Raw genomic sequence first — 71,610 nt, 5'->3', positions numbered from 1 at the left:
AGCAAAAAAAGATACAGGGGCTATTTATGGAGGAGGCTGACACAGAAAAACTGAGGCTCCTCTCCCCAAAAGTCAGGCTTTGAGATGGGTTTTAGGGGTGTGGAAGAGGGAAAGTTCTTAACCGTCCACCACCTATGCACCCCATCCGAAGAGTCAGGTAGAAGGCCATGATAGAGGATTCAAACTGATGACAGATCTACCAGTCAGAGTCCGATACAAAAAGTGAACCCTCTGAGCAAAGTCCAAGGTCTTTACCCTGACAGGAATCTCAACATGCTTCCCTCTTCCCAGCATCTTGTAGAGAGGAATGCAATAGGCTTTTCACCAGGTCATTGCCCCTGGTCTTCACAGGTGCTCTCCCACCCTCAAATCTTTTCTACTGGATACTGACTAGTAAGTGGCTGGTAAAAATTTTTAAGACTTGGCAGTGTAATGCGTCGCCTTCAATTCTTTTGTTTGGATTTTGGACTCCTTTTGAAATGTAACAGAAAATATGTAAGTAAAATTCTTAAGAATTACCGAAAAATTATTCACTGCTTTTATGGGAAACAAATAACACAATACCATCACTATTCTGTCTCAGAATCATAAAAATGAACAGGAGCGGGAATCTTTGCATTAGCAGGCCTCTATGAAAATGTTCCCTTTAACTTACTGAGCAGCAGGAGGCAGTTCTTCTGATTGAGAAGGCGTTTTGTCACCTCTCCTGATGTTAGTGATGCATATGGACAGTTCATTTCCCCCAGTAGCCCACTCACTTCAAGTTGGAACTCTTCTGCTTCATTTGGACCTTTAAAAAAGCAACTTGTTTAATCAGTTCAAATATTTAGTTTCCTGATTTTGTGATCATAAATTAATTAGGAACTATAGGACTTTGGAGACCAGGGTGGTTTGGTTAAAAAAAAAAAATTTGTGGCTACAGCAGAGAGTTATTCATGCTAAAGGAGTATCAAAATGAAAATATTGCTGTGGGTGAAAGCCACAGAAGTCCTCTGGGTTTTCAAAGCTTGGGACTCAGCATGACTGATTTGAGGACAAGTAGTTCCTCAGTGATTGCAGAATTATGCTTCCATTTGCTTTCTCTCCCAGTCTAGGAACTTTTCACTTAGTAGCCATATAAAGTACAGAAGTTGGAACTAATGATACCACAGACCCCAATCTGGAATCTGTGTGGAATCTTAGTGTCACTTAAATATCAGAGCGATAGGCATCTTAGATTTAGATGATTCTGGTTGAAGTACTCTTAGGGTAGGTCTACACTTACCCGGTAGTTCGGCGGCAAGCAAATCGAACTTCTGGGTTCAACTTATTGCGTCTTGTCTGGACGCGATAAGTCGAACCCGGAAGTGCTCGCCGTCGACTGCTGTACTCCAGCTCGACGAGAGGAGTACGCGAAGTCGACGGGGGAGCCTGCCTGCCGCGTCTGGACGGAGGTAAGTTTGAACTAAGGTACTTCGAACTTCAGCTACGTTATTCACGTAGCTGAAGTTGCGTACCTTAGTTCGAATTGGGGGGTTAGTGTAGACCTGCCCTTAGTGAATAATTAGGAATTGCTGGATAAGAAAGGTCAAGAGTACCACAAGCCTTCCCCTTTTAAGTTTACATTTATGACCCTCACCTACTTGCTTTTTCTTAGTAGGAGGGACAGTCAAGTAGCTTAGGTGCAACATTTAGATTGACAAAAAATGTGTTTCCTTGTGCTAGAGCCCAAGAACTAGAGTGAAACTAAGGGTATGTCTTCACTACCGGACGGATTGGTGGGCAGCGATCGATCCAGCGGGGATCGATTTATCGTGTCTAGTCTAGACGCGATAAATCGATCCCTGAGCGCTCTCCCGTCAACTCCTGTACTCCAGCTCGGCGAGAGGCGCAGGCAGAGTCAACGGGGGAGCGGCAGCAGTTGACTCACCGCGATGAAGACACCACGGTAAATCGATCTAAGAACGTCGACTTCAGCTACGTTATTCACGTAGTTGAAGTTGCGTAACTTCGATCGATCCCCACCCCCCCCCCAGTGTAGACCAGGCCTAAGATAGCTTTTCATCATCCAAGCTGAATCAAGTACAAAATATGAATAGAAAAAAAAAGTTTAAAATTGAGCACTTAAAAAAGGGACATCAACTTGAAAATATTATTATAAACCCAAACCAGACAAAATTAGGATACCACTTACTAGCACTACAAATATATAAACCTTGATATATATTGCCCAAGTTCCTGAGAATTTAGGAACAGGCACGAAGATCCAGGTTAGTTCTATTTTTACTCAGCCCCTGAAGTGGGAACCTTATAACATGCAAGATTTTTTTACTGCCTCTATTAGTAATGTTTTCTCACTAAAATGAATAAAATATAGGGAGAAGAGGATTATTGGAAAGAACACACAGCAGGAAAAAGAACGGAAAGAGACAGGACACTGAGAAACAAAAAGATATGTAGGGACAGTGAGTAGATTACAAGTTAAAACTCTTTTTTACATTAAGAGTCCATTTGCCAATCTGTGTGGTTTTATATTTCCCTTTTAAAAAAAAAGTCTCATGTGTTGAAGTGTTAAATGCTTTCATTAACAAAAAGGAAAACTAATTGTACCGGAGAAAATTACTGCACAAAGTAAACAAATGGAAAATACAGAAAAGTCTGTAACTGAAAAATTAAAGAAAAATATTAGGGTTAGGTGTTACTTGTAACAAAAATAGGTTAAAAAGTGTATACAATTCCACAAATACTCAGAATTCTGTTGAATACCCGTTAAAGATAAAATATGGATTCTAATACATAAAGTGTAAGTCTGAAGAATGCCAGAATTAGAGCTTATTACAAACTCAACAAAATTGTTTTAAACATTTTCTTGAAAGTTTTATTTAGTTTTTCCCCATTAAAGATAAAAAATTATGGAAAATTTTAGATTTCCAATTCCTCCCTCACAGAGCATTTCATAATTCATTGTTTGTCTTCCCTTTAAGATAATCAAGAGTAAATAGGAAATTGAGGCAAATTTCTAGTTATTAGAGCATCCACTCTGGAATTTTAAATATAATTTAATACATCAGATCCTCAAAGAGTTGTAAAAAAGTTATTTTGAAATTTTGATAAATAAAACTTTGTTTCCTCCAAAAATAAGAAAGGATTCAATAACTGAACACACTCATCTCTGTGAAAATCAGTTAAAGGAAAAAATAACTTCAGTAGAAAGTTCATCCCAACAACAAATTCAGTTTCTGTTGGATGCACACTGGGTCAGCTTGAAAAATGAGGTGGAAAACATCCAAAAACTGATAGGATGCAGACAGTACTCTATGGTACAATTGATTTAACTACTGTCAGCCCAAATCTATAGAACACACATCTATAAAAGTGCATTAACTGCACAATTTTGTTCTCAGGGCTGCGGTTACTTACTGTTAGTAGCTTGCACATTTTCTTCTAGTTTACAGTATAGCCTTAACTCAGACACCAGCCAAGCACAGAGTTTCGTAAATTCAGGGGAACTGGCTCCACCAGAGACTGCTTGAGTCAGCGCTCCATCTTCTAACAATGGACCTTTGTAACTGGCAAGCAAAGTTAAAAGCACAACTTATTAAGCATCTAGATTATGACTGAATTCTGCTATAGATTTTATTTATTTATTTATTTTAATGTCTATGTGAACATGTAAGGAATATCACCATTATATCTAAAGTGTTGAAAATACAGGTAAATGTCACAAAAATTCATGAGTTTAACTATGGGGAAACAGGACATTAAAAATGTTTGAGTAAAACAAATGTGACAGGAGTCAAAATGTTTTCATTTGGAGCAATGCTACCAAAATATGGAGTGCAACTTCTATCATAGATCTTAGTTTATTTATCTATTCTTTCTGCAATTCTAAAGTACCTCTCTGGAATTACTGCTTCATAATATGTTGAGTAACTAGTGCCTGACTGTTCTATTGCCCTTTTTTTTTTTATTGCCGAAATGTCATTTACTTTCATATTTTTACTGGGTTGCCAGACAATGCAAATTAGAAACACTGGATATAGATGTTATATAAATAGTGAAGGAGGAATAATTTTCTGTTGAATAAAAACTTTAAAATGGACATTAATAAGGTGAAAAGTTGTCTTTGTATGGAGAATTATGGGCCAAATTCAGTCCTGGCATAAGTAGGCACAATTCTACAATGGGAGTTGTACGCACTATGTCAAAGCTGAATCTTATTCAACTCTAAATGCAACACATTTTAGTTATTTACTGGTTTCAGAAGATAAGTGTTCTGGACAACAAAAGAAGAACAATTTCCCCTAACCTTGTAAAGGCAGAGATTACAGCTTGTACTCTGGTAAATATAAAAGGTGCTAGATTGTTTTGATGTAATATACCCATCTGAAAAGGGATCAAAGAAACCTCAAAAACAGTTGAAGTTACCCTGATACCTTGAAGAAGTAAAACCTCAAAGGACTGAGTCCACTTTGACAACTGGTGCAGTCAACTCTTGATAGATGTCAAAGATGACAGATGTCTCAACCAGCATACGAGGGCTCTCATCCTGCAAAGATTTGGGTTGTTACTCACAGGGTGTAAAGTTACACACATGAGTAAATCTTTGCAGGATTAGGGCCTAAGTAGTTTGTCAAGTGAAAGGCCCACTCTCTGATTCTCCTAGCAATTCCCCCTTCCCTAGAAATGCCATCCCAGCTAACATATCTCTCATAATCTGGCTCCACTCCTGCAGCTCTTTAGCTAGCAATCCAATCTGTGGGTTGCTGACTGAAACTTCAATCTCTGCCTCCCCATGCTCCATAACACACATATTTCTGCTCCTCTTCTCTCCAGTAATGTCCCTGCTCTGGTTGCTGTACTTCTCCTGCTGCAGCCTCTTGTAATCCACAGTTTGACAGCATTTTTGTTTAGTCCAGATGGCTCAACAAAGCCACACTGGGCCAAATTCTGCCCTCCATTACATCTGTGTAACCTCCTATTGACATTGAAAGTTAAATCAATGTACTCCCAGAATAAAGAATTTGGCCCAGCATGCTATAAAGATGACCTGAAAAAGGAAAAATTGGCTTGTGTCCTTTTAGTCTTCATAATGTATACCGCCTACACATTTGTTTTCCTCCCTTCTCTGAAGGGAAGGTTTTACTCCTGCTTCTCCCTCCCCTGTTAGCATGAAAGCATATGTTGATCAAAGAACTAATTAAGTGATGACATCACAAGAATCAAGAGAATGAAAGCTGAGTAACTTAAAGCAGAAGGGAATTTTAACCAGAGACCTAACTTTTTAAAGTTGTTTGGTTTATTTGTTTTTAACAGCATCTACTTAACTTCAGTGCCTAATGAATACTTTGTAGTAAGGCATCCTTTGTTAAACATTCAACTAGAAAGGAAGGATTCTCCACTGGCCTGGGACTTGGGAAACCAATGTTCAATTCCCTGCTCTGCCACAGACTTCCTGTTTGACCTTGGGCCTCAGTCTATCTAGGCCTCAGTTCCCCCATTTTACAGATGGGTATAATAGTACTCCCTCACCACTCAATAATGCTACAAGGATAAGTGATGACTCAAAACACTGCGGCAGCTCCTTGTAATGTTTCAGTGTAGACACTACTTACGCAGACGGGAGGGGTTCTCCCATCTGCGTAGGCAATCCAGCTGGCCTAGAGGTGGTAGCTAGATTGATGGAAGAATTTTACATCAGGGGTTAGGTCGGTATAGCTATGTCTCTCACATATGTCGATTTTTCACACCCCTGAGAGATGTAGTGATTACAATGTAAGTTCCCAGTGTAGACCATCCCTCAGGTACTGCACTCATGGAATCCAAATAAGTACCATCGACAGACAAAACACCATAGCCCCGACAATTAAGTCTGAGAACACAATAGACATGCTGTACTACAGCAGAAAAATTCTCCGGCAGAAAGAAAGAAAGATCTTTTAGGGCTGCTTCTCCGACATTTCAAAACCTGTAAAGTCGGGTTTCTTCTAGAACAAAGATTTTCCGTTGAATCCCTAAACCCCACCTCTCCCTCTGCCACTAGAGGAGCCCCTCACATGTGCCTATGGAAGAGGGAACAATAGGCGAGTGTCACATTGGCCACCCGGAGTTAACATGGAAACACGAGCACAAGGAGTTTTCAGCCTCAATCCCCCTCACAGAAACTGTCAAGTCACCCACGAGATACAGATCCACCTCCCCCCGCCCGAGCGCAGCACGGGCTGGGTGTGCCGAGAGGGGGTAGCCGGTCGCACATGTGTATGCCGCGGAAGGCCACCTACCCTAGATCCTCCAACGACTCCAGGATGTCGCTCTCCATGAGCTCGAACTCCATCCTCTGCCCTGGCACCCACCGGCCTGTTTCCTTGCGAGGAACAAAGCTGGCACCTGCACAGCAAAGCAGAGTCAGTCACCAGCGCGCCAGCCCCTTCCCCGGCTACAGCCCCGGGCCCGGGGCGAGGCCACCTCACCCCACCCCGCTCAGCGGCAGCCCAGGGGCTCCTCAGCCACGCCCCCGCCCAGGCCGGGGGTCGCCCCGTCAGCTCCCCGCCCCGTCACCCTCCTCCGCGCCTGCCCGCTCCCCGGCCGCACGGGGCTCCCCCGACGCACTCTGCGCAAGCAGCTACCAAGCCGACTGCCGGGTTGGCATGTCAGAGCGAGGGGGGGGAGCAGGCCCCCGGCCTGACCTCTCACCCGGCACCGGGAGCTGCCCTAAGCGGTGCCTAACTCACATCACCGCCTTGTGTTCTTTTAACGTCTCCGCTACTCTCCGTTTCTCTTTCAGTGTGACCGGTGATTTTTTTTTTAATTTCCGTTTTTTTGTTTTAATAGCAGAAACGGCCCCTTGAAGAAAAATATTTTTATCAGGCAGCGTCTGGCAGCCTTGAGACGAAGGACCCCCTCCTGTAGAACCCACGTTGGAATGTGGAGGGTTCTGGCCGTCTGGAGACAGTGAAATTAAAGAAACGAAAGGATATGGCGCGGGAAAAGGGACAAACTTCAGCAGATAGCGGCCGCGGTCTCCTACGCCGGAGGGTGCTTGTGCTAGGACCACAAGTCCCATCATGCAAAGCGTTAGTTGGAGCCCAGCGGCCGTTGGATTCCAAATCTGCGCGTTTCGTCATGGCTAAGCGTGCATTCATGAATAACCCAGGTTGGAAAGAACGCGCGTGGCTCCACCTGCAGCGCGGGCTCCCATGCTCTGCCGGGCTGTCCGGCAGCAGCCAACGCCAACTGCCTCGTGCTCACTCACCTACCCGCGTCCTGCTGCTCCAGAAAAGAGGACGAACGTCCAGCCCTGTGGGTCTGCACCCGCAGCCCCTCTAATGGGCCAGCCCAGAGTCAGGCTGCTGCAAAATCCCGAGCTGAATGGTCCACTGCCTTCCGCATCCCCCCTATGCCTTCCCCTTTTGCAATATGAGGGAGAACCTGGCGCACGTTTATCTCGAATGCCTCAGGTTGCAGCCCCTATTCCGGCTCCTCCAGAGCCTCCTGTTGAGGTTCTGGCTACACTTTTCCCCACCCCTGTTTATATTCTCACACCCTGTCCGTGTCCCCACAAAGTTGTGAACCTCCTCCTGGCCCTGGCCAAAGTGGCCATCTTCAACACCAGAAGGATGCTAGATGAGGGAGTGCTCTACAACGGTGGGGCCTATTTTCGCTCCTTCCTGGTCTCATGCATCTGAGCAGAGTTCCTCTGGGTGGTATCTGCTGGCTCCCTGGACAGTTTTGAGGAGCAGTGGACACTGTCTGGGGTTCTCTGCTCGGTGTCCCCCTCTGCATCCCGTTTTGAACCTGTGACCTTCACTCCTGACCCTGTTATTCATTAGTTGTCCCCCACTTTCAGTTGGTTCCTGGGTCCAGTGGTCCCTCCCACAAGGCTGGGGGAGGGGCCTTTACACCTGGGCGGGCACCTCCCAGGATTTCCAAAAAGGTCTTCCCCATTCCCACCCTGCCTCCAGGGGATGACCTGCTGCCAATCAGTCACTGTCTCTGCTGAGGGGCTGCTGGGCTCCTCAACACCTCAGTAGGCAGTGCTCCCTACTAAAGGAATGGGAGCTGGCTGGCTAACAAGCAGTTTCCTCTTGCAACTTTTCTAGCTCCCAACACTGCCAGCTCCCCTGCTCCCCATCCCAGGGTTAAGGAGACTCTCTGGATTTTTGAGATCAAATGGTGAATTGACCCTTCCCCTCAGACTTGTAAAATGGAGGCAGGATGTTTGCATTGAAATGCAGTTGCAGGCTTGTGTGACGAATTTAAGCTGGTGGGGAGTGGGGGTTGGATATAGAATGAAACTCTGGGGTCTCCCTCCTTTTTCTCTATGTAGATTTATGCAAATCAATCATGTTTCCCTGTGAGGATGTTGGCAGGTGTGTGTGGAGGTTAGAGACTGCCCTGTTGCCAGGAAGAGGGAGTGAAGAATCTTGGAGTCAAGCCCATTAACACAATGTTAAACTGGATTAGTCCCGGTCCACAGTAGTTGCAAAGCCCTGTTGAACATCGTATTAACATGACTCTTTAAGATATTGAACAGGAGGTGTCATTTCAGAAAAATTCTGTGGGGAGAGGCCAAACATGTGCCAGCATATAGAGTGTTATAGGTGGTTACATGGTATCCTGGAGTCTGGGGAATCAAAAAGTGGAAGGTGTAATAGTATATAGACCTATAAAAAGTAGGGGGACCCCAAACCAAGGGAAAGGGCCCTTGCCCTATATCAAATTACACCGCTGTTGTTAAACAGAACTCTGCAACCAGTGCAAATGGAGACAAACTGTTGAACATTTGTTAACATTTTTCAAGGTCATGTTTTAACACGACCTTATTTTTTAGTCAAGGTAAATCTTGTGAGAAGGGCAGGTTCTGAGTGGTTCCTGCCAACATCCTCAAAGGGGAAACTATGTATGTGCATAAAGGTATAGAAAGAGAAGGAGGAAGCATAAAGGAGTAAGGACCTGTAGGGGAGAGAAGAATTCCCTCTGCTGGTTCTGGTACTGCTAGGCTGTGTTGCCGCCCCAGGACAGAGATCCAGGGTCCTGCAGGCAGTCCTGCAGAGTCCATGAATCCCAGAAGGGTGGCTTGTGGAGAAAACGACAATATTAGGTGGTAAAAAACAAAGCCATGTTGTGAAGCTGGTACTGTGGTGCATGTGCATGAATAAATGACAACGTGTTTTCTCTCTATTGTATTTGGTGGTTTTCAGGAGCTACAGCCTGACTGGTCCACAGAAAGAGAACGTTATTCCTATTTCTTGTAATAAAAATGTGTTTGTTATTTTGCAATGAAAAAACCTTACTGTACATTAGCTGCTTTGTGCCTGCGTGGGGGTTGGTGTGTCTGGAACAGTGATGAGCTTGGCAGAATACTGCATGGAGCCAAGTTCCACCTAGTCTGCTCTGCAGGTGAATTTACTGAGACGAGCTGAGCCCTTCAAGACGGGTGCTCTTGTGACCTACATAGAAACGAGTGATCTTGAGCTCATCCAGTCCCTTTCAAAAGCAGCACTAAAGAGGGAAGCTGGCAAGAAAGCTTTGTCTTCTGTGGAACTAAGCTAACCAGATGAGGATTCACTTGGATCTTAGTTACTGAAGAGCTAAATATCCCTGAAGTGTAGTGTAGCCAGCTATTTGGGGTTGTGGATGTGTTGTGAGGACTCTGTGCCTCCCTTTCTCAAGAGCTGATTGGCTGGTTATAGGAATGATCATTTGCAGGGCACTGTTTTAATTGTAATCTGTCCAGTGTAGATGTGCAAGTCCCCAAGTTTACCTGCTGCTATTTTTCTATGCCCAGAGGACATTTCACATCCCAGGCCTAACTACTCAAAAAAAAAAAAAAAAAAAAAAAAAATACAAAACATACCTAAAAGGACAGATTTAGAAACACACAAGTGAGGTTCCCATGGAGTAATCTAACTGTGGGACAGGGCACTACGCCAGGCTCCTTATAGAAACAGAATTGGAAAGCATAAATTTGGTTAATAGAGTTCTTGCATTATGTTCTCTAAGTTAGGAGCCCAAATACCTTTCCGGATCTGGGCCTTAGTACTTTGCCTCTGTTGTGGTAGGCTCAGTAGCCACAGTCCAGCCTCTTAGATTTTGGGCTTGGCAACATGGAGACTTACAGCACACTAGCCTGATGTGCACTAACTAGCCATGTGGATCCAGCTACCGTGCACTAAAAGTTCTGTGCACTTTGACATATTGCTGTTTGTATGTGAAAGCACAATTCAGAACTTATAGTGCAGGGGTGAGCAAACTTTTTGGCCTGAGGGCCGCATCAGGTTTCAGAAATTGTATGGAGGGCCGGTTAGGGGAGGGGGTCGTGGGCTGCCTCCCCCCCTCCCCATCAGCCCCCCTGGGACTCCTGCCCCATCCAACCCTCCCTGTTCCCTGACGGCCCCCCCGGGACTCCTGTCCCATTCACCCCCCCATCCCCTGACCGCCCCTGGAACCCCTGCCCGACTGCCCCCTGCCACCCCATCCAACCCCTCCTCTCATTCCTGACTGCCCCCTGGGAATCCCTGCCCCCTGGGGACCCCTGTTCCCCACCCACTGACCACCCCGAATCCTATCCACACCCCTGCTCCCTGACCATCCCCCCGAACTCCCCTGCCCTCTATCCAACCTCTCTTGCCTCCCGCTCCCTGCCCCCTTACCGCGCTGCCCGGAGCACCGGTGGCTGGCAGTGCTACAGCCGCACCGCCTGGCTAGAGCCAGCCACGTCGTCGCCACCGTGCAGCACAGAGCACCGGGTCAGGCTGGGCTCTGTAGTTGTGCTGCCCCAGGAGCTCGCAGCCCCGTTGGCCAGAGCATTGCGCCAGCGGTGGAGCGAGCTGAGGCTGTGGGAGAGGGGGAACAGGGGGGGAGGGGGCCAGCCTCCTGGGCCAGGAGCTCAGGGGCTGGGCAGGAGGGTCCCGCAGGCCGGATGTGGCCCATGGGCCGTAGTTTGCCCACCTCTGTTCTAGTGCATGGTAGCTGGGTCCACACGGCCTGTTAGTGCATGTTGGACTAGCATGCTGTAGATTTACACCTTGGCTTGCCATGCACTACATCTTCATTTGGACATGCCCTTACGCTTCAGAGAGTTTTGGACAGCTGAGGTTGACAATGGTTTGTCAGGCCTAAGGATAAACATTTTTCAATGATTGCTTCACCTTCTATCTGATCTTCATGGACCAAAGCCTTGGCCCACTGGAGTCAATGGGAGCATTGCCATTGATTTCAATAGGGCCAGAATTTGGTCCTATAACAGTAAAGAACAGAAATTTAGGGCTTATCTCAATGCAGCTGCATTCCTAGGGAAATAAACTTCGCCTGCATTTCTCAGCCTTTTTAGGTTGATGGCCCATTATTCAAAGTCAAATATTTTTTGATCTCCCTACATGTACTGTAAAAGTAATGGTAATAAATGTATCATTGATAATGGTATATCTCTATAATACAAACTACTATATTTGATCTCACACACTTTGAAGGCTTTTGTAATCCCAGTTATTTTCTTTGCTTTAGATTTGTAATAAATTTTTCAGTGCCTCACAATCCCCGATTGCCTTTTAAAACCCACCAGCTGAGAAACACTGACCTATACCAATACAAGCACTGTTATAGCTGTGTCCACAGTAGGAAGTTGTACCGATTTAACTATATTTGTTTCTAAATCAGTTTAAAGTTATATGAAAACTGTAGGATAGGCCTATGGATGGAGAGAGGTATCTGAACATGACTGGATGGCCTTTGAAACACAGGGATCTGGAAATAATCTTTAGCCATGAGCCCTGTACCAGTGAGAGGTGGTACTTCCTGTCAGTATAATTCATTACATTTCCCTTTACCAGTAAAACATCCAATTCCCTTACTCGGGCTGGATTGGGACACTTCATATGTCTGAGGATTGAGGTTCAGCCCTATACAGTATGTAGAATAAAGACAAAGGGGATGTAATGTACACAGCTGGAAATAGGGGTAACTCATATGTAGAGGAGACAGGAGGTACTGCAGTAGGAAAAGCAATTAAGAGTGAATATGAAAAAGTAGGGGAGACTCAGTTCTTACTGTTGGGAGTTCCTTTTCCTGCTACACCACGCTCTCCATTTACACAAATTTAAACACACCCAAACGTATAATCATTTAGTTCACGTATCTGTTTGGCCTGGAGAAGGAAGGTTTGGCTTCTGTAAAGGATCCTAGTGAACTGTTAGAAAATCTCTCTATTGGTCTAATTGGTGCCAGAAAAACATCTCCAAGAACTGAGCTGACCCCTATAGTCCAAATACTAATTTGGGTGTCTGCTTTGAGATTTCTTTGGTTACTGCTGTTCAATTGTTTCGATGACTGGGTGGGTAGTAGCATGCTGTTTCAGTCTATGAGCACAAGGAGGCGGCAGCACAGATACTATTTCTAATCTGTCCTTTGAGCCTATAGCATTGGTATGGGATTAGCCAAGGTTATTTCTACAGCATCTGCCTGGTGGTTTACAACTACAATTTGGTTTTTATCCTACAGCTCTTACCCTCTTAAGTAACATCCATTGCCCTACAACACTATTCCTTTTGGTAGTAGCATACACTCAGATTGTCAGTTTGCAGGGGAGTTGGGACTGTTAATAAGCTGTATACACTATCCCTGTCTCCAATGTACTGGTAACTGGACAGAGACCTGCAGTTCATTTCACACAGATCACCAAAACGCTGGTGGATTATTTCTAGGGAAATGTCAGTGTTGGAGCTAGTGTCCATCTAATCGGTTATGCTTGCAACCACAAATCTTTCCCCCTTCCTTTGATCCAGTGCTCCAGCTTTAAGATTGACTTACTTTTCCTCAGGATCACTAATGAGCTTCTTTTGGTTAAAGTGAAGGGGTATTTCTCAGTTCTTGCTCAATCTGTTCCCTTAGGCCTGGTCTACACTAGGACTTTAATTCGGATTTAGCTGCCTTAATCCGAATTAACCCTTCACCCGTCCACACTACAGAGCCAGTTAATTCGAATTAAAGGGCCCTTTAAATCGATTTCTGTACTCCACCTCGACGAACGGAGTAGAGCCTAAATCGATTTTGTTAATTCGAATTAGGGTTAGTGTGGACGCACACCACCGAATTACTGTATTTAAGTTAATGGGGTAGTGTGGCCGCACACCACCGAATTAATGTGGTTTAAAACCGAATTAAGGTGCTTAGTGTGGCCGCGCACAATCGAATTTATACAACCTGTTTCCCAAATTCGAATTATCTAAATTCGGATTAATCCTGTAGTGTAGACATACCCTTAGATCACTTCTCACTCTTCCCTCCCTAGTCCTTTGTACTCTGATTTTTCATCCTACCGAGCTGACTACTACCTCACTGTCTCCTGTGGCAGTTCACCATGGTGCTATGTCCTGTAGCTGTTGTCACTGCTCAATACAGGTTGTCCTTGTTCCTGTATTTTCTTCCCCAAGACTGAATTCTAGTCACAGCTCTGTCAATGACAGAGACTTTTGGCAATGGGCCATTGCTTCTTGGGGCTTCAGTTTCCACAGCTGCATTATGGGGTTAGCAACACCCACCCGTGTAAAAAGTTTGAAGTACTACCGTGAGTGCTAAGTATTACCATATTTTTCTTAGGTGACTAACTGCTATGGTTTCAGCTCCCTCTTCTATGTAGAGGATTCCCCAGTATTCTGTTTGGCCCCAGCCTTCCCCTGCCAGTTTCACATCTCTTCCTGTCTCTTTCTCAAATTCAGTCTCCAGAACTGAGCTCAACTTTTCTCTCACTGCCTCCCTTCTAATATTTGAGCAATTGCTGTCCCCTCTGCTCAGAAGTTTGCTATTTCATGTTCTCTTCCACCTTCTTCCAAATCCCCTACTCACTTCTTCCATGACTCCTTTCACCAGTGATTTCTTGACATCCTTTTTTACATTTCTTTTGTCTGTATTAACAGTACTTAAATACAGGGTCCTACATACATTATGATTCCAAGGCTACTGTATGCATCTACCCCTTGCATCAGAATCACTATCTGGAATCTAAGCATTAGTTTTGAAATGGTTCTAGCCCCTTTTGGTTGCAAAGAAAACACTGAAACTATAAAGCAAGTGTAACCAAGAGAGGGATATCTGACTGAGTTTGCAGGTAGTCTGAAACAACCATTCTGAGATGTGTGAACTGCCCCAGCTGTTATCAATTATGTCATCCACAGCTGTCACTTTAAAACAACAACTTAAATGTCAACATTAACTGTTTCACTACTGATCATTTTAACAAACATCCAGCTACTGTGCTTATCTCACAATCCCAAACAGCCTCCCTGGTGTCACAAGTGCCAGCTGTGAAATGCTCCTACACTGCCGCACATTTTAACACCCCAACTGTGGTCACAAGGAATAGCAAAATAAATAATACAAGGGGACATGATGTAGTGGTTCTTACTACTACTTCTAGTCTTGGTCTCATATGGGATTGGCTCTTCAAGTCCATCTCTATTCCACTCTGTCTTAAAGCATCAATCCAGTTTTGCCCTACAACACTATTCCATCTGGTAGTAGCATAAACTCAGATTGTCAGCTTGCACCTCCACTTCTCCCTCCAGTCCCTGCTGCTTCCCTCATCACCACTGCCCCATCCCTCCTGCTTCCCCCACCCCATCTCCTCCACAAACTCTCCTTGTAAGGCTCTCATTTCTCTTGGACGCCAGCCTATAGACAATCTCCCTACGTAACAAGTTAAGCTGCTGCCTTTAACACAGCTAGGCAGCAGAAGGTGCAGCAGAGATATTTCTTTACTTGGGGACCCGCTTTTTCTGTGAATGAGGCTTCTCCTGTGTTCTGATTTGCACCAAAATCAAAAGGGTTGTGCCTGTTGATACCTAGAACCTTCCCTGAAGTTTTGGAATTAATTTGATGTGGCATACCAAAGTTATCCCATTACAAAAAGAGAAATGCCATGAGATTGTATACTACACCCCACATCAGAACTCCCACTGCTGTCAGTGGGAAGTTTACACAAAGATCCAGGGTAAAATATGGCCTTTAGTTAGCAATTATATTTTTCATTATCAGTATTATACCTTTTTACCAATTTCAACATCACTTAACTTCAGGGGACTACTACTATTTCTGCCTCATGTTTCTCTTCCATCACTAGCCTTGTCTCTTCTGTTCTTCCTTATGCACTTACCTTCACTGCAGCAGCTCTCAATTCCCACCTTTAGGGCATCACTCCTATCTCATTCCATCTGGTAAAGTGATCAGCAAGTAAATATTGCTTAAATTATCATCAGTAGGTTTTACAGCCAGCACCTGCTATGATTAATGAGATAGGACAGTTTACATCTCACTGCTATTGTCTCAGACTGCCTGCAGATTCAGGAATAAATCTCTGCATTGGTCTATGCTCCATTCACATTAGGACGCTTATTTTTGCAACAATGAAGGCTAGAAACTTACTGTTCTTTTTAAATACATGAAAACTGACATTCTGCACAACCTAAATTGTCTGGGGGTCCACAACAACATCAGGCAGGCCAGATATTGGAGATCACTGATGAAAAAGGATATATTGGGTCTTCACCACATGATCTACAAGCACATGACACATGCAGCAAAGACAGCAGAATCCACTTGCTACAGATGGGCGAGCAGCTGTTGCTGTTTGAGCCCATCACTGGATTACTCCAATATTAACCAGATAGAAAGGACTTCAGTGCTTCTGTGGTCACATTTAGCCAGTCCTCAACTTCTGAAGTGACAAATTAACAAAGAAGTCAGGGAAATTCACCATCTGTGGAGCAGAAGCAGGCACAACCTTGGCAATTCAATATGTAGACTATATAGAGTGGCAAAGAGGAGTGAGTATGGCTGGTGCCCAGGTGTTACTTCAGAGGACATTTGTTTTCCACAATGAGAATCATTTCTCCCATGCAGCAAAGGCAAGTGAGATCAGCTATTTCTTCTTGCAGCAGGACTAGCCCAACTTGCATTATATAGACACATGATATAAGGCAAGCTCCTATGCAATATTTTCTGGGATAATTAACACCTATGATAAATCTACTTAATAAAAAAGTCCTCTCCTTGGGTTTGTTTCTGTTTTTTTATGTGCTTGCCAGCCACAGATTAAGATGCTTTCATTACAAGACATTTTTCTTGGTGGAAAGCAGCAACATCCCCCTCAGAAGCAGGTGAAATAACCTCCTGCAAGTGCTTTGAGCACATAAAAGAAGCAACTTACAAAGGAATTTAAGAGTAGTTGTCAGTTTCATGCAGCATGGAAAATACCCAAGAAGTGCGGAAAGGTAAGAATTTAAAATGCCCTGCTCCCTGCCACCACCAGTCCTTCCACAGAATACATACACACCATTGTCAAATTCTGTTCAGCACACAAGCAAAGGTGCTGGGAGGCAATAGGAGTGAGGCAGCTTTTGCATCCTCCAGCCCCTAAAACAGACACCGTTTTTAATATTCCTATAAAATAACCTGCATGAAATAAAAGTTTTTTAAAATCCTTCACTGAAAATAGGATTTAATAAACAGCACACAAGGTCCAGAGTCATTTCATATTAACTGTTTAATATATTACTTAATAGCGGAAAGAGCAGTGTCCACATATACACACCATTCTAGGGTGCCATCAAAAGAACAAACATACACACAAGTAGGTCATGGACAGCACATCTGAAGACTTGGGGGTAAAAGCCTCAGTGCTGATTAATAGGCTCCGTTTTTACAGCAATGCTTTAAGTCAGCCTGAGACCTTGTGCCCCAATGTGCAGTCTCATCCAAGAGAAAGGGAAAATAAGAAAAGGAACTGTATAAAGCATGCAATTCTATACCCACCTTCTCATAGGATTCCAGCAATCAAACAGCTCCAGATAACGTTTGTATCACTCCTGTGGAAATTAACCAAAAGCCAGGAAAGGGAAAGGGGAAAAGCCAGAGAAATGCACACTGGGTTGTCATCACAGACCCGTGTGCTGAGTACTTAAGTCTACACCAGTCACAACCCTGTGGCGCCCTTTACTTTTCTTCCCAGCCACATCAAAACCGTCTGGCATAGTTCTCTTGATGCCATCTGGAAAAAGGCAGGTGGGCTCAGGGCAGAATGAAAACAGCCGAACAAATTGATCTAGACACAATCATGGACTGTGCTAACGTCAGTAAACAGGCAACTGGTTGACCACTGGGATAAGTGTCACTAGGGAAAATAAGAAACTCTGGATTTGTCCCTTATGCTATTTAATCTGGAATGCTAACCCTCGGGTCTCTTTACAAACCTGAGACAGGATATAGTCCCTTGTGTCCTTCCGGGGATCTGGAATGGGGATCAGCAGCGACAGGAGCTGTAGGGGGTCATTTTGTACCTAAGAACACAACAATAACATCTAGCTCTTATAAAGAATTGTTATATTAGAATAGACCAGTTGTCTAGTTGTGTATCCTGTTTCCAAGTGGCCAATGTGTGACGCTTCCAAGGAAGGTGTAATCCCCACATAACACACCAAACTATGACATACTATAGTAGATGGGGTGTGGGATTCCTTCCTGACCTCAGTGGACCAGTTTATGTCACGAAGCATACATACTGACCTTTGTAATTTTCTCCTAGATGATGTGACTACGGATGCAATCAGAGCCCTACAAGCAGAGGGGACCAGTACAGTAGATAACCCATAAAATGTATTTATCTGTAAACCACAGCAAAAACAAAAAACCAAAAACTTATGCCATTTCACAAAAGTGAAGGGACCCATACAAACTCCCTGCCGCCCCCCCCATATCCGCCAACATATCCTCATCCTACTCTTGAACACCTCCTGCTCTCCCACTGCTACTTATCCCAATGTCTCTGTCAGTACTCCTCAATCGTAACACCCTATTTCAATCCAAGCACACTGAACAAAGACGGTCAGTTGTGCCACGCTCTGGGATGAATATTTGCTAGGGAGTACAGTAAGAAAAAAAATCATTTCACATGTAGTTTAAATCAGGTTTCAACTTCTGGAGAAAAATATTGTGGCAGCAGTTCTCAAATTATGGTTTATAAAGGGTTCTTGCTTTCAGCTTGTGCTAGCTGCTCATTTATAGTGTCTCCTACAGGCAAACAGGCTCCTCACTACAGAACACTGATGCTTGTAGAAGCAGCTGGGGAGAGAGGAAATGAAAAGAAAAAGGAAGACAGGATTCAAATTACTTCTTCTCAAAAAAATGTAGTTTGGCATTTACTAATTCACCAAGTACACTACTTGCAACAGGGATATTGTGGTGCAGAATGGGGATGTATGGAGTGGGAAACTGTTGATTAAATTCTCATACTTTAGTGATCCATATGATGAGAGACTTCGAAAAGCTCTGGACTAGGGCAGTAACCAAAAAGTGCCACTGAACTCCAATGCAGTGTTTTTGACCCAGAAGGGTGAAGGCTAAGCCCCCAGAAAAGTGGAGAGTAAACGTCACCCTCATTATGTTCAAAGTCACCGTTAATATTCTGAAGCTAATCCTCCCCCTCACCCCCAGCCCCCGCAGACAAACTCTGAACTCCGTACCAAGCTGGCAAGAAAATGGATTTCTCCTTCCCACTGGAGATTTCAAAAAAAGATACCAGGGACTAGGATACTTCTCTGAAGAAACTGGTACAAAGAAAGGAGGAAAAATAACATCTACTGACAATTACAATCAGTTAAATTCAGAGCATGTATCATTGGAGGATCAGAAGCTAATACAGAAGGGAGACTGAATCCCAAGACAAGAGCACACAACTCTGAAAGGGTACCTCCTCTGTGATGTATGAAAACGACTTGAACAGTCTCTCTCCCTCTGCCCCAGCTTGTGTTTTAATAATAGCAGGAATGCATAATATTGTCTTCTTTGGTTTTGTGTTGGGAGGCATTTTGGGAAGTGAGCAATTACAACAGATATAACATTTTAATTGAGGAGGAGAGGGTGATGACTAACAAAGGCTTCCTGTATTCAAAATAGTAAATGCTTAAGTGCCAATAAAAAATAGTTTTAGGAAGTCTGACTAAAAATCCTTTCCCCTAACAGCTTAATTTTCACTATCTTGCTGTTTCTTGTGATGTCACCATTTACACTAGCTCTCCAGTTTTTCTGCCTAGCTGGGACCTAAATTTCTTTCATAAAAGATAAAGCAAAAATTTCTGAAAAAAAATCATGCTTTTACATGCATTTTTTTTAAAAGCAAAATGGGCACCGGTTCATATTTTCCTTTGTAAGTCCACCTTTAAGAATAAAGAGTTACAGGTTGGTGTGGAGTAAAACAAGAAATATGAAATGGTAAGTCGCTGCTCCTTTCTGCTAACCTTGCATAATTCAGAACTTGATCAATTTCCCACTGAAGTCAACTGGAGTCTTTCTGCTGATTTCAATGGGAATTAGATCAGGCATTTACTGGTCAGGCTAAGTGGTGGAGATAAGACAGTTACCTTTTCCGTAATTGGTGTTCTTCGAGATGTGTTGCTCATGTCTATTCCACAACAGGTGTGCGTGCTCGCCACATGCACCGGTGCTGGAAGTTTTTCCCCTAGGAGTACCGTAGGGAAGTGCCCTAGCGACCCCTGGAGTGGCGCCTCCATGGTGTGGTATAAGAGGCGCTGGGCACTCCCCTCACCCTCAGTTCCTTCTTGCCAGACAACTCCGACAGAGGGGAAGGAGGGCAGGATGTGGAACAGACATGAGCAACACATCTCGAAGAACACCAGTTACGGAAAAGATAAGTGTCTTTTCTTCTTCGAGTGATTGCTCATGTGTATTCCACAATAGGTGATTCCAAGCTATCTGTTGGAGGTGGGAAGGAGTTCACAAATTCTTGGGACGGAGAATGGCCCTGTCCAACCCGGCGTCCTCCCTGGTCTGGGAGGTGAACCTGTGAACTGAAGACCACATGGCAGCCCTACAAACGTCCTGAATGGGGACATGGACCAAAAAGGCAGCTGACGAAGCCTGCGCGCTAGTCGAGTGCACCTTCACAATTGGTGGCGGAGGGATTCCCGTCAGGTCATAACAGGTACAGCTGCACGACGTGATCCAGTTGGAGAGCCGCTGAGTGAAGATCGGCTGACCTTTCATGCACTTGGCCAAGGCAATGAACAGTTGCAAGGACTTTCTGAACGGCTTAGTCCATTCCAGGTAAAAAGCCACAGCCCGTTGTATATCCAGCGTGTAGAGGCGTCGCGCCTCACTGGACACATGGCACTTGGGGCAGAGGACCGGCAGAAAAATGTCCTGACCCATGTGAAAGGCAGACACCACCTTTGGGAGGAACGAAGGGTGTGGGTGGAGCTGGACCTTATCTTTATGAAACACTGTGTACGGGGGCTCGGAGGTCAGGGCTGAGTTCCGAGACCCACCCAGCCAACGTGATCGCAACCAGGAAGGCCACCTTCCACGAGTGTGACCAGAAGCACATGGCTAGTGGCTTAAACGGAGGCCCCGTGAGACAGGCCAACACCAGGTTTAGGTGCCACTGCGGGACTGGGGACCTAACATACGGGAAGAGACGATCCAACCCCTTAAGGAATTGGCCAGTCATAGCATGGGAGAATACTGTGTGGCCCTGCAATGGTGGATTGAAGGCTGATATGGCCGCCAGGTGTACTTTGACAGACAATGGCGCCAGGCCCTGGGCTCTAAGGTGAAGGACGTAGTCCAGAATAAACTGGATTGGGGCAGCCACTGGGGAAACGCCACGCTCGTCCGCCCATCTGGAAAACCGAGACCACTTTGCCAAGTAGACTCGGCGCGTGGAGGGCCGCCTGCTTTCTAGGAGGAAGTGCTGGACCCCTTCCGAGCATGTCCTTTCCTCCCTACCTAACCATTGAGTAGCCACACTGTGAGGTGGAGTGCTGCTAGGTTGGGGTGGAGGTGGCGGCCCTGGTCCTGGGAGAACAGGTCTGTGCGTGACAGCAATGGCCACGTGGGGCGACCGCCAGGCCCCTGAGGGTCCCATACCAATGCTGCCTGGGCCAGGCCGGGGCAATCAGAAGGACCTGGGCCTTGTCCGTCTTTATCTTTTCCAGGACCTTGCTGATCAGCGGGAATGGGGGAAAGGCATAGAGAAACTGGCTTGACCAGGACAGGAGGAAGGCATAGGAGATAGTGCCCCATCCCAGCGCCCTCCCACCCCCCCAGAGCAGAACCAGGGACAGCGATGGTTCTGCTGAGTCACGAACAGGTCCACCTGGGGAGTTCACCACACTTGGAAAAGTCTGTGCACCACCTCTGGGTGGAGAGACCACTCGTGCTGAGAGGAGAAGTCCCTGCTCAAGAGATCCACCTGCGCGTTCCGGGCGCCCGGCCGATGGAAGGCCTATAGGCAGATGTCATGGGCTATACAAAAATTCCATAGCTTGAGGGCTTCGCGGCAGAGGGCAGAGAATTGGGTCCCACCTTGCCTGTTGATGTAGAACATTGAGGCCGTGTTCTCCGTGAGGACCCTGACCACCCAGCCCTCCAGGTGCGAGCGGAAGGCCATGCACGCCAGCCGTACCACCCTGAGCTTCTTGACGTTTATGTGGAGGGTCAGATCCTGAGCCGACCACAGACCTTGGGTCTGAACGTTCCCCACATGGGCCCCCCATCCCAGGTCTGACGCGTCAGATACCAGTTCCAGCAAGGGAGCCCTGCCCCTGAATGGGACCCCTTGGAGCATGTTTCTCAGGGAGGACCACCACCGTAGGGAGGTGATCAGTGGCTCGGGCACCGTGAGGACTTTGTCCATCCTGTCCCTGGCCTAGGAGAACTCCGAGGCCAACCAGAGCTGGAGGAGCCTCATCCTGAGTCTGGCGTGACGGACCACATACATGCACGCCGACATGTGACCCAAGAACTGGAGGTACGCTCTGGCTGTTGTCACCGGAAACCTTGTGACCCATGTTGATGAGCCCCTTCAGGGTCTCAAACCTGTCCGGTGGGAGGGAGGCTCTGGCCGACGAGACATCCAGGACTGCCCCGATAAACTCTAACATGGACTTAGTGTTGTTTACCAACAGGCCCAAAGTGGTGCACGTGGACAGAAGGAGCGCCACGTGATCCCACACCTGCGACCAGTAGCTGCCCTTGACCAACCAGTCGTCCAGATAGGGGAAGATCTGGACCCCCCAGCACCTCAGGTAGGCCACCACCACCAACATACACTTCATGAATACCCTGGGGATAGTGGACAGGCCAAACGCGAGGACCATAAATTGGTAGTGTTCCTGCCCCACCGTGAAACAGAGGAAGCATCTGTGCCCCTCGAATATATGAATGTGGAAGTACGTGTCCTGCAGATACAGGGAGGCCAGGGAGACCATGCGGAACTCGAGCTTCACCATGTACTGGTTTAGGCCTTGCAGGTCCAAGATGGGCCTGAGTCCTACTTTGGCCTTCGGGATAAGGAAATAGTGGAGTAGTACCCCTTGCCTTTGAACTCCCCCGGTATCGCTTCCACCGCTCCTAGGCCCAGGAGCCGCCCCACCTCCTGCTCGAGCAGAGCCTCAGGGGAGGGGTCCCCCAGGAGGGATGGGGGCGGGAGGTGGTTGGGCGGGGAGGAAGTAAACTGGAGAGTGTAGGCCTGGGAGATGGTGTTGAGGACCCATCGGTCTGAGGTCAGCCACGACCACTCCGGGAGGAAAGCACACAACTGATTGGAGAAGGGAAGCTTTATTGAGGGTGGATCCCTGATGAGAACTGTCAGGGCACCCCTGGGCATCCTGTCAAAACCGCCTTTTCCCCGCTTGCTTGCCCTTGGAGGACCCAGGCTGGGGGGCAGGCCGAGACTGCCTTTGTGGGCACCTCTTATAGTCCCGCGACTTCTTCTAAGCAGTCTTGTATTTTGACTGGGTGGCCTGAGCGGGAGTCTGCTGCAGCTTGAACTTAGGTTTAGCCAGAGCCGGAACATAGAGACCCAGAGTCTGGAGAGTTGTGCGGGAGTCTTTCAGGCCATGCAGCTTTGTAACCGTTTGTTCCGCAAACAGAGTTTTGTAGTCAAACGGAAGGTCCTGCAGAAAGGTCTGGGCCTCGCTGGACAGCCCAGAGACGTCATGACGCCCTTCTCATGGACACCGTGGAGGCCATGGACCGTGCGGTGTGTCCGCTACATCCGAAGCTGCCTGCAGGGTTGCCCTGGCAGCCGGTGTGCCCTCCTCAACCAGCGCTTTGAACTCCTTCCTGTCGTGCTCCTGGAGGGAGTAGTCGAAGTTGAGCAGGGAGCCCCACAGATTGAACTCATATTGGCCCAGGAGAGCCTGGTGGTTCACCACCCGTAACTGGAAGCTCAAGAATGAATAAATTTTTCTTCCAAATGAGTCCAGCCTCCTTGAATCTTTATTTTTCAGGGTAGGGGCTGGTTGGCCCTGCCATTCCCTGTGGTTGACCAATTTTACCACCAGGGAGTTAGGAGCAAGGTGGGTGTATAAGTATTCATGCCCCTTGGCGGGTACAAAATATTTGCGTTCCGCTCTCTTAGAGATGGGGGCCAATGAGGCCAAGGTTTCCACAGGGCATTTGAAATTTTTGCCACCCCTTCGTGGAGATGCAAGGCCACCCTGACTGGTGCCAAGGAGGACAGTACATTAAACAGGGAGTCCGAGGGCTCCTCCATCTCCTCTGTTTGGAGGTGGAGGCTTGATGCCACCCTTTTTAAGAGCTCTTCAGTGGACCCTAAAGTCCTCCTGCGCGACGGAGGGAGGAGAGGCCGTAATCGCCTCATCCAGGGAGGGTGAGGAGGCCGGAGCGGTACTGTGTGTGTCCACCGGCATCAGAGGGTCCACCACCTGGTCGGTCTCTGGGCATGGTGCGGAGGATGTACGTCCCACCGACTCCTTCCCTTGGAGGTCTGGAGAGGGAGGCCGATGGTCCTTCTGAGGCTCCAGCCACCAAGCAAGCCCCCACCGGGGGCTGCGTCGGGGGCCACGGTGTCACTGCACCTACTGTGGCACTGGCGGAGCTGGCTGTTCGGCCTGGCTGGCCTGGCCTATCGATGGACGACTACGAAGGGAGGTTGGGCTGACATATGACCTGCCACTGTCCCTGGACCGTGAGGAGCAGCAGCGCCGGGAGCGATGCCGACCATGGGACCACAATCCCAACATGGAGGACCGGCACCATCGGTAACAGCTGTTCCGCGATCAGCTCCAGCAGGCGGACCCGTGATGGCAAGATGCCGGTGATCGACGCCTGGGGCTGCAGAGGCGGTGCCGTGGCGAGGTCCTGGAGCAGGATGATGAACGGGAACGACGTTGACATTCATGCTGTGACCAGCTGCGTAGCCCCTCTGAGACGAGGACCTTTGGTGTCATCTGCGTCGGTCCCATTGGTGTTTGTTCCTCGAGGCGGAGCGGAGCCAAGAGTCTCAGTCAGACGGAACCCAACCAGACAGCCTGGCGGGTGTTGAGGGCGATCCACATGGACTTTGCCCTGAACGGATGCTGGGTGGCGAACAGCGTCGTGAATGTTCCCTCGACCGAGACCACTACCAAACTGGGGGCAACTGCGGAGATCCCAGCAGCGGCTTGCCTTTAGAGCGTGGGGCCGACATAACATCCCAGGCCGTCTGCAGGGCCTCCAGTGTGGAGGGCATCCGGACATCCAGGGAGGCCTGCTCCGAATTGGCCGGGCTACTCTGCTTGACTTGAGTCAGAGGCCTAGAGGCCGGTGGGGATCGAGGACTGCCCAACATGGGTCTAGCCTCTGTCCTGGGTTTACTACAGTGCCGCGGCAAAGGCGGCCTCTTCCTACCCTTCTTGGCATGCCCCGTGGACGGGGAGCGGTGCCGACTAGTCAATGGCGCTGAAGGGTCGCCACGCACCGACACCGCGGTGCCTAGTGCCGACTCGGAGCAGCGCGCTGGAGCCGGGGTCAGCGCCGACTCCATCAGAATAGCCTGGAGCCTGATGTCCCGTTCTCTCTTGGTCCAAGGCTTAAACGACTTGCAAATCTTGCAGCGATCGCTGAGATGGGTTTCCCCCAAACAGCGTAAACAGTCCACGTGCAGATCACTCACTGGCATAGGTCGCCTACAAGTGTCGCACAACTTAAAAGCCCGGGCGCTCTAGCTAAACTAACCTAACCTAACTACAGGTACCATACACTGAACAAACAAAAAGTTTTTGGGACGAGCTACAGCAAAGCTGGAGCAGAGCAGTTCCAAAGCACCTTCACTGATGGCAAGAAGGAACTGAGGGTGGGGGGAGCGCACAGCGCCCCTTATACTGCGCCATGGAGGCGCCACTCCATGGGTCGCTAGGGCACTCCCCTACGGGTACTGCTAGGGGGAAAATTTCCAGCACCGGTGCATATGGCAAGCACGCACACCTATTGTGGAATACACATGAGCAATCACTCGAAGCACTTACTTCTCTACTGCTGTCATATCTGTCTCTCTCATCACCTGTGCAGAATTTCAAAGCTGGTTAAAATGAAATACTTATTTGAAATTAAATAATGAAAATTTAGAAAAATATATTTTTGATCACCATAAGTTTATTTTAAATGATTTAACAAATAAAAAATGTTAGATTTATGCAAGCAAACATTTTAACGCTTTAATCTTTGACAAACTGTACAAATGAAAACCATCACACTACAGGCTTAATGGCTCAGGGACCATTCAGGGTGGGCATGTATGCGGCTGTGACACACCGAGCGAGTCCAATTCCTGAGACCAGGGTTCAGATCTTCTGGTTCTTCAGAGCAGGGCAGCTGCTAAATGATTTAACACAAATAGTTACTGGATCACAATACAATGAAAGAAAGGCCATTTCAAATCATGTAAGTGACCTCAAAATGTCTGGTCCAGGTGTCAGGCCACAGAGCCTTACCGATTAGTCTTCTTCTTCAAAAGTGAGTCGACAGATTTTCTCCCTTGCTTAGTGAGGTGGTATCCACATGTGTTTATACAATACAGTATGAGACCATTTAAGTACAGGTGTAATACAACAGTAATTACAAACCACAGGACATGAAACAAAGTCAACTCTATTCACACTTTCTGCATTTCAAACAATGGAAGCAATCAAAATCATGCATTACATTTGAAATAAACTTTTAGTTTCAATTCTTCTGCAAGAGTGTCCGTTTCCTTAAGTTCTGAATGGGTTTTCTTGAGCTTGTCTCACAGGCTAGTCATGGAATGTTACTGATGGAAACGTGTGAACTGGAAACCATCCAAAAATGGTAAAGAATAAAAGACAAAAAATAAACAAAAACAACCAAATCACACATTATGAGATTCCATTTTAATGGCAGAGTACAGAAAAGAAATTGGTGAAATTTCACAAGAAAAACACTTTACACAATCCAGTATGTACAGAATAAAGTGTGTGTCTGGTTTTTGGTAAAACAAGTGTAAGCTTTAGTCAGTATCTACTGTAGGATGCAAAATACTCCCATATTAAACTGAAACAAAGAATATACATAACAAAATCCCAGCACTGGCTCCTCAAATATTGAGTCTGGCTGGGTCCATTTCAACCCACTGGGCTCTCTGCTGAGCTTTCAGCAGTTACTGAAGCTAGCTTGTTAGTTTCCAAACTACTGTCAGCAGTTTTTGTCTTGCTCTGAACAATGCACAATCCATTGTCCTCCTTTGCAGGTGTTTCCTTGAGCTCTGGGAGGACAGTTTCAATGCATCCAGCAGCCTGGTTTTCCACACTGTCTCCATCACAGCTCAATGATGGCATTTCAGAAATATCTGCTGTGCTATCTTTGCTCTCCTCCACTTGCAGAAGGATCTCAGAGATTGGAGGAATGCCCTGTATTTCTAGAACTGGCATGCCCACTTCTGTAGTGTCACTATTTGATAAGCGTGACTCAAGGTGTGGGACAGCTGATTCAGAGATCAGGGTGCAAAATTTGTCTTCTTGATCACCAGAAGTTAATGCAACAAAATCAATAATCTCTGGTTCATCCACTGGCTGCTCAATGCTCAGTTCACTGGTTTTGCTGGGCTCCAGCCCGATGGATGCAATGGTTTCTAATTTGGGGAGATCTTCAGTATCCTCATTTAGAATTCCTGCTGTTAGGATACCAAGATGTTCACGTTCCACTTCAATGTCCCCCAAACTGAAATCAATGCTTTCTAACTCCAACTCTGCTTTCAGGATGGGAGTGTCACTAGGTTTCACATCTTCTGGCTTTAAGGAATCTTTCTCATTTTCCATATTAAAATTTAGCGTGAGAGTTTCTGATTGTTCAAAGCTAAATTCTGAGTAAGTGGTGTTAAGGTCAAAGTCATTAGCTGCTGAGGTACTTAAGACCTCTTGGTTTATTTCTGTGTGGGTAAGGGTCCCTCCTTCAAGACGACCCATACTGAAGTCTGCTGGTAGAGCATCTAGTGGCTCTTGAACTATATCAGACTGAGCACTAGAAAAGTCAACACCTCCTATTTCTAATGCATCTTTCTCTGCAGTAAAATTCCCTAACTTTATATCTGATTCAGGGCCTCTCAATGTATTATTTTCATCATCATACATTAATTCTAAGCTGGAATTGGGTTCAAGAGTGTTTGCAGTGCAGGCGCTGACTAGCTCTGTGACACCCTGCTCCTGGTGGTGGCTGTCTAACGTCACACAGCTTGAATGTTCATGCCTGAGCTCTTCTTGTACCACTAATATGCTATTTTTCATTTCTACATTGGTGAGACACGTGACAGAGACGTTGACTTCATTAGAAGCATTGTTTATTTCTGGATTATCTACCGTTTGAGTATATGGTAGTTCCTGACTACTTTGTGACTGAGAACTAACCAAGATGACCTGTTCGTTTTTATTACTAGTTTGGGAGGAGTCCAATTCACTTGGGCATTTTGCTGTCAATTCTGAAACCCTATTTTGGATCTCTGAAGTCTGGAGGGCTTCATCAATGACTGCTGACTGAGACCTTTCCAAGTCTACATTTTCCAGTTTTACACCTCGTAAGGATGCATCATGTTCTATCACTATCGCTACTGAAACTTTTTCCTCGCTGACTTTACTTGATGTGTCTAGTCGTTCAGGAACCAATTCACTCTGAACATATGGCAACTCTGGGCTGTCAATTTCTGTATTAGTTTTACAGCTGTCATCACTTAATTTCTCTGTTAAACTGGGATCTCCCACCTTGTGGATTTTATTGTGTCTTTCAGGTAACTGGTTCCATGGGTGTCTGAGACTAAGTTCAAACTGAGCTCCTGTTAACTCTGAGTCTTCCATCTCTATATCTTTTTTAGAAGTATTAGATATATCTGCTTTGGTATCCACAGTACTGGGTCTCTTCTCCTCTCTGGTTTTCCCGTGGACCTCAATTATTTGTGGATCTTGGGATTCCTGGCAGGCCTCTTGTTCTCCACTTGTTCTACCCATCTCTCTCATTTCTATAGATTTCTGGACAGGAGTGACAGTTTTAATTTCTGACAATTGTGTGACTGACACTTCTGGCATCTGAGGGTCTGGTGTTTTCTTACTAATTTCTGCCTGATCAATAGTTTCCATTTCTACCTCAGTCTCCCAAGGAACTGAAGCAATTGCTGCTTGATCTTTAGACTGTGTGATTTCCTCCTCTTTGGATTTGGCTTGAAAGTCTGATCCAAGAACATTTTGGGATTCATAGCTCACCTCCCCCCGAACCCTGTTTGGGATTTCAGTGCTCTTTTCTGTATAGGGTGTTGAAGTCTCCTGGACTTCTACTTTCTCAGGTTCTGAGGCCCCCTCATCTGAGTGGACCTGACTAATCTCTGAGTAAGCAGCTATATTCTGGAAAGTTTCTTTCATGGAAGATGGACTGTTACTTGGTTTAGAGTTTGCTGGCATATCTGTGCTTCTCTCTGTTTTTGCTATGTTAAAGTTTTCTCCATTTGGAACTGGGGAACTTGCAAGTTTGCTATCAGATGAATTCTTTCCACCACTACTGTAGAAGATATCATAGAGGTCTTTAGCATTTGCAGTGGCCAGACAAGAGTTCCGTTTCTCTATTTTTTTAGCCTGATCACTAAAAACAGTAGAAGGTGGTGGTGGAGGGGGGCGCACTAGCATTGCCAGCATTTCCTGGTCACTCTCAGATACCCCTGGTGCCACTTCATCTGCTGGGATGACTGCTGTCTGTTTAGCTTGGGGTGGAATTGAGGATGAAGGGGGAGGTGGCTTCTCAGATGATTCATTCTTCTCTGGCACTTTCATATCCTCCTGTGCCCCTTTCAAAATTACCTCCTCTCCCCCAAACGCTTTTGAGATTATATCTGGAGGCAGCAGAACATCTGCATTGGATTCTTTCACCACAGGTAGTGGTTTGGTAGTGGCACCAGAGGATTTTATAGATAAAAAAGTGTTCAAAGGTGCTGGCTTGCTTACTGTTGCAGTTGCAGACTTCCTGAAAATCATGGTAGGGACTGGCAGATTGGGTCGAATTTTTGCTTGTGTTGAAGTGGAAGCGACTGGCGTCCAGGGGCTAGTGTGTGGTATAACGGTCTTCCCAGACAGTTTAATTTCAATGGGCTTGGCATGGGGTTTCCCAGATTGAGACTTGCCCTCCTCCTTATCTTTACTTCCTTCAACACTCTCCTCCTTTGGGAGAGCTGCAACTGCTCCTTGATTTTTATCCTCTCTCTCATTCTTTTTCCAGCTGAACTTTCCAAAGGAAGATTGAGTTGGCGATTCCTTTTTTGAGTCCTCCTTCTTCTCTTCCTTTTTTTCTTCCTTCTTCTCTTCCTTTTTTGAGTCCTCCTTCTTCTCTTCCTTCTTTTCTTCCTTCTTCTCTTCCTTCTTCAATTTAAGCTTAATACCAAGTTTCCGCCCAGCAGTATCCATTTTGGCCTGAGTACTACCAGTTTCACTAACCCCTTCTCCCAGCTCTGGAATGCTCTTTGTTTCTTCTTTTTTTGCCACTTTTGCCTTCTTCTCATCTTTCTCCTCTTTTTGCTTTTCTCCCAGTTTCCGTTTCATCTCATTCTGTCGCCTGCGCTCTGTTTCCAGGACCACAGCCAACCCAGCCTGACGGTCCAGGTTTCTCCTCTCTTCATAGAGTGGATTCTCATCCACATGTTTCTGTGAAAAGAAATGGCACAATCTCAGCAGCTGTTACTAAAGAAATAAAACTTTGCTCTAGAACGGTTCTGACTTGCCAGTTCAACATTATTAGGAGAATAGAGATCTTCTTCCTACCAAGAAACAGGAAATAAGGGTTTCACACCCAGAATTCTGCAACTCAATGCTAAGAAAACATTAAAATTACATCCTATATTCTACTGAAATGTTTGAAAGTCAGCACTGGGATTAAAGCCTGACTTCAATACACACAGATGAAAGAGCCTCTATATAAGCTGGTAAATTCTATTTCTTGTTCTTAGTGTGTTTAATTTGTTAAGTAGTAAAAGGTCACACTACTCAACCATGAGGCAAGTATTATTTCAAAGGGAAGGAAAAGAGAGAATCAGAGGCTAACCAAGGAATGGCTCACTGCTGGTACACCAGGTACCAACCTTGTATTTCTCATTGTGGGGATGACTTTTCACATGTTGCTCTCCTGAGATTTGATCTCCGAAAAATTCATGACAGAGCTGGCAATAATATCCAGTGATGGGAATCAGAAACTCAGAGCCTGAAAAGGCAAAAGAAAATAGACACATAAAACAGAAGAAAATGCATAACCTTAATAAAAGCCGAAAAAAAATCCATGACAGGTACCAGTGATATAGAACCTCCAGCAACGTTCCTATTCATGCTCTTGGAATTGGACAAACTATTCTTTACACTTCCAGTATGGGAACTTGCACTACCAGGAATACTCCTTAGATTTAACACATCCTATCTTCAGCACCATAGCTGGGAGAATTATTTTCAATTCTTTCCCTCATCCACTACCATTTCTTAAAATATTAAGCTGCTAGTGCTTGTGCTTTTTATCTGCTTTCTCATCTCCAACACGAAGTCCATTCAAATACTAATCACCACCTAAAACTGCAAAGCCTTCTAAAGGAAAGCACTCAAAATCCACAATGCACGCCAGGGAAAAAAGGCAACTTTCTCTATAAAGCTTAATTCATTACATCTTTGTGCCCACAGGAAACGACCTACTGTAACCTAACATATAGCAGAGCCTTCCTCCAGTGCCATTATCCAAAACACCAGATTGAGAAGATTATATACAAGATAGTAAATCAATTCCTAGCAGGACTGTTATGTACATCGCTTGTGTGCAATAGGATTTTTTTATCCAAACATTATACCTTCCCAATTCACCATAAATCCTTTCCTCTGGTCTCTGTCACTCGAACCCAACAAGTTTATATCAGAGGCCTCTCAGGCGCACTTCCCAGGACCAAAGCAAATATATAAAGGAAAGTTACAGGCTTCAGAGCAGCTGAAATACTAAAGTCCTCCAAAACACTAAATTTTGCAACCTTTTTCTTACTCCCAATGCTTCAGCAACAGATCATCTCAGAACATCTGGAGAGAAGGAAACAAACCACCTAACGCTTTGAAGAAGCAACCACCACAAAAGTCAAATGTTAAAAACAGCTTATGTTTCCCTACAATCTCACTCCATGCTCTTCTAAACTTGAATAATCAGGGAATGAAACATTCCCACCTAACTTGGAATGGTTACCATACTCCTCCCATACATAGCAAGGTTTTACACACAATCTAGAACCACAATCAAAACCTTTGGACTTCCTCTCCCAGAGCAGCTGGAACCTGCTGGAGGGCAGATCAAGATCATATGTAGGAGAAAAGGAAGTAATGTTACCTTTGGCGGGAACCGTTATCTTATCGATGCGTTTTACGAAGTCTTGTTTGGTCTCACTCTGAGTCTTCGAAGCCCAAGGTCTGTTGTAAGGATCCAGAGTCTATTTGCATAGTGACAGAGGCATACAAACTCATTCATCACACTAACAAGTCAAATACACCTTTTTTGTTTTTTCTTTTTACATCACTTTAATACAGTGAGAACCAAAATCAGAATACAAATATGTACAAGAACTATGTTCTATTTCCTTTTCCCTTCCCTCTTTGTCATTTGTTATAAAGAAAATAACCTGTGAAAAGGTAACAGATAAATCAGATCAAGTAGGCGGTGTTTGAAATGCAAATTTTAAAAACTGGTGCCCTACTGAACTAGATACAAAAGCCCCATTTACGCTAATAAAAAAGTTACATAAACTGCTGAAGCTTTACATTAAGCAAATTACATTAGGCAATTGCTCTTGAGTTCAATATTACTTCAGGCTCTCTTGCAAAGGGTAATTTTGTGACTGATACTTCAGCATGAATTCCTTATAACATGAAATCTACTTAATGAAGAAGGCTTGACACATACCTGTCTGTGTTTCTTATTGTGCATATGTGTAAAAAAGTCAAACATGGTCCCGCAGATGGTATTGCAGTCTTTGCACCAGTGGTTCCCTGCGTCATAATATTCATAAATATTGGCCAACTGGAAAGGATGCTTGGACGACTGAGAAGAGGATTCTGCAGGCTTGGGACTTTTACCTCTGGACTTTTCATTTGTTGTTTTTGACTCCTAAATGGAACACAAGGAAACGTTTCTTTAAGACACAGAAGGACACATGGTGTGTTGGAACTCAAAACCTGCCTCCAGCAGAGACCATACACACACAAAAAATATATATCACCTGCTAGTCAACGCTCAGGCTAAGTCCACCGTTTCAGTGAGCTGGCACTGCAGACTCAGATGCTGTGTGGCCAATGAAGAGCTTCCAATAAGATTCCCAGATGTAATGGCTAGATAGTAGGTATGTAATCAAGGAACCAAATGAGCAAATACCCCCAGGGCAAGCATCCTCCCACTTCATGGGGTAAGTGTATGTACCCGAGTGGTGCCAGTTAGAGTACCAGCTAAACATTGCCAGGAGTATCTAAAAAACTCCCTACTGCCATACTGTGGTTATTGTAAAAATAACTTGAATCAGTTAACTCAAAACTATTTAACAGGCAAAGAATAACACCCTGCAAAGCTAAACAAGTGCCTTGTATTTTCCAACAGGCTCATGGTTTCCAAGGAGCCAGAAAGACGCCTTTTTTACCCAAGTTTATGTGGTACAACGTGTGTCTTGTGCTTAGATACAGCCTGGAACAGACGCTAGCACTTTTTACGCACTTGAAGTCTATGCTGATGGACACTGACCTGTAAAGGCCTAAGTCACACAGCAGAAGAACCCCACCATTTTTAAAAGTAAACAAAATGCATATCTTAAATCAGGAATCTGAGATACAGGTGAAAATCTGAGAGTGAAAAAAATCAAACAATACCCAAGAGGGACATAAGATTGAGTCAGCCTTGGACAAAGACCTGTAGATATTGCCATTTGGTAAATACAGAATTTGGGTGAAACAGCATCATATGACCATTTCTAATCTGTGCAACTGCCTCAAAAATTAACATTTTACGGTAATTGAGCTGGCACAAAGCATGGATCTGTTGCACCATCTCCAAGTTATTCAGTTCCCAGTGCCAAACAAATCCAACTATATGACTACTCCATATCTTCTCATTAGTGATCCCTACTTGAAGTTCTCTTTGATAATGGAGCCGGAAGAGATCTACACACCCAGTGGCTACTTCCGTAACTACTGACTGCTCAGGAACAGAGTGAACATAGCATTCTCTCATCCAGAGAATGTAGAGGACAACACATGATCTGTCAAAAGAGCAAGAAAGTGTATCCATGATATCTAAGAAGTGGGATTGCTTATGCTGTTCATTTTATATACACTCTCATATTTGTGGTCCTATAAGGCATTGTGTGTATAGCAGGGACAGACCCCAATAAGTCACATCCCTTTGGAATGATCATATTGACCCAATGACAGATGGCCATCACTTCTCACCTCCTTTTATGCTTCTTCGCTTTAGCAGAAAGTGAGCAGCATGCAGATCACAGGATCTCTCTTCAATACCAACAGAAACCGTAAAGGAAAAAAGCTAATGCAGGAGAACAGCCTTATTGTTTAACAGGCAATACTGCAAAATTGGTGCTTCACTTCTTTACCACTGGTTTTATGTTTTCACCTTCCATATTTGAAGAGGGTTTGTGCCACCACACACTGACTATCCAGTCTCAGCAGACAGATGGATTGTATAGTATTGCCACAGAGACAGATACACTCATGTCATGGAGAGTTTTTTTCAGCCCTGCCCAAGGCCAAGAAAAGTGTTCAGAATCTTCATGTCAGATTAGAAAAGGCCACAACCAATTTTTCCTCTTTTTCTTTTTATTAAAAAGTTACCAATCGGAACGCCTAGGTGAATCTAAGAGATTAACCCCAATATTCCGTGTGCCTTTAAGAATATACCATGTTCCTGGTGAGGATGTAGAATTTTCCAAGTTAAAATGGGCAACCATTAAAAGGAAATCAGTTGACTATGAGTATACAGAGTACAAACAACATAAGACAAAGTAATAAGAGTGGAATGCTCCATAGTCTGAACTGCCGCACCCCCACCAACCCCTTTGCAAAATACATAATATGGTCACACCTACAAAACAAAAAACAAAACAAAAAAAATTTATGGTGAATACTATCTCCCCTCCAAATATATAAATTACCCATTCAGAAAGTAGGCTCATACATCTCCCAAACATATACATCCCCCTTCAGAGGCTGTTGTACATGTGACCTACATAAAAGTTTTAGGACTGTCCCCTGGAATGTAAGTAATCTTTTCTGGGGTTACTGTTACCCCTTTAAATGTAGAGAGCCCATATGAAGCGTGATGGCATTCCCCGAAAGTGAACAGGCATGTATGTATGTGTGCACCGATAATGTCATATACAAATGTTAGCTTAATAAGTCTTGCCCTGATCTCCTAGGGAGTGGCTGGGAACAGACGCCACCCCAGAGCCCTCTTCTCAAAGAGAGGAAATCATTTATCACCCAAGTCTAAGATTTTACCTTATTGGAGAAGGGTGTTTTCTCCAGACCTTTTGCATTCTCTGACTTGCTGTTTTTTTCGGCGGATTCTTTAGTTTCCATGGATGGTTTCCGGGGTTTTTCAAAAATGTTTATCCCCAGGATCTGGGCTACCTTGTCAAGCTCAGATTGCTTCTTCTCTGCTGCATCAGACTCCTTGTGCAGCTCAGAAATCTCCTTCATAATGTTTTCTTGTAGCCGGTTCACCTCTGCTAATAAAGGGTCTTTGTGCCCATCCTTCTCCCGCCTTTTCTTCCGCAGCATCTCCCCTGAGCCAAACGAGGAGGTAGAGGAGTAGGAAGCGCAAGAGGAAAATCATGTTAAAACATGTACAATTATTCCAGTCAGATAATTAACTGTTAAATTTATAAAATACCTAGGAAATATCTATGTTAGAGTTTTTGACCAGAAAGGAAAGAAGGATGAAGCTGTGCTCTTGGGAAATAGGCACAATGGAGACAGTTCACACCCCAAGAGAGAAACTTAAATTTCCCTCTTACTGTGTGACCAAACAAGCAGTCCTTGGCTTTCCTTGCATTGCTCCACAAATGGATCTCAAACTCTATCCTGAAGGACTCTTTTTCCTGGGGTGAAGGAACAATTCAATCTTTTGTTGGTTAAACAAAAGTTTGAAATTACTCAAAAATATGTTTGACTCTGTTAAAAGATTGCTTGCACTGTTGTTGTATCCATGTTGGTTCCAGGATATGGGAGAGATAAGATAGCAAGGTAATATCTTTTACTGGACCAACTTCTGTTGGTGGAAGGTACTAACTTTCAAGCTACACAGAACTCTTCTTCAGGTCTGGGGAAGGAAATCAGAGTGTCTGCACTAAATACAGGTTAGCACAGATTGTAATTGTATTTAGCTCAGACACTTGGATTTCCTTCCCCAGACCTGAAGAAGAGCTCTGTGTAGCAAAAAACTTGTACTTTCCACCAGCAGAAACCGCTCCAATAAAAGATATTACCTCAACTATCTTGCCTCCCCAAAGAGGAATTTATCCTTTCTCTCCAGATTAGATTTACTAAAAACAAGTAAGTCAAAGGCAAATTGACAGGCCCCCATTTCTGCTACATTAACACACTGCAATGTACAAAGTGAAGTAAATTTAATTTGTCAAGTTGCTCAATGGCACATTTCAGAAAGTTGGGCACAAGTCCTGGCCTACACACTTTGGGTCAGTACAAAGAGATTCCAGTTCCAAAGGCAGTGTAAGCAACTGCTGGCTACAGAATGGCTGCTTCATTTTCCTACATGCATGATGGTAATGCAGTTACAGTCACTGCTTTCTAAAAAAAATTCTGGGGTGGGAAAAAATTAAATCTCATATTCTAGACTATTATTCTGATCTGTACTCATATTCTAGACTATTATTTTTGATCTGTACTTATTCTGATTTGTACTACGACATAGGGCCTTTGGAGCACATCCAGGGAGAAAAGGGAAGGAAGAGAATAAGCATTATGTACCTTGTTGTTTACGTAGCCTATCTAATTCAGTCTTGAGATAATAGAGCTTCTTCTGCCTTGCTTCTCTGTCATTCTTCAGTTTCTCTCTCTCTTCTATGACCTAAAAAGATTGGGAAGAGAAGGGCATGAAACTCCCATCTCCTTCCAGCACAGATAAAACAATACTGCAAAAGTGATTACTAGGACCCCTTTGCAGTTAATTGGATGTCAGTCACTTATTCTAATCACTGTTCTCAAAATAATCTTTTGTTGTTAACTTTTTAATATAATAAACAAATCCACTCCTTTTTTAGCATTTTTAGGTTACTTTTTGTATCTGTGTCAATTTTTCAATCCAACGAAAACCCAAGAAAAAAAAAGTCACCACTGTATCTAGACTTGAAATGCATTAACTCTTGTTGCTGCTACTGCACTGGTAAATGCAGTTACTCTCAGAAAATCTAGTTTAACTTTTTAAATAATTCAATCATCAGTAAGTTATGGGAGAGAGTACAAGGCTCATGTTAATCCACTGCAAGCCAATGACATCCATTTGTAGAATATGGCCTTTTGGCAGAGAATAAACCAAATCCATTAGTTTACAAACTCTTTTTACATTATGACTGGGATTTTCAAAAGCACTCAGGTGTTGGCCTACTGATTTCACTGAGTGCAGAGTTAGTCCAAGGTAGAGCCCTTTTGAAAATCCTTCACTATATCTTCACAGCCTGCACACTTCAATGAAAACAAATGAAAAACTGACTGCCTAGCCCTACGTCTAGCTTTCACCACTTACACCCTCCTTGGCTTTAACAATTTAGTTTTTGTTTCAGTGCTACCAAACAGTTTGTAATGCTCTGTGTTTTGAAGCACAACCCACATCTGTTGAGTCCCTGGATGCTGTCAGCTTCTTGTATAACACAGCTAGAAATGGGGACTGGGAATTCATAGTGCCTATTTTCAATGTTTTCTAAATGGAAACCTATTTACAATGTTCCTGTTCTAAGGAAAACATTTACAATGAAATTGTAAGCTTTGTTTCCACTTCTCCTCATCCCCTCCAGCTTTGTTTTTTAACAGACCCACCAGGTTTTGTTACCTAGGAGAATCTGGCAGCATCCAAAGACTCTCCAAGAGTTCATCACTGGTCCCTCCCATACAAAAAACAAAATGGGATACAAGTTAACATTAAGTCTTAACCTTGTTGTAACCACAAAGTGCTGAAAGGATATCATCAGTTTGAGAACCAGTCAAATTTTAAGAGTGAAGTATTTTCAGGTCCCCCTAACAATCAAAGTTGTATGCTACTTTTATTCTAGGAGTGCTTTATCAGTAGGAATATCTGTAGTTTATGCTGGCAAAGAACTCCTAGCGTGGATGCAGCCATACCACCAAAGCTGTGCTTTATTCCAGTACACTAAGACCCTGTCCCAACAAGCTGGTAAAAGCATAGTTTTGCCACTATAACTGCATCAACACTAGGGGCTTCTGCCAGTACAGCTATGTCAGCCAGGGATCACACCTCTTCACACTATATAGCTATGCTGGCAGAAGTCTATAGCACAAATACAGGAAAATATGATTGTAAGGCTATTTTAAAAACATTTTTCAATCCTTGATCCTATGTGAAAGACCCACACAAACAGGCAATCTGACTATACAAAAGATATAGTGAAATTAACTATACAAAAAATGCTGTCAAATGCACTAAGTAAATTTAAAAAGCAAAGAACAATATTTTTTCCTATAATCTCCTCTACTTCTGAGAACCTTTGGAGATACTTGAAACAAATGTAGCAAAAATTTTTTTTGAAAAATGTGATGTTTAATCTGGTCCTTTAATACCTATTTAAGAATTTCTAATGGATCCAGCACTGTGCTATCAGTACATTGTATTAAAAAAAAATAAAATCAGAAAAGCTTGTTTACCTTCAAAGGCTCAACAGTTCCACATCTCACCAGAAAATAGTCTTTTCTCTAACAACTATTTTTCCTGCTGATACATAAAAAACTCACCTACTACTGTCAATACTCCAAGCTCCTGTAATGTTTTAAGCATAACACAGTGGTCTTCATGTATTCCTCAGCCATTTCTTAGCTGGCTGCAGATGATCAGCTTTGCATCTCCCTCCCGAACTGCTCAGCAACAGCCCAAGAGCATATGACTTGTTGCAGCTTAAGTGAATTCAGTGTAAATATTGTTAAACTGCAAGCGCACAGAAAAACATGCTTCTGAAGATGAAAAGCCAATTATTTCATCAGAGCATCAGCAGCAACTAGCAATCTAACCAAGAAACCTTGCTGTGTCAAAAGGGATTGAAAAACAAACACAGATACAAGTTATGATTCTCAATTTGAGTGGTTTAGCCAAATATTTATCATTCCAAATAATACACTCACCTTCTGCTTTTGAGCTGCCCGATTTTTTTCATCGGAGATCTTTTCTGTGGTACTTTTGAGTGGGCGTGTGGCAAGTCGAAGGGGCATTTTGGAGTAAGTGGTAGTGGTGATGGGGATGTGCATGAGCATAGAGTCACCTCTCTTGATATTCGGGGAACCTCTGCCCATGGAAACTGTCTCAATCACCCGGAGGTTTGGGCGTGTGGGATTTGCTGGTATTGACATTGTGAGAAGCGATGGCAGTGTAGGGTTAGGCTGCTGGGGAGGGGGGTACATGGGCCAGCCAGAGGCTGCATAAGCCATATAGTGCCCATATGCATCATAGCCGTGAGGGGCTATTGTGGGAGATGGATAGTTTTGCGGCATCTGAGCTGCAGTGAATTGTGGATAGTTTGGAATTTGGTATTGGGAAACAGAAGTAGGGGTCAAACTGGCAGGAGCAGGCGGCGCAGAAGGGATTAGAGACACAGAAGGAACAGACTGTTTTGGTGGGCAAGCAGGTATCTCCTGACCCACAGCTTTGCTTTGAGAGTATTCTGATTTCTGGAGAGAGGATGTCTCTTTGGATGGCTGGAAAGAGCCAGGAGGTGATGCAGAGCGCTGCTGGCTTGACTCTGGAGAACGAGTGTCACTCCGGCTGCGGCGCATCTCCCAGGATTCCAGTCTGCGGGCATCTGAAGAGCGACGATCAGGAGAATGAGATGCCAGCTTTTTGCCATGGAGGCGTTCCTGCGTGCGGACAGCCAGTTTGCCAATTTCAGCCACCCCAATGTCAAGCCCAATGGTTTTGAGCAAGTCATGAATCTTTGCATATTCTGTGTTGGACTCTTCTAGAGAATCTAGTTTTACAGCTGGAGAAGGAGGGGGACTGACTTTCTGGTTTGTAACTTCACTCCCACAACTCACTGGGGGCTTTTGAACAGAGGAAGATTCTGTTTTTGAGTCTTCATCCTCATCACCATAAAGAAATTTTTCTTCATCCTCAATGTCAGGAAAGCTGCGCCTTCTCTTTTCTTGAGCACTGGCAGAATCAGCCATCATGCCCAGAATGCGGGAGAAGCCACTGCCATCCTGACTGGCCCTCTCATGAGGGAGCAGGAAGTCAGTATGACGGTCTGCAGGCTCTGATTTTGGTTCCAACTTCTCCTTCTGACTTAAGAAGTTTCCAAACTTCTTTTCAAATGTAAAGTTGTCATTGGGAAGCCCAGGAAGTGAACTCCACTCATATACACCATCATGCAACTCCTTGTTTGCCGACTCCACAGAGTCTGTGTTAAACCGTTTGAGAAAGTTCTCCACTTCAGAGGCAAAAGGAGTGCTGCTGCTGCTCTGGGACAAAGATGAATGACTTGAAAGAAGAGGGAGATCTTTGCTGGATGGAGAGCTGCTTGGAAAGCCCTCAAGCTGAAAAAGAAAAGAATGTTTATTACAGCACCCCAAAAGGGGGATAAGCATCTCAGAATACAAATAAAAAGACATGGTCACTTCACCTGAAGAGTTTACAATCAAAAATTTAGAAAAGACAACACATGAGAGCAACAAACCATGGAAAGGGAACAAAGGAAAAGAAGGTAAGTATTATAAAAAAGATCATGTAGTTACTTGGGAAGTCATGAAGATGTTTTCATGGGTGCTTAAGAGAATACACATGCACAATCACTTAGCATTTTATTACAAGTTCTCAGCAGCCTCACAAATTGAAGTTTTCTTCCGTGAACTTCTATGAGATAGAGAGCTAAGCCACAGGTTTTAATCATGTATCTAAATAGATCAATCTCAAATACAGGTAAGACTGTGTGGATTGGGGCTATTGTCAATCACTTATATACAGGGTATACATGTAACTCATTCTCCCTTGAATAAGGCTTCCTCTAATATATCTAGCAGAGACCCTTCACTTTCAGAGTATCCTCTACTACAAACACCACCACTACAAAACCAAAGCAGATCAATATGAGATTTTGGTTGAAGTGATGTACTGAAACGTGAGGCAATGCCAAGCATCCCTTTTATCACAATAATGCTAAATGCATACCAATGAGCTTTTATTGCTAGCCTTAATTGGTGACTGAACTATGTAATCTTATTTCTCATAACAAACATGGTTGAGCCTGATCAGTACTTGAATGGGAGACCAATTAAAAATGCAAGATATTGTAAAAAGTAATACTGATACTCAGTAGGTGGCTCTCTTCACTGAGCCATTTCTAATTTAATCTAACAATCCATGTCAAAATGTTAGATTGGAAATGATTTAGTGAAGAGTTCTAGGGGCACTGTAGCTGGAGGTGCCACTCAACTAATATACTGACTTGCTTGTGTTACTAAAGATACCTCTTTCTGTAAAACTTGGCACTGATCCCAGTGCCCTGGCTAAATTGCAGCCAGGGCATTTCATTCTGCCTCCCTAAATTCTGTTTCCGTAGGAGAGTCTTCTTAACTGCCCTAACTATCATGTGGCACTACCATGAACTGCTGAATATCTGCAAAGTTACACCCTCCAACCCAGATGCAGATGCACCATTTATTCCTGATTGTATACCCATCCACCCAGCTATCATAGCTTTAACATAACGCAAAATTCAACACACACAAAAACAGGCAATGCAAAGATTCAGGTTCCGACACATTAACCTAGTCACATTAAACACACGTAACATCTTTTATTCCTCCTTTTCCTCTCTAAATATACAGGTTTAATATATTTGTTTAAGTTATTACATGTATACTGTACCATCAAATATATAATATGTGCATCTTGGCTGAGTTAATGTTGCCGCTATTTGGCCTTTCGCATCTCCTGACTTAACACTTATTTAACTGTGGGGGCCTTCTTTAGAATTTCAGCTCATGTGTGCGTGTTTAAGGGGTAGGGGAGGGAGTATATCTTAATTCTGGACCTATGCGGATGGCACTAAAGCACAAGATTTCCCCACATAGCTATCATTGTCCAGATTCTCTGGACAATCCTTGGTAGAGTTCCACCCTGCACATAAATTAAGATGTTTAAAAGGAGGACACAGAGATCTGATGCCCTGAGACATAAGAAACTAGGGGAAGTGGCCACAAGTGGTCCTAAGGTACAGAATCATAGAATGTCAGGGTTGGAAGGGACCTCAGGAGGTCATCTAGTCCAACCCCCTGCTCAAAGCAGGATCAATCCCCAGACAGATTTTTGCCCCAGATCCTTAAATGGCCCCCTCAAGGATTGGACTTACAACCCTGGGGTTAGCAGGCCAATGCTCAAACCACTGAGCTATCCCTCCCCCTCAAATTGCCCCAGAGAGCAATTGCGGCTTCTGTAATTAACTGTACTGGATCAAACTCCAGGACAGGGAGAGCAACCTGCAAGAGACGCACCAATAGGACAGACTGAATTAAGGATAATTGTTCTATCAGAGAAAGGAAAAGGCAGGAGGACTGAAGATCAAATTAATGCAGTGGAGTGCAAAGTGACTGTTCTGAGAAGTAGAGAAATAGTTGAGGGTCAAACCTGCATCGGGGACTCCATTTCCACCTCCACTCGTTTCTTCAGGATAGATTTTTTGGGCATAGATGGCGCTTCATCAGGTCTGTATAAGTACTGAGTCTCAGAAGACTGCAGAGTGCTAGTCAAGCCAGGGATCACGTATCCACTGTCAGACAGATCATGGTTCAAGTTTCTGCTCCGTTCTTCCTCTTCTCTTTTCCTCCTGGCACGGTCAAGCTCCCGGAACTCTTCACCCAGATATGATGGGCTGTGGCTTCGGCCACGGCTCCGTCTGCGATAATTCCGTGTTCCTAATGTGAAACCATGATGATCCCCACTCATGCCATGCATCTTCTCATCCTTGTCGTACCGAGGGCGCTTCGCTTCTCGCCCTCTCTCCTCTGGTCTTGGTGGGTAGGAGGATTTCCTGAGTTTATCACTATCCCTGTCAGGTCCCCTTGGCAGTTCTTCACGATGACCATAATGTGGACTGTAGTCTGACCGGTGGAGGAATACATCCCTGTTGCGGTAGTCCTCATCATGCCTCATTATGTAGGGACTGGAAGATGGATCTTCATGAGAGGGATATCGTTCAAGGCCTCGAGGGCATGGGAGGCCTCTGGTAAATATTGGACCATCAGCCATGTCATCCCTGGTAAGAGAGGCACATGGAGTTAAATCTACGTCAGTGAGTCAGAGGAAAAGTTTTTCAGTCTCTTACTCTACAGTAGCAAGACTTCATATTGTTTTCAAATGGCAGCGTTGAACTCATGGCATAAGTGAAAAGCAGCACCTCAGAAGCAGGGAAGAGGACCATCAGTATTATATACATATGGTACTTCACCCCATCCTATGGGATCACTCTCAAATACAGAAGTCCAAACACAAACACAAACTGCAGGAGGACAGCCAGGATTTAATACAGGGAACTGATCAATAGAATACTTCAGTTTTGTGAAGGAAAAAGGCTACATACATGATTTCTAAATTGCATTACTACTAAGTTTCAGGCCACAAAAGACTCCTCCCCCCACTCTACTAGGTACTCTGGTTGTGTTACATAGGAATTATTCAGGATAATTTAGCTTTGCATTGCACACATGGCCAGATCTTCAACTGGTTTAAAATCAGCTATGCAGATTTACACTAGCTGAGGATCTGGGCCATGAATTCTAGCCAGTTTTTGTGCATGGGTTATCAGTGAACACATTTCTAGTGTACCAGAAAAGATGCTTTGGAACCTCTTCAAACTTCAAGAGGACACCAAAGCAGTGAAGTCTGTACATGTAAGAAAATCACTCCTTTGTTCTAGCCTCAGTTTAGATGAAAAGAGTATATATTATGTATGATATGCTGATGGTTAGTACAACACCAAATCAGCACCTTCTTTGGTGACTGCTCCCTACTAACACTCCCCAGTGCAGGGATGCCCTCTTTAAGAATGTTTTTCCCCCAGTATGCCTTTCTGGGATCAGCCTTTAACAGAGCAGTCCTGAAGTGGCCATTTTGCAACTGGCAACTGCTGGGTGTATCTCTATCTCTTCCATCTAGTAAGTACCTGTTAAGCTTTCCCCTGATTTCCCCATTTTCTTCTTACTGGGAAGATGGCGCATTTTCACAGTACATAAAACTGATGCCCGTACTGGACTTCTTGTAAAACATTGCTAATTACAGCTTACTTTATAGACCAGTATTTGACACAGTGAAATTATGATATTTCAGCAAGAACGCTGAAAGCAAAATGAAACTAGAACAAGGGTCTGGGGAATCCAGAACTTCCTCCCAAGAGCTGCATGTAAGAACAGTCTTCTATAATATGGAGGGGTCACTAGCAAACTATTTCTTCAGTGGCATTAAGGTTATGTTCAGGTTTCAATTAAGTGTTATTTAAATCCCTTTTGAGCATGAAAACAAATACTGCTGTTAGCCTAAGTTCTAGAGTACTTTTTTTATGCAAGTCGGACATGTGACCCCTTAGAAAAATTTAGGGCTGGTGTCTAACTGCTTTGGATCCCTCTCCTATAAAAGACTTAACAGGAAAGGTAGCTCTAAAAGTCTCATGTATTGGGTAGTTTTTAAATAAAAATATTAAAAGGCAACTAACTTATTTGGGAATTTACTTGCCCTGTAATTTTGCTTCTCTGAAGAATTCATCTTGCAGGATTCTCAAACATGACATGCACTGGAGTCATGGGAAATTCCCGTCTCTCAATACTTTCGGGCCTCTGAAGCACATGTAGAGTAGCTTGAGGGGTCTGCCATACTGAGCATGGTTCAACCTCAGGTACCCAAACATTCTAGCTAGTTCCTTTCAACAGCAGGAAACAAAAGTGCCCTGTAACCCTCTAATGAAACAAAAAGAATAGGGAAAAATCTCCCTCAAGTAATCAACATGCCACATAAGGGATGGACAATGGATATATGATTGTCTAGAGGATGAAACCCCAAGCATATCATCTCCTATTCAAAAAACTCCAGAAATCTGAGAAGGGATGGGTGAATGCATGTGATACTCGCCAAAAGACATCTTCAAAGAATCAGAATTACAGTAAATATATTCCCATCTCTAAAGATATCAAACAGATCATTACCATTAAAAATCCTAAGCATTAAAATGACTGGAAATGACGAGATAAGGTAGTCTGCATAAGTATTCTATTCCTTTTACAGTTTATACATTGTTAATAACAATACTGATATGTGAAAATTCATCTTCCTCATGCAGTAATTCAACTCTGAGCCACAAGACAATTCTCAACACTTCATATGTCACTGATTGAATGCTTTACATAGTCAGACATACAAATTTAGTGATGGATATATACCGAAAAAGTTCATTAGCGCTGTCTTTGGATCAGAGTTAAGGTGGAAGTAGGAATTAACAAGCTTCTACTGTATCCTAAAGTAAAACGCACCCAAGTTGACTACATGATCAGATGTTTCTAGCTTTGGCTTCTGACAACATACACAAAATAAGCACCAAAATATTTATACCACAGTAACTGAAAATAACTTGCACACATATAAAAGCTGGTACTTTCACCACTATAGGGCACAGCTGACTAACTTATTCTTCACTTTCAGGAAACACCTTTTCAGTACCACCCCCTCCTATTCCTGAGATCTGACTACACCCAGAAAAAATGCATGAAAACGTCATGGGGAGTAACTGATGCACATTACCAAATACCTTCAGCTGACTTTTTTCTGCAATTAACTATGTCACTCTCACTAGCCAAGTGGCAATCAACAATCCTTATGAACTCTGATTACAGAAGGCAACTTAAGGGGAACATTTAATGATATCTCAGAGGGGAAGGAGTAGAAATTGTGTCATGAGTATAATCAGAAAAGGCACCAAAAATACATTCTGGACAGCAAAGAAACATGGATTTAACAGACAGTCACACTGGAGAGCAAAGGATATAACACACCTGTATACAGGGGCTGGGGACATATGAAACGATTGCTTATCCTACAGTAACTGTGGTTCTTCAAAATATGCTGTCCATATACATTCCATTGTGGGTGTGCCTACACTCCACACACTTGGCCAGCAGTTTCCATTGGGACTGCACCTGTGCCCTGAGTGTCCGCAAGCCTCCCACCGTGAGGGCATAAAGGGTGAGGCAACCCCAACCACATCTCTGTTCCTTCACCAATAGAGAATCCAGGGATTACAGGATTCCCCAGTAGCGAGGAGGAGGATGGATTATGGAATATTTGTGGACAATGCATCTCAAATAGCCACAGCTACTGTATGGTAAGTAACAGTTTCTTTGCCTTTGACACGGTCCCTCACCAAATGTTCTTAAGCAAAGCAAGCAGTCATGGGATAAAAGGAAAGGTCTTCTCATGGACTGGTAACTGGCTTAAAGATAGGAAACAAAGGGCAGAAATAAATGGTCAATTTTCACAGTGGAGATAGGTAAATAGCAAGGCCCCCTAGGGACCTGTGCTGTTCAACATATTCATAAATGATCTGGAAAAAGGGGTTCACAATTAAATGGAAAAGTGTGCTAATGATACAAAATTACTCAAGATAGTTACATTCAAAGCTGAATGTGAAAAGTTACAAAGGGATCTCAAAAAAATGGGTGACTCAACAACCAAAATTGCAGATGAAATTCAATGTTGATAAATGCGAAGTAATGCATGCTGGAAAACAATCTCAACCATACAAACAAAGTGATGGAGTCTAAATTAGATGTTACCATTCATGAAAGAGTGTGGACAGTTCTCCAAGAACATCTGCTCAATGTGCAATGGTAATCAAAAAAGCTAACAATGTTAGGAACCATTAGGAAAGGGATAGATAATAAGACAGAAAATATCTTAATGCCACAACATAAATCTATGGTATGCTCATACTATGAGTACTGTATGGAATTCTGGTCATCCCATCTCAAAAAAGATATATTAGAAGTGGAAAAAGTCCAGAGAAGGGCAACAATGACTAGGGGTATGGAACAGTTTCTAGAAAATAATGAATGGTGTGACAAAAGTAAATAAGTGTTATTTATCCCTTCACATTACCACAAAAACCAAGGGTCATGCAATTAAATTAATAGGCAACACCTTTAAAACAAACATAAGGAAGTACTTCTTTACACAATGCACAGTCAACCTGTGGAACTCGTTACCAGGGGATGTTGTGAAGGCCAAAAGTATAACTGGGTTCAAAAAAGAATTAGATAGGTTCATCTATGGCTATTAGCCAAGATGGTCAGGGATACAATCCCATGCTTCTGGGGGCTGGTCCACACTACTCGCCTAATTCGGCGGGTAGAGATCGATCTTCTGGGATCGATTTATCGCGTCTCATCTGGACGCGATAGATCGATCCCAGAAGCGCTCCCCCGTCGACTGCGGAACTCCTGCTCGCCGAGAGGAGGAAGCGCTGTCGACGGGGGAGCCTGCCTGCGCCGCGTGGACCCAAAGTAGGTACTTTTAGTTCGATATAGGAAACGTCGACTTCAGCTACGCTATTCTCGTAGCTGAAGTTGCGTTTCCTATATCGATCCCCCGCCCCAGTGTGGACTAGCCCTGGGACACCAGAAGCTGGGACTGGACAACAGGGGGTGGATCATTCAATAACTATCCTGTTCTGTTAATTCCTTCTGAAGCACCTGGCACCAACCACTGTCAGAAGACAGGATATTGAGCTAGGTAGACCATTGGTCCGACCCAGTATGGCCATTCCTATGTTTGAGTGTTTATCCATATATATTCCACTGTTGGTGACTCACTAGCAGTGACCTAGATCTGTGATTCTCGACCAGGGGTCTGGGGCCCCCTGGGGGGCAGTGAGCAAGTTTCAGGGGGTCCGCCAAGCAGAAGCTTGAGCAACTTAGCTTCACGGGGGCCCCTGTGGCGTGGGGCCCCAGGCAATTGCCCGGCTTGCTACTCCCTAATGACGGCCCTGGCTTTTATATGCAGAATACAGTTGTCGTGGCACAAGTGGGCTGCAGAGTTTTTATAGCATGTTGGGGGGGACCCCAGAAAGAAAAATGTTGAGAACCCCTGACCTAGATCACAGTAGGTGGGTGCTAGGAGCCTACCTAAACAATGATTATAAGCCAGCCCTACCAAAATGGGGATCAGATCTTGATGCTTCTACCACAGAGTAATGGTGAACCCCAGGTAGCTCCCCTATGTATCTCTTGTACGGAACATTTCTCAAAGAAGCTAAAGAAGCTGCCTGAGCTCTAGTGGAGTGAGCTGTAACCCTCAATGGTGGATCTAAGTTGGTTACTTCATAGCACAACTTAATGATTGTAGAAATCCAGCTAGAAAGTCTGTGTGGATATGGTCTGACCTTTTACTCTATCTCCCTAAATTACAAATAATCTGGGGGTAGGGGATTCCCTAAATGATTTAGGGTATGTCTACTCTAGAAACTTAAGTAGACCTATATTAGGTCGACTTACAGCCACCGCAGTAATTACTGCAGTGGTGCATGTCCACACTAGCCTCCTTGGGTTGGTGGTGTGTCCCCTCACCAGGAGCGCGTCCACTGACCTAAGAGGGGCAGTGTTGGGAGCTGGTCTCTCAGCTCCACTAGCAGCTCCCTGCCGGGAGCTCAGCTGCCCCACAGGCTCCTGGCGTGTTGCCCCCGTCCCTTGCCTCCCCGGGGGAAGCCTCCCCATTCCCCGCCAGGAACAGGGGGGAAGACACCCGGGGCTTCTCACCCCCAGGGAGTGAGGTCCAATTGCCCCGGATTCTCTTCGTCCCCCTCTTCCCACCTGCTCCTCTTCAGGTTAATTTCACAGCTCTGAGTCCTGTTCCAATAGGAAAGTGCCCTACAAACATCTAGGCTGTAAAGTTTAGCCTTCCCTTTGCTGGAATGTGGCTTTGAAAAGAAAACAGGCAGATGTATTATGTGGTTGACATGGAATTTACAGAGTACCTTTGGCAAGAATTTTGGGTAAGGTCTCAAAATTACTGTCTTTATGAAAAAAACATGTATTTTGGTTCTGCCATAAAAGCTTGTATTTCCTCTACACTTCTGGTAGATGTTACTACTATCAAAAAGGCTGTTTTGATGGATAAATGGAACATGGAACATGTAGGCAGAATGCTCAAAAGGTGGACCCTTTAAACCTATCAGTACAAAGTTGAGATCCCAACAAGGGGAAAGCTTTCAGACTAGAAGATATACTTCCATAAGGTCTTTCAGGAACCTTGCTACTGTAGGATGTAAAAATACGGAATATCCCTGAATTGGATGGTGGAAAGCTCAGATGGCTGCCAGATGGCCCAGCCCCTCAGAGAACTCAAGAGTTCTTCAAGCACGGAAGGTATTCCAGTATGGCAGGTGCTAAACGGAGTCAACTGATGCTGCTGAGCGTACGGTGGAATCTTTTCCATTTGGCTGTGTAAGTAAGTGTCAGAGTCCTTTCTACTATGGATAAGGATGTTTTGTACTTAAGAGATACAGGTCCTTTCCACTGATGTTAACCACCCAGCATTCAGGCTGTGAGGTGCCAGGAAGGTGGATCTGGATGAAGAATCTATCCTCATCTTTGGGATATCACATCAGGCTCAACTGGACTGGAGGTTGAATGTAGAGATTCATCATGTCTGAGAGCCAGAGCTGCCTCAGCCATGCTGATGCTATCATGATGAACATGCGAGTCCTGCCTGAGTTTCTCTGAGAGTTCTTGGAATCAATGAAATATCAGGGTAAACATTAATTACGCCCGAGGGCCAGGGGACCAGGAATGCATCAGACTCTGACTCTGCCCATCTCTGGAGCAGATCTTGTGGCACTTCTTGTTCTTGGCAAAAAGGTGTATGGATGACCCCACTTAATGAATAGGTCTTGGATAATGGTATCCTTTACTGACTTTACTTTCTCCTTTTGGAGGAAGAAATCGATCAAAAACTCTAAAGCTAATTCAAGTAACTAACTGCTAAGTACCAAACTATTTACAATACAATGCATAGACCACACAGTAACCAAGAAATTTGGACATTACAAGTTCTGACTTTGACTCGTAGCTGGGGGGAGGATATCTAAGACACAGCTGGGGTCACTGTGCCCTTTATGCCCTCAGCTGGGATGTGGGAGGCATGAGGACACTCAGGGCACAGATGCAGCCCAGAGACTGCTGACCAAAAGAATTTGAACTGGAGTACCTGAGGTGCATGTACGCCAACAGTGGATAGATATGGGCAAGCATTCTGAGTCTAGTTTAGCTGTTGCTTTTCATACTTTTTTAGACCCATGTTCCTCACTACTTCTTTTACCATTTCAAATGAATAACAAAGCTTTATCAGGGAGTCAAAGTGAAAGTTGTTAATTTGTCTGAGGGAGGTAACGTCCCTCCCAGCAGGGCATTTTCACTTTTACATTAAAATAAACTAGGCCACTTCTAACCCTACAGCATGACCACAAAACATGATATATATACACCTATTGGAGAAAAGGAAGCAGTGGGGAATCCCCAACAGACAAATAAAGACAAGCCTTAAAGTTGTGGCTATGCTCACAATTCTCTTTTGTATCATTTCCCTCCGCCTCCAGTACATGCTGCTATCCCCTGTGTATGTGCACCAGTTTTGGCTGGAAAACTAGTACCCTGCAAAGGGGATTTACAGATGAAACACTGATTACAAGAAAATTGAACAGAAGGCTTAGAAGTGATAGTATTACCAACTAAACCCTAATTTGATTTACTGCAGCTGCTGGAACTTAATAACCTTAAAGAGCTGATATGCTTCTAAAGACAGGAAACATAATGAAAGGATTCTGCTCCGTTCCTCTCCTTTGGGCTACTACTGTTTGGGTATTTGCATGAAAACAGTATGTTTCAGTGCCTCCTCTGCACCTGCTGCTTAACCCCTCACCTGAATACACAACTGGCTGCAGTGATGATGATCACGAGGGACACAGACTCTATATAAAATGTTTTCCATCTCTGACTACTGTGTTCCTATGTCAAAGCGGATAACAATTTCAGTGGGGAAAAAAGGATTCAAGCTTTGAGTATTAGTTCTTTATTTCCTCTGCCCAGTTTCACCTGCTTTTCTGTAATAGACACTTTTAAACTATAGATGTCTATCTACAGATACTACTGTGAGGAGCATGTCACACCCAGGAAACCTCTTAACTAAGTGTACTCGTCTCCAAGTCTCATCAGTGGGACTTTTGGAATCCTAGCACTTCACTGAATTTTTGTCCTATGAGAGACACTCTCCTTCTCAATGTCCTAGCAACAAAGCATGGCTTCTTGCCCAATTCCTAAAGGCTGCTTTTACATCTTGATGCCCACGCCATACAGCTTCCAGTCACTGCAACAGCTTTTCCCCAGCTAGAACACCCACTTTACTCTAGTGCTGTTATCTGGGCCTTTCTATGGCTCAAGCAAGTAGAGCATTCAACAAAAATTGCTTAAAGAACCTGGGGAGCTAAGCCTTAGAAGTCTTGGTTTAAACTAGAGCCAAGCCACTGTCTCACTCTATGGGATCCCAGTGTGCAGAGAATCATACCTGTCCATGTCACTGAGGTTATCAACTGGTGAGCCCAGTCGATCAGGCAGCCTCCTTCGCTCTGGTGTGTCAATGCAATACCGGTCATTACCAACAGTGATCCGCAAACTCTGCTCCAGTGATGACTCGGAACGGAGGCTCGGAGAACGTCTCTGCAATTGAAGAGAGAATGAAAGCCCAGCACAGGACTGTCCCCTTAACCACAAGACAGGCATCTAAGTCTGACCACCTCATCATATTAGACTTGGGGGCGGGGATCGTAAGAAATAAATTAATCATATCTCTTCTCCATTTATATAAAATTGCTATGCAACTTAAGAAAAGAAAGGGACTGAGTGTAGTTCCTTCTCACCCTATGTGCAACTAACAATCACTCTGTATTTACACTAGCTCTACAGGAACTTTTAAACTTGAAAATACCTTTGAAGAACTGCACTTCTGGAGGTAGAACAACAGAGAGGAAGAAGAGGAAAAAGAAGTTGTTCAGGAAATCCCAAAGTTGCTGTTGTGCTCCCCTCTTTGTTGGGGACAGCCAACTGCATGGATTGTGTACCCTGCAGTGCCAAGGAATTTTTGTGCACCTATAGCCGATATACTTACTGGGCAGGTCCTCTTGGCATAACGAGAGCCTGGGTCAATGACAGTGACATAGCCCATTACCAAAACTGGAAAGTGTTCCAAAAGGGGCTCTGCTACTTGACTCGTAGTAAATGAATGCTCTACATCAGTAGTTCTCAACCAGGGGTACGCATTCCCCTGGAGGTACATCAACTCATCTAGATATTTGCCTAGCTTTACAGCAGACTACATAAAAAGCACTAGTGAAGTCAGTACAAACTTAAAATTTCATACAGATGACCTGTTTATACTGCTCTATATACTATATCAGTGTTTCTCAACCTAGGGGTGGGAACCTCCGGGGGGGTCACAGGATGGGTTTAGGGAGTCACAAGTGCTGGGCCGGCATTAGTGGGAGGCAAGCAGGGGCCCCGCAAAGCTAAGATACATGCTGAGGCCCAAGCCCCACTGTTCACAGCTCAAACTGAAGCCCAAACTCTACTGCCCAGGGCTGAAATCAGACACAAAAACTGTACCTGTTCTGTATCGTTTTGTAAGAAACAATACTATTTCCATCTCCTCAACAAGCCACCTGTTATTTTGATGGAGCCTTGAAGACCACGTTCCAAACAAAGCCCTGGATTGTAATCACTATTCTATCTGAAGAGTGGGCAGGAAGATCTTTCAAAGCCCATCAACAAATTGAATGGCTGAAGGATTGCTGTTGAAGGGCACAATCGCCTTCCTATCCCCATGGCTGAGCAGCACCTGCACTAGGGTTTCTCAGCAGAAATTTCCATATGTTGCTAGTGCAGCTCTATCAGAGCAGTACCAATGTGAACCTTAGTGAAAACAAAGCTTCTTTATCTACTGGCATTTTCAACACCTTCCTTGTTGTCTAACCCTACTTAGAGCAGGTATAAAACCCCCTAGTGTTAAAAGTGCCAATGGCCACAACTGCCTCATGTACATTAGCATTCCCCACATTGTTACCACTAGGACAGTTGTGCTAGAGTTAAAAAAAAAAACACCTCAGTGTATCTAAGTAGGGAAGGTCTGAGTGAGCTATCTTTGTAGACTTCCCCCTAGAATACTAAATACCCAAGAACTTCATTAACACAGAGTTAAGGCTGCCCAGTGAGGCATTCCAGAAGATGGAGAGCGATGACTAAACTTAAACATCAGAAAATCAGGACATACAAATGTTAAGGTATATGCCACCCGGACAACACTACCTTAACTTTGACCCTGAGAGTCGGCAACACCCACTGGGAATGGTTCAGTAAGGGAGATGCCATAATAAGCAGATATGAGGAAGTTCTAAGAAAATATGCCACTGTTTCTGTTATGTAGCACAGATTTGAATTCCAGCATTTATATGCATGTACTCTAACTGCCTTCACTGCATTATGTGTAGTTGTACTGAATGATGGAGGGATTTGTTGGAGCAGTGTGGCAGAGCTGTTACTGTGATACGATGAGAGGTGGCTGTATACTTTGAAGGATGAAACACACCTGATTTCAGCAATGAATTTTGTAGGGTGTCAGTAAACATGTACAAGGGCATCTTCTTCCCATGGGGATTCTCAATGGTCTGGTAGCATAGATGATAGTGGTCTCCAGGGGTTAACGAGGGGTAAGTGAAGGCAATGTCTGAGGAATCCTCAGGGCAACGGTGATGGGGGACAACATTTAGCAAGCGGGGGGTGGGAGGGCGGTTGTATGGAATAGACTTAGTGTCTCAGTGTAGGCCTGGTGAAGTTAGCTCCTGTTTGCTATACCTGGCCTAAAACTGAGTTTTGCCTTAACAAAGAGGTGTTGGACTTTGTCCTGCAGTACTCATGTTCTCTGGTCCCAAAGTGTTCTGTAGCATCTGACGGGTAGAGTCGAGTATATGTTACTGCCATGCAGGGACATTGCTCAAAGAGGGCAAAGGTAAAGTTGCATAATGGGGATAGGGTGTACCTTAAATTTGTATTTCCTGGTTTCCAGAGGTTTAAGTTTGCATTACCTTAACTCTTCATTTTCTGGTTTTCAGTTTTAAGTTTAGCCACTTTCCTCATTCTGGAAGGGCATGAGGCATTACTGGGCAACCTTAACTCTTGTGTTTACATTTCTGGGCATTTAATTGCCTTGGGTTTTAAAAATAATAGTTTCTCAGCACCCCCATGTACTACAGCCGATCTCTCCCCCTCCATTGCCCCAGGCTCCTTAGCAATGATTCCTCCAGCCACAGAATGCACTGGCTGCACGTTAGTCCCTTCACCTTGTCTTGGTCTCCCCACTCTCTGCCTGTCCACAATAGCTTGGTCCTCCCTCCTCAGCCTTCCTCCCCACAGAAAGGAAAGGGTCAGCATGGGACCTGCAGTTTGAGGAGCTGTGAAGAGGATGCAAGAAGAGTGCAGGGACAAGCATGGAGTCAGTTAGGACAGACATGGGGGTCATGGATGTAGGGGGTTTGGGAGAAACAGAAGTCCCCTAACATTCCCCATTGCACAGCTCAGAACTCCTGCTTTCCATCCCATTTTTCAATATACTGTTCCAGCACCCCCTATTCTCACTGCTGCAACTTCCTATATTCCATTCAACTGCGTAAGAGACCCCCAGATTGCTCCAACTCCTCCAACAGTCTCTCCGTTACAGCCATTGCTCCGATTACTCTCATATCCCTCAATGCTTTGAGACTCATCTCCCCCCCGCCAACTATATCACATAAAGCCTTCTCACTCCACCTCATCCTCTTCACTCCATGCCCTTGGTAAGCTTGAAGAGCTTGTAGGGAGGTGGTGGGCTGTCAGGAATGCTGGACACAGAAAGGGGCAGGACACTGGAGATGCAGTTTCCCATATCTGGTCCAAATGTATGGGGAAGGAGCTCTACAAAGCCATCTGCAGCATGGGAATCTTAGGCTAGGTCTACTCTACAGACCTTACAGCAGCACAGCTGCGCTGCTGTAAGGTCTCCTGTGTGGCTGCTCTATACTGATGGAAGAGAGCAATCCTGTCAGCATAATCAAACCACCCCCAAGTGGCAGTAGCTATGTTGGTGGGAGAGCATCTCCCGACAACATAGCACTGTCCACACCGATGCTTTTATCCATGAAACTTATGTCGGTCAGGAGTGTGTTTTTTCACACCCCTAACCAACAAAAGTTTTACCAAAAAAGTGCTAGCGTAGACACAGCCTTAGAGAAGTGTAAAGCAGCATATTCATTTGAATAAGTACAATCAATGGAGATGAATACAGCCTGAAACAATAACTCTGAGATTTGTGGCCTGCTTCATTCAACTCAGCAGGTGTTCTCATTGCCTCCCTGTCTTCCTCAGCCTTTAGGCTCACAAAGGGGAGAGGGGCTCAGACCCCCCCCCCCACGGGGAAGGCCCCCAGATCCCAGCTCACATGAGGGCAGGAAGAGGGGTTTACCCCGCAAAGGGGAAGGGCTCCCTGATCTTGGCTTACACATGGGGGGGGGGGGGAGGAGACAGGAAGAATGGCTCAAACTGCTCCACCATCCTAATCCCCCAATTTCACTTGCCACTCATCCCAATGCTCCCTCTCAGCCTCCCAACCCCTCTCCCTTCGCCATTTATTCCCCTCCCCATAACCCAGACTCTCCTCATTGCAGCCACAAGCCCCTTTCGCCCATCCTTACATCTCCGTCCTAACACCCTCTCTCATTCTCCACATTCCCACACTGCTCCGACAACCTCCCCACATTCCCCCTCAATGCTATAATCCCCCCGTATTTCCTTGGTCTGCACCAACAAGTTATAAGGATCTGAAAACTTTATGAACAGCTCATGTTAGGGGGGCTCTGTATTAGGAAAACGCCTTGACCAAATGATCCAGTGACTTGCTTTCCTTTGATCACACTCAAAGTTCCATTGTTCAGGAACTATGATCACATTATCCTGTCTTTCATCTTTTCTCTGTTTGATCAATGCTAGTTTTCTTTAGAACACTCCTAAATTTAAAAGAGAGTATGCATGTAAATTTTAGAGCACTTTGAAAAAAAATCACTCTTAAACCAGAAGTTTTGGTCTCAGGCAAAACTTCCAAAATGAGCCCCTGCAGAATGCAGGCAGAGAGCAAGGAATGTGCACAATTCTATGAAAACTATCAAAGGTAGGGCTCAAACTCGGTGCACAGGTGTAGCTCTGGGTCAGTGACCACAGCATATCGTCTTGAGCCACTCAGTTACTGTGGCAATAGCTTGCCTAGAAACCCTCTTACTCCAGTAGAGCCCCAGTCTAGCTGCAAATGCACATTTCAGTTCCTTTGGTTTTGCAGTTTGCCAATCTCTAGATCCAAAAATCTAAGGTCAATACCTTTTTTCAGAATTGTTTCTCCAAAGGGGCAGTGAGTGCTATGCACAAGCTGAGCAAAATGCTGAGCAATTGAGATCAGTTGGGGGGGAGAAGGCTATACTTCATGAACCCCTTGCTCAAATGACTCCCAAATTGGAGCATTAACACGACCCAGCACCCCCATGACATATAGCAAGTGTAAAGACAAATTGAGTAAGCATGTGGATTTTAGAGCACTCAGAATAACAAAAGCAATTATTAACTTTACTAGCAGAGCTGGTGCTAGGCTACAATCATTTGGGAATCTCTTCTGCAAGTATATTATTAACTAAGTGCTTGTCTACACAAGAAAATCTGGAGTAAGGTATTTAAAATGGATTAAGTATTCCTGATTAACTCCATGTGTAGATGCTCTTATTTTGAAATAAGAGTGCTTTTTTCCAAATTATCTTAATCTACTGGACTGCTGTCAAATCCAGTGGATAAAGTTAATATGGAAAAAGGCACTCTTATTCCCGAATAAGGGCATCCACACATGGAGTTAATCAGGAATAGCTATTCTAGAGTAATTCTCCATGTTGAGAAGCTCTTAGACAGTTCAAGACAAAACCTCTTTCTTACTGCAAAGAATATTCACAGATAATCTAGTATTTACTATATAGAATACTCCTTATAGAGTCACAGTACCAAACAGTAAAGATATTCACATCTGAAATAGAATTTTAAAAACAGGGTTTTACATGCACAAATCTGAATATTTTGCTTAGGCTGAGATGAGAAGTTTTAAAAACATATTAAACTGTCAGAGAATGAATCTGATGAATCTGCAATTGGCTCTCTATATCAACAGGAAGAATTTAAACTTAATGTTTATTAGACATTTGATTTAGAAAGGTCTCTGCATTCTGCACATATAAATTATCTTTAAGCACAAGATTCTGTTAAATGGTCAAACTAATCCCATTAGCTAAATATTCTATTTTGCCCATAGGAGCCTTTGCTTAGCTAAAGGATAGTTTGATCTTTGATTCTTAGCTGAAATGGCTAAGGTTTCTGGCCTGCTCTAACTCTGAAGAGGAATAAAAGGGAGAAAATCAAAGGGGCATTACTTGGGATGGGGATAAATGATGAAAGCAGAAATCATTAGACATTAGAAATGAAAGACCCCTAGTAAATAACACCAACTGCTTTTCATTTGTAGATCTCAAAAGTAGGTAAGAATGATTACCCTTACTCTACATACAGATGGAGAACCTGAGGCTCAAGGAAATTACATGATTTACCAATGGTCACACTATGGGTCAGTGGCAGAATCTGAAACAAGAGCCAGTTCTCTACACCCATTCCAGTGTCCCAACTCACTGACTAGACCATCCAGTCCACTTCTCTAAAAACACAGGATTGATCCCCACGGTATATTTTCTTACACTCTGTCAGTCAGGAAAAATATTGTTCTGTGGAAAGAGGTGTCAGATTCTGAACGGATTATCTCATGGAAGAATCAGAAATATTTCAGGGGAGCAGGGCAATCAGTATTACTGAGGGGAAATCAAACGGGGTTATTTGGGAGAAATCAGATGAGGGACAAGGGGCATTCAGGAGTAGTTTCCTGGCTGCGGCTGCCCCTGCATGGGGGGATAGGTAAGAAACATACAGGACGGGGTGTCCTTACGCCAGTAGGAGGGAAGGGTACAGTGGTGTGACGGCCAGGGAGCGGGGACAAGTACACAGCGTTGGGCGGGCAGCGCTAGGACAGCACAGACTGTCCGATCCGCAGGGCAACCGCCCAGCCTGGGGAGGGGGCGGAGCGGGTAATTACCCGGGACCTGGCCGAGGGTGTCCTGGGGGGTAATTACCCGGCTACTGCTGCTGTCTCCATGCTCGCCCCCGCGCCGGCCCCGGCTCCTCCCGGGCCCCGCTCCCCCCGGCGGGGAGGGCAGCCTCTTGCTGCGGCGCGGGGACGGGGAGCGGCGAGAGGCTGCGCGGTGGCCGGACGGGGAGCGGTGGCGGCGGGACGGGGGAGGCGGCGAAGCTGAGGAGGGGGGGCGGCCGCGGCCTGGGCCCGGCCCGGACCCCGAGGTACCCGAGCGGGAGCTACGGGACCCCGACGAGCTGCCCTCCTTGGAGCGGTGGGACGAGGGCGGCGGGCCGGAGCGGCCACTGCTGGAGCGGTACATGGCGGCGGAGGTGGTGCAGGGGGCCGGGTGCGAGGCCTCGCAGTTCAGTTTCCCGGCGCTGTCCTCCTTCTCTGCCCGCCTGGGCCCCTTGCGTGCGCGTTCCCGACACCGCCGCCGTCACGCGGGGAGAGGGGGCGCGCTCAGACGCCCGAACAAAATGGCGCCGGTAGAGCCCCGGTCACATGACCTAACGCAGGCGGGAGCCGCGGGAGTGTCTCCCTGCTCTGGGAGTGACCCCAGCTTGTAGGCCCGCCTCCTGCTAGGGACTGCGCCTCTTTTTCCCCGGCACTGACGGCATCCTGCCCTGCAGCGCCCCCTGCAGGCCTGCGCGCGGGAACTGCAGCCCCTCGTGTGCAACAGCGGCTGCCAACCGGCCGGGACAGGAGCTCTGGGGCAGCGGGCCGGAGGCCCTTGGAGCGAAATCGGGATAGAGCGGGGTGAGGTGAGGCCTGGAGCTGCACAGAAGCAGAGAGCTGCTCGGTGCAGAGAGGAGACCGCTAGCTTCCCCAACAATGACCAGTCCAGATAGGGTGACCAGACAGCAAGTGTGAAAAATCGGGATGGGGGTTGGGGGTAATAGGAGCCTGTATAAGAAAAAGACTCAAAAATCGGGACTGGCCCTATAAAATCGGGACATCTGGTCACCCTAAGTCCAGAGGAGGCGGCTGGCTCCGTCTCCCCCTCTCCTGCTACAGGAACAGAGGCACGTGCCATGAACCGGGGAGGCAGCAAATGTAGACGTGCTGGAAGCAAATATGTTGACACACATGTAATTAACCTGTGGAATGCTGAGCCCAAAGATACCGTCGAGGCCAAGAGGTTAACGGGATTCAAACAAAGCTAGCTGGGGATTGGGAATGCTCCCCAGCCGCTATGTTAGAGAGGGTTTTGTAAAAGTTTGGAAAGCATATCAAGTCTCCTGTCTCAAAGTGTAAGCCAATCACTATACAGCCAAGTCAGGAAGAAACTCCTTTTAGGGGGAGATTATTCCATACATGTCCAGGCTTTTTTGCAGCTTCTTTTGAAGCATCTGGTAAAAACTGTCAAGTATCAGGGGGTAGCCGTGTTAGTCTGTATCTACAAAAACAACAAGGAGTCTATGCATCCGAAGAAGTGAGGTTTTTACCCACGAAAGCTTATGCCCAAATAAATCTGTTAGTCTTTAAGGTGCCACCAGACTCCTTGTTGTTTTGGTAAAAAACTGGTCACTCTCAGAGACAGGACATTGGACTGAGGGACTGCTGTCCTGATCTAGTGTGACAAATCATATTTTCCTGTGTCAAAGCAGACAAGTTAATGTTGCAGTGGAAATCCCCACTTTCTAAATCCCTCCCCTTCTTTGTTGATTAGGAGTTGAGATAGGTTTAGTCTTTGGTTATTAACAGGTTGGGATCTGAGGGATGGTATTTGTAGAGCCCTGTGCAGATACAAAATTTGTATTCACATCTGCTCTGCAGACATGATCCGCAGATTTGCGGGACTGTAGGTATTTACAAGCTCAGCTCAAATTTTGCCCACTTCTGGGGTTGCGTGCCTCAGAGCACACTTGAATCAGACAACAGTAGCTGTAGAAAGGTTTTCAGGCTTATTGGTCCCCTAACACCTTAGCAAGGCACATGTGCAGAGGGGGTAAACTGAGTAAGACTCAGTTTACCCCCTCTGCACATGTGCCTTGCTAAGTGTACTTGCATCTGAAGAAGTGAGGTTCTTACCCACGAAAGCTTATGCTCCCAATACTTCTGTTAGTCTTAAAGGTGCCACAGGACCCTCTGTTGCTTTTTACAGATTCAGACTAACAGGGCTACCCCTCTGATACTTAAGTCTTAATGACACACTACATCCAACTGCCACACCTTTAAACTGTTTCTGAATGAGTGCACTGCTATTCTAATTCAGGAAATACACTTAAATGTGTAAACCATCAAAGCATGCCCAACTCACAGCAGCCTGCATAATCATGTGGATTTATTTCTGTTACCCTTCTCCACCCTATCCACTTCTCTCTCAAAGTTTGTTACGATTCACTTGTTGTGACTTTTGTTTGATTAAATTGCATGTATTTGTACAGTGCCCAACATAATGGGACTCTGATCCTAACTGAGATTAAGTATGCAACACAATAGAACTAATTAATAATAAGGAAAATGACTAGGTAAATAATTTCTAACTAATTATTTCTGTAGAGCTCAGAATCTTTCAAACTCGGCAATGCACTGAGTACTGCTCTGTGACAATACTATGAAACCGCTACAGCACTTAACATTTGCAACTAGGACAATGTAACAGGTACAAATATACTTTGTGTATTAATTTTAAAGAAAAACATTTTCATGTCTGAAAGTCAAGGAAAGATGCGAGCCACAAACTTCAAAAACACAGAAACAGACTCCAATGATGGAGAAAAATGTCCTTTTTTGGTTTCCAGCTACCTGAATATTTGTTCCATCCCCTTGCTTTCCTCAGACTAGCCCTGAATCTTTGGTTTAAAAAACACAAATTTGTTTCCTTTTTCCTGTAGTCATTTTACTCTTAAGATGGTCACATTAAAGCAACCATCTCTCTCAGGAAAGCTTTCTCTCTCAGGCTTTTAAATAACATTCATTACTGTGGCATATAAATGCTGCACAGAAACCCAGAACACCAAAATACCAAAATGTTTTCTCACTCTGTTCCTCAAGAACAGAAGAGCAGGTCCTGGTGATTTCCTATATTGTAGTAAGTGGCACCTGGAAGCAGAAGCTATCCAGGTGCCATTGCTATTATGTTTTTGTTCTGTGTGTATACAATGCCTTGCATAATGGTGTCCTGATCCATGGGCTGCTCAAGATAATGATAATAAAAATAATAAATGTTACACAAATACAAATGAAAAATAATAATAAAGATAAAAACCTCTTTCTCTGATCAGATTGTAGATAAATCTCTAATAATTTTCATATAACTTTACGTTGTGCCTCTTCATATAACCTTGTATTGATGAGCCTTGGTATATGGAAACTTTGTATCAAAGCCTCATGTAGAAACTTTGCATTGCCCTTGGTATAATGTTATAGCCCCTAAGGATAGTTAAAGTAGAAGAAAAATTTATTTTTGCTAGCAGTAGAATAAGGTCTCCCCCCCCCCCCCCAACTCCCTTAATCAATTGCCCTGTCGAATGAATGAGGTGTGAATGAGGAAGGCATGGAAGGCAGCACCTCCAGACAGCTGCAACAGTTGGAGAGGGGCTGGGAGCCAAACCCAAGGACAATAAAACGTGTCAAGTGGGCTCATTAAAGAAAAGCAGACATACTGACGGCCTCGGGGGTTAGAAGCAAGCACCTTCTTTTGGAAACACCCTCTTTCCAGCATTGGGACAACACCCAGAAGAAAGGAGCACAAAGAACCAATGGACACAGACACAGATTTTGAATCTGGTGTAGATTTGCATGAGAGGGAAGCTGCTATAAATGTGAGGTGTCTTGCAGAGGACCCCGGGTCTCGTCTTGTCAACATGGGAACATCGATCCGGATCTGCAGAAGCCCGGCTCCACCCCCTCCCCCATCTAACTCACCTGGCCAGTGAAGTTAAAGGGAGCAACTAATTGGTAACAACAACAAGATGGAATGTGCTTGTGTGTGTAATATATTATATGCATATGATACAATGTTAATTAATACATGTATTACTAATAAATGTGGCATTCTGCCTTATTCCCCCTGAAAAGATCCCATGCAGTACTTTAAGTACAACGAGATGACAGAACTGCTCAAAGGCAAATAAAAAGGATGCAGATAGTAGAGCTTACATGGGTCTGAAATAGTCTAGAGTAAAAAAAATCGTCTTAAAGAAGCATTACAATCTAATATTATAGTATCCTATTATCCTACTGGTCAGCTCTTTACATTTTCAATTAAGAAACTCATTCTGTACTTCACTATATTTCCATCTCTAGAACACACACTACTGACCCTTTTTCCAAAGGAGCTGAACACTCTTTAACTTCAATGGGATTGTGGGTGCTCAGCAGTTCTAAAAATAAGGCCATAAGGGTTCAATCCTTCCGGGTGCAGAGCAAAATGTGGATGCTCAGCACTTCACAGGATGAGACCCTAATTTGTCATGTGATTGAAATACTCAAGCAAGGTCCTTACCTGCTTTGCAGAGGTTTTTGAAAAAGTTCCATCATTGATGCTCCAGGCTTTCACAGGACAAAGGGGCTGCCACTCAGTCTTCTGTGCTAATAGTTGGGACTTGAAACTGTCCTTTGCAATCCTGAGGTTCATTTTGGGCTGAGGAACTTCCAACTAGCTGATGCTTGAAGAAAGAGATTTTAACCAATCAGATGTAGATGGAAGTGTTTGGAAAGAAGGGGTCTTTTCACTCTTATTTCTCCCAGCTGGTAAGCAGATGCCCAGGGCTGGATACAAGAAGCCTCAAATGAAGAAACAGAAGGGAGAAAGTGGCAGAAGAAAGCACTTTTAGGAAAGAGGAGGGGAGAGAGTAACATGAAAGGGAATTAGCTAACAGAAGTTAGAGAGAATTTAAAAAGTAAATAAGAACAGGTATCAGGAATAGGGTTTGGCTGAGAAGCTGTTAAGTGACAAGCATAAAGACTAGGAAACATGTAATATCTTTATTTTTTAAATTTGTTTTACCTTCATAAGTCTGAGAAAAGACAAGAGACCAGCACACAGCAGACCCCAGTATCTCTAATCCCTGGAATATTAATAAAAGCAAATGTGATTTCTTTTCTTTCTTCCTAGGCAGAGTTGCGTGTTTGCAGCTGTGTGTGCATTCACCCATATGAGGTGTGCTGGAGGTTATCCCTTGTCTCCAGAATTTGGCATTATTTTTTTCCATGGAGAACAGAGAGAAATGTACATTCTGTGTCTTCAGATCCAGAAGTAAACAGGTCAAGAAAATATTCCAGACTGAGCCAGCAAGGGAATGTTCAAACCTCCCCCACTTGTGACATCACAGAATTCTAGGACAGTTCAACTGATAGCAAAGCCTCAGCTGGGAGAACAAAACTGCAGCCAAATAGTTATTTTAAGAGTATTTGTGGATGATGGTGAAAACGCTGATATTTCTGGGTTTGAGCCTTGTCTGGGTCTGCCTCCTCCTGTTTGAATTCAATATCTACCTGTGTTTGGGAGGGAGGTGAGATGGGCATAAAACCCCTCTGTCACCTCCCAGTGCACAAGCCCTGCTGTGGGCACTATGTAATGAATCCAAAAATAAATTCTCAATGAAAATAGGAGAAGCTTCATCATTTAGGACATTTTGATCTTGATTGGTCAAAGCCCTGGAGAATAGACGGTTGGGAACAATCTTGCGCTAGGCCCTGTAGGGGGGACTAGTCCTAATTTTTTCTCCATTTCTAGTATTAGGATTCTATGATAAATGTAGGGTGTGTTATTATTTATAAATGGTGTGCATGGTTTTTTATAGGTGAATATGGCACAAGCCCCTGCTCCAAGTTGCTCAGAGCCTAAATCAGACAGAAACATAACAGAAAATGAAAACAAGCCATGATAATATTACAAGAAGATGGAAAACCCTGCTCCCACTTAAGTCGATGTGAGTTTTGCCATTGACTTCAGAGGGTACAGACTTGGGACACCAATAAGTTCAGATCAGTTATGTTGGACTCTGGTGTTTTGTTGGTTCTTTTTCTGGTTTGCTTTGTTAGTTTTTTATATATATATATATAATCGTGTGAATGGGTAGACAAAACTGGCTGGAATAAAGAAGGATCAGTGGTCCCTGAAAACTGCTTCTTGTTTGCTCCCGAGAAAGCAGGTCCAAAAGGAGAGGTCAGGAGAAAAGAGTAGGTAGAATGAAGGGCACGACAGGGGCAATAGAAGGAGCCAAGAGATGCTATAAGGTCTGGTTGAAAAAATCTGGGGAGAGTGGTTTGAGGAACATAAAGGCATACTTTGTTCTGGATATCTAAGACCTTCTCTTGCCTTATAAAGCTATGAGAAGCTTCTGCATTTGAACTTAAGTAAGATTTCAGCACAGTGAAGAGCTGTAATGTTTTATTCATTAGCAGATCCAAGCTCGGATGTTTCATATTTGTGTGCTTGAGATACCTTTTGTATCACAACATTTCCTCAGTTGTACCTACCTTGACGAGAGAGCACATAAATCAACAGCAGAAATCCCATCGTCATGTCTTCTACATGGAAGCTGGCTTACTTATTAAAGTCAACATAATCTTTCTTCATAGCCTTGTAAACAGTATGGTAGAGGCAAGAAAGAACCCACCAAACACACACATACTGTGTAGAGAATCAATGGCTGGCAATACATGCATGATAAAGGTACCTTCTGACTCCTACATGCAGGTAAGTGTTACATTTAGGACCAGGAGGAGCCAGGATACATGGGCAGAAGAATGAGACAAGCATATAGATATACCAATAATTGCTTTATGCAACCAGACAGACCAGAATGGAATAGCAAATAAATCTTTTTCTTGCCCCTTAGTAATAATACTTAACATTGATAGAGGGCTAGTGAGCGCAATAGAGGCTCACAGTCATGGCCTACACAGAGCCAGTTCTTTCCTTTTGTCCCTATTTACAGTACAGTATTCATGCCCTTTGGGTCCCTCTGTCTGAGGAATGGCAGGACCCCAGTTCACTCAATCTACCAGTAACTCCAGCTGAAAGCCAGTGTTCTGATGTGAAGAGAATAGCCCAAGACGCCAATGGTGGGTAAGAGGTACTATGTCTTGTGGAGAAGGGGAGAGCAGGAGTACCTAATGGGAACTTAATAGAGAAACCTTGATCCTATACACAGTTTCTTCTCATCTTGCACAGCATGGCAAAAACAAGATAAGAGAGGAACAAAGTGCAAAGTGAAAGGAGTCCAAATGCCAAATGGGCTCAAGTAGGAGTCTTGGCAGTGAGCACAGACTATCTGGGGGCACTCAGTATCCATCCTGGGGCTTCAGTCATTCCCCATCCCCCTAAAGACTGCAAAAGACCTTTGGTGAGTGCCAGCTGCTTCGACTCTCCTTTCTCTCCCTCTCCCTCTCTTTCAAGGAGTCTAATGAAAAGGTGCTTTAGACTCACAGCTTTTACTTCTGCCTCTTCTATCTCACACTCCCTCAGTCTGATTGTTTTGTTTTCCCAGACAGGAATGCTGCTGGCATTTTGTTTCCCCAGCACCCCACTGATAACATTGAGACTTATTCTCAAAAGCACAGAGGACTCTTCACTGTGTGTGTCTGTACTGGCTGGGAGTTGGAAGGACGCTTGCTATCTACAAGGAATTGCTTGTGTCTGATGATAGAATTACCACTTCGTACAGAATTGGAAGGGGTAGCCTGTCTGGCCCTGAAGTCAACTCTGGCAGAGTCAGGGGTCAGAGAGACCTTGGCAAAGCAGTGTACTCATAGCTCCAGTACTGCAAACCACAGTTCCCTTCTTCTCCACCAGCTAGAGTTCTCAGACTGGGGGGGTGACCTTACACCCACCTATCATTCTGTAATAGATGGGTTGTATGTGCATGCAACTGCCCCATCCTGGATGGGAATGTTGGACCTGCTCATGTGTATATCAGTTCCTTCTTGTCTGACTTGAGGAAGCTGAGCCTTTAGCTCATCTGCTGATGGCCTGTGTGTTTGTAGTTAAAAGTTATGTCTGGTATTTCATGATGCTGCTTGCCTCACATTATACATGCTTTAGTCAAATACAAGTGATTGGACTCAGTCAGGCCTTAAATTCAGCTGGAATCATCTGGAGTGGAGCTCCAAAAAATATTTTCAAACCTGCAGGAGCTCTAGCACCTCCTGCAGGGCTGAAAGCCTGAGCCCTGTTTTTCCCCATGGTGCAGAAGCCCCAAGCCCGGGGGCGCCTCCCGCAGGGCTGAAGCCCTGAGCCCCAACGCATCCCACAGGGAAGAAGCCCCAAGCCCCAGTCCCCCCTCAGCAGGGCTATAGCCCCAAGAACCCCACCCTACAGCTGAAGTCCGGAGCCCCGAATGGGGGTGGGGAGATATGGGGGGGCTCCAGGAAATAATTTCTGAGAATTTAAGCCCTGGGCTCAATAGAGTGGTGATTGATATAAATTATCTGGCCTAGTTATACTAGATTATCCTTATGGTCTCTTCTGGCCTTAAAATCTAGGAATCTGACAACAGGTGACTGTGTATGAACATGACCCTGTAGAGACAGATGTTGAGAACCAAGATGAGGGGAGCAGGAGGGATGTCTGGGAAACCTGTGAGGGAACTAATGGGATTTGGGAAAAATTATTGTTGTTCCTGGACACTGGTCTGATTTCTAGGCATTTTTTCTGGGGGGTGGAAGGGGAAGGAAGGCTGCATAGTATTTATATATGTACTCAGTGTACTAGTTAGGCACATATTTAAAGAATTCAGATTCATTAAGCTGCCCATATTTTACTCTTTCCTCATAACTCGGCCCACAATGTGTTTTGTTGCACTTCTCTGATCTCCCTCCAATTTGTCATCTTTCTGGTAATGAGGTACCCAAAATGGCACACAATATTCCAGAAGCAGTTGCAATGGAGCTAATTAGAGCGAGATTGTGAACTCTCTACTCCAGGATACGACACTCTGTATGCAGCCCAAAATTACATTGACCTGCTTAGTTGCTATGTCACTTTGCAAGGCCATGTCTAATTTGTTGTTCAATCACCAATACATCTCTTTCAGCCATTCCTACTTTCCAGGTTTCTCCTTCCCATGTGTTACCCTTCCCCAGATGTACTAGCTGCATGTTTTAAAACTCAATTTATTTAAATATTTTCTACCTCTCTTTTATCTTTGTTCCCCCTGTTGTATTATATTTCTCTAACCTAGTGTTTGCAACTCTTCCATTGTAGTGTCATCTGCAAATTGTATATTCCTTGGGGTTACTGCTCTGTGTGACAAGAGTCCCAAATTCTATTACTCTCTAATTTGTATTGTTTATTATTTGCCTTATTGATTTGGCTGTCTCTGTAGTGTCTCTCCATCAACTTTATGGTAGCAGGCATAGATTTACTTAACTGATGAATAACATATGCTATTACTTTGCAATGCTGGAGGTTTATCTTCTGAATGGCACCCTTGGCTATGGTACCCATTGGGAAATCAGATCCCTGCGGGGGGACCCTTACACCTGCACAAAGACCATCTAAACTCCAGAGGTCTCTGCACCAGCATAGGGGTCTGCTTGCACCCATCTCACTGCAGGGCCGGGGCCGAGGTTCGTCCTGGTCTCAAAAAGGACTAATTCTAAAATGACCATTAACCCTCCCCCCTCCTGCCCATAACAATTTAGACCTTTTCTCTTCTATCCTTTACTTAAACCGGGGCTAACAAAAACATGGGGTTTAAAAGGTCACCCACAGGTTCCCAGCAGGGACAAGCCCCGCTGTACGATCAGCGATCGGGCCCTGTTCACCTGCCCACCCTCGGAGACGGGGAAAGACGGGGAGGGAAGGGGGGTGTCTGATATTCCCCTGTGCAGAGCCCATGGACGGGCGCTTTCCCCTCCTGCCCGCTCCGCCCCGGGGCTGCCGCTCGCTCAGCCCAGAGGCCCCCCGGCCCGGCCCCGTCACAACATCTCACTGGGACCCTTTAGGCCGTTTCCTGGCGGAGTCACCGCCCAGCCCGGGGTAGGCGCGCTCCGTGCCGGGTAAAGCACGGCTGGCACCGGAGCGGCTTGGGATTGACGCTGAGCCCAGGCCCGCCGCGGGACAGCGCCAAGGCCCGGGTTTGTCCTTCTTGGCTCGCCGTCGCCAGGCCGGCTCGGCAGCAGTGCAGCCTCCCGCCGGCAGGGAGCGCGGCCACGAGGAAATGGGTGCGGGCTCGTCCTCGCGAGCCCAGCGAAGGAGCGGAGACGGGGACGCGCTCAGGTACCGCGGGGGCAGGGGTCAAAGGCCGCCCGCTCAGGGGGAGGCAGCCAATGACATCACCCGAGGCCCTGGCGGGTGTCGTGGGCGGTCCTCACTGCCTGCCCCTGGCGGGTGGGCCGGGGGACCCTCCCCTCTTCGGGCGCCGGGCCGGGCGGCTGTGTGAGGCTCAGCCGGGGCCGCCCCGGGGTCGGAAGGCGCTGGGCCCTGGGCCAGCCTTGGCCGCTCCCAGAGCCGGGCTGGGTCCGCTGCCTTGGCCACATCCGCCCCGGGCGCTCCGCCCCAAACAGCCCATGCGAGAGGGAAGGTGGAGCCCGGCCGGCCGGCCCCCGGCCCCGCGGGACCGGGCGGGGTTTGGGGAGAGACCGAACAAGGGCGGAAGGTGCGAGGGCAGGACACGGGGCCGGTGTCTGGTTCGATCGAAGGGACTTTTCGCTTCCAAATGAACGTGTCTCTCATTCAAACAGCGAGGGCTGCGCTGAAAGAAGACACCCTGCTACCTCCCCCCCTTCACGGGATTTATTTGTTGGATGCTCCATCCATACCAGCTTTCCTCTGCCCGGCCCCAGGCAGGATGGGACCATTTTTTTTGGAGCCGGAAAACTCCCTCCCCGCCCTAGTAAATTACATTTTCTCCCCTTTCAGGCCTAGTCACAGGGTTGTACCCAAAGTGATGGGAATTAGGTTTGAGAATTGCTGAGACCAAATGTTTCTCTGAATCCAGCTTTGGAAAATTATTTTGACCCCTTCCATCACCCATCCAAGAAAACAAGTTTGTGACCTGCTGAGGATCTTTGTAGAAAGGGGGCTTTGTGCCTTTTTTTTCTTTGCTGCTTTATGATGGAGAAAGAGGCCTGAAAGAGGGTTTAACCTTCTTTACAATAAAAATAGGGGGTGAGGTGGGGGAAGGCTTTGCTTATTTTTTTTAACCTCAGAAATGGAAGGCTTGATCTACATGTAAAATTTAGATTGACCTAGCTACTTCTAGGTAGAGAAAGGAGTAACAAAAATTACTAGGGTTATGGAACAACTTCCATAGGAGAAGAGATTTAAAAAGACTGGGGCTATTCAGTTTAGGAAAGAGATGACTAAGAGAGGGGATATGATGGAGGTCTATAAAGTCGTAAATGGTGTGAAGAGAGAATAAGGAAGTGTTATTTACCCCTTAACATACCACAAGAACCAGGGGTCTCCCGATGAAATTAACAGGCAGCAGGTTTAAAACAAACATAAGGAAGTACTTCTTCACACAGCACTGTCAACCCATGGAACTCATTGCCAGGGGATGTTGTGAAGGCCAAAAGTATAACTGAATTAGATCCACCAGTGACTATTAGCCAATGGTCAGGTATGTAACCCTATGCTCCAGTTGTCCCTAAACTTCTGACTGCCAGAAAGTGGGACTGGACAACAGGGGATGGATCACTCAATAATTGCCCTGTTCTTTTTATTCCCCCTGAAGCATCTGGCACTGGCTAGTGTCAGAAGATAGGATGCTGGGCTAGATGGACCAATGGTTTGGCCCAGTGTGGATGTCTTATGTCCCTCAGAGGTGTGAAAAATTCACACCCCCGAGAGATGTTGTTAAGACAGCCTAAGTTGGTGTGGCCACCACTAGGTTGCTGGAAGAAATCTTCTGTCAACCTAGTTGCTGCCTCTCGAGGGGGCAAATTTACTACAACGATGGAAGAACTCCTTCTGTAGTTATAGCAGGTGTTTACACTACTGCAGCACTTGTTTTGCCACTGCAGCGCTTGTAGTGCAGACATCTTCAGGCACATTACGGGCATGTCTAAACTTACAGCACTGCAGTGGCGCAGCTGGCAGTACATGTAGTGAAGATACTCTATACCAACAGGAGAGAGCTCTCCCATCGGCATATAAACCCCACCTCCACAAGCGGCAGGAGAGCTTCTCTCCCTACGACATAGCACTGTGCACACTACAGCCTATGTCGGCAAAACTTGTCAGTCAGGGGTGGAATATTCACACCCCTGAGCGACATATGTTTTGCCGACTTAGGCTGTCGTGTAGACATAGCCGTAGTCTAGTTTTCCCTTGTTTGCTGGGGAGGGCTCAAAGTCTACAAAATTTTAGTTAGTCGTTGATGTTAAATCATAGAATCATAGACGATTACGGTTGGAAGAGACCTCAGGAGGTCATCTAGTCCAACCCCCTGCTCAAAGCAGGACCAATCACCAACTAAATCATCCCAGCCAGGTCTTTGTCAAGCCGGGCCTTAAAAACCTCTAAGGATGGAGATTCTACCACCTCCCTAGGTAACCCATTCCAGTGCTTTCGCCACTCTCCTAGTGAAATAGTGTTTCCTAATATCCAACCTAGACCTCCCCCACTGCAACTTGAGACCATTGCTCCTTGTTCTGTCATTTGCCACCACTGAGAACAGCCGAGCTCCATCCTTTTTGGAACCCTCCTTCAGGTAGTTGAATGCTTCTATCAAACCCCCCCTCACTCTTCTCTTCTGTAGACTAAACAAGCCCAGTTCCCTCAGCCTCTCCTCGTAAATCATGTGCCCCAGCCTCCTAATCATTTTCGTTGCCCTCCGCTGGACTCTCTCAAATTTGCCTACATCCTTTCCGTAGTGGGGGGCCCAAAACTGGACACAGTGCTCCAGGTGTGGCCTCACCAATGCCGAATATAGGGGAATAATCATTTCCCTCAATCTGCTGGCAACGTTCTTACTAATGCAGCCCAATATGCCGTTAGCCTTCTTGGCAACGAGGGCACACTGCTGACTCATATCCAGCTTCTCATCCACTGTAATCCCCAGGTCCTTTTCTGCAGAACTGCTGCTTAGCCAGTTGGTCCCCAGCCTGTAGCGGTGCATGGGATTTTTGCATCCTAAGTGCAGGACTCTGCACTTATCCTTGTTGAAACTCATCAGATTTCTTTTGGCCCAATCCTTCAATTTGTCTAGGTCACTCTGGACCCTATCCCTACCCTCCAGCATCTCTACCTCTCCTCCCATCTTAGTGTCATCTGCGAACTTGCTGAGGGTGCAATCCATCCTATTATCCAGATCAGAGGTGGGCAAACTACAGCCCACAGGACCATCCTGCCTGGCCCCTGAGCTCCCAGCCGAGAAGGCTAGCCACCAGCCCCTCCCCTGCTGTCCCCCCTCCCATGCAGCCTCAGCTTGCCGCGCCGCCAGCGCTGTGGGTGAGGCTGCGAGATCCTGCCGGGCAGCGCAGCGGCATGGCTGGCTGCAGCTGGGCGGCGCGTCCGCCAGTCCTGGTAAGGGGGCAGGGAGCAGGGCGGTTGGATAAGGGGCAGTGGGTCCTGGGGGGCAGTCAGGGAGCAGGGGGCGGTTGGATGGGATGGAGGTTCTGGGGATGGTGGTCAGGGGATGGGGAACAGGGGGGGTTGGATAGGCGTGGGAGTCCTGGGGGCCTGTTAGGGGACGGAGGTGTGGATAGGGGTTGGGGCAGTCAGGGGACAGGGAGATGGGGGGGTTGAATAGGGCCGGAGTGTCCCAGGATAGGGTGGTTGGGGACAAGGAGCAGGGGGGGTTGGATGGGGCGGAGGTTCTGAGG

At 45.3% G+C, this 71,610-nt stretch overlaps 3 protein-coding genes across 4 annotated transcripts in view; 1 reads left to right on the top strand and 2 right to left on the bottom strand.

Annotated features, from left to right (window-relative positions):
* FAM98A (family with sequence similarity 98 member A) overlaps window positions 1–6,648 on the bottom strand; it is an 18,941-nt gene extending 12,293 nt beyond the window's left edge. Inside the window, exons 1-4 of one of the 2 annotated variants that reach the window (XM_024193732.1) lie at window positions 6,589–6,648; window positions 6,261–6,366; window positions 3,400–3,548; window positions 656–790 (exon numbers count right to left, since the gene is read on the bottom strand). In XM_024193732.1, coding sequence (XP_024049500.1) covers window positions 656–790; window positions 3,400–3,548; window positions 6,261–6,313 — 337 coding nt within the window. In that variant the 5' untranslated portion in view covers window positions 6,314–6,366; window positions 6,589–6,648. Of the gene's footprint in view, window positions 1–655; window positions 791–3,399; window positions 3,549–6,260; window positions 6,442–6,588 lie in introns of those variants that run through there. The other variant, XM_024193733.2, reaches the window with a different exon arrangement.
* A 19,510-nt stretch (window positions 6,649–26,158) lies between these two features.
* Window positions 26,159–58,303, bottom strand: ZNF318 (zinc finger protein 318). The gene is made up of 10 exons (XM_024193734.2): window positions 57,884–58,303; window positions 51,163–51,314; window positions 42,193–42,820; window positions 38,700–40,103; window positions 36,321–36,420; window positions 34,830–35,116; window positions 32,233–32,436; window positions 31,663–31,762; window positions 30,395–30,513; window positions 26,159–29,960 (listed from the first exon to the last, which is right to left on the bottom strand). The coding sequence occupies exons 1-10, from the start codon at window positions 58,202–58,204 to the stop codon at window positions 26,412–26,414; spliced, it is 6,864 nt and encodes a 2,287-aa protein (XP_024049502.1). The 5' UTR covers window positions 58,205–58,303; the 3' UTR covers window positions 26,159–26,411.
* A 10,349-nt stretch (window positions 58,304–68,652) lies between these two features.
* The window catches only part of ABCC10 (ATP binding cassette subfamily C member 10), a 24,146-nt gene continuing 21,188 nt past the window's right edge, over window positions 68,653–71,610 (top strand). Inside the window, exon 1 of the mRNA XM_029911059.1 lies at window positions 68,653–68,675. The gene's annotated coding sequence lies outside the window, so the exon portion shown is untranslated. The remainder of the gene's footprint in view (window positions 68,676–71,610) is intronic.

Source organism: Terrapene carolina, unplaced genomic scaffold (assembly GCF_002925995.2).
Source record: "Terrapene carolina triunguis isolate 2854851 unplaced genomic scaffold, T_m_triunguis-2.0 Scaffold85, whole genome shotgun sequence".
Classification (NCBI taxonomy): domain Eukaryota; kingdom Metazoa; phylum Chordata; order Testudines; family Emydidae; genus Terrapene; species Terrapene triunguis.
This window is presented reverse-complemented; position numbering and strand designations above follow the sequence as displayed.

What these genes read in the sequence shown, in the direction of transcription:
- ZNF318 (XM_024193734.2), bottom strand. Translation starts at nt 58,204, where the DNA reads ATGTACCGCTCCAGCAGTGGCCGCTCCGGCCCGCCGCCCTCGTCCCAC. An exon ending in GAGACAGCAGCAGTAGCCGG is followed by an intron (nt 51,315 to 57,883) that starts GTAATTACCCCC and finishes CTTCAATTGCAG; the next exon opens with AGACGTTCTCCGAGCCTCCG. An exon ending in AAATGGAGTCCCCGATGCAG is followed by an intron (nt 40,104 to 42,192) that starts GTTTGACCCTCA and finishes TTTCTTTTTCAG; the next exon opens with CTTGAGGGCTTTCCAAGCAG.